Source organism: Tyto alba, unplaced genomic scaffold, assembly GCF_018691265.1.
Source record: "Tyto alba isolate M040663 unplaced genomic scaffold, T.alba_DEE_v4.0 Super-Scaffold_33, whole genome shotgun sequence".
NCBI classification, from domain to species: Eukaryota; Metazoa; Chordata; class Aves; order Strigiformes; family Tytonidae; genus Tyto; species Tyto alba.
Genome location: NW_024881308.1, coordinates 10,392,213 through 10,464,301, shown reverse-complemented (window position 1 = coordinate 10,464,301; position 72,089 = coordinate 10,392,213). Strand labels below are relative to the sequence as shown.

Below are 72,089 nucleotides of genomic sequence, written 5' to 3'. Positions count from 1 at the left end.
CCTAGATCTGACATTTCAGATGGCCTTTAGTTTGGTGCCAAGGACAGTATATGGCTGAAATGTGGTTTTTGTTGGGGAAATTATGCAAATCATACTGGTTGGAAAAAATTTGGTGGTTTTAACAGGAGTTCAGTTGGGGCATTGAGTTCTTTCTAAGCCAGAATTCATAAAAAAACTGCAAAACAATTACAGAAAGATAAACACAGTGGACAGCTATGAACCAGACCAAACAGGTTTGGAAAGACAGACTTCCACAGTCGTACCTACAAGATGAGTTCAGAAGGCTGGAAGTCCACATGCTAGATAGTAATCACTACAATGTCCTCTGGGAACTTGAACCTGCACTGGAAGAAAATACCAAACAATGGACAAAATTGAAGCTTGCTGGAACAATGGAACTTTTTGGTGGATAAAATAGTCTTATTTGGTGGAAATAATATGAAAGAAAATGGCTTGTTGCTAGGAATGTTCTGCTTTATTGTAGTTACCTAGATGCCATCTAAATTACTGAACCGTTGGAATTACTATTTCAGGTAAGACCTTTGGTCAGTTAACGATCCTGCTGTCTCCGGGAGTGATCCAAGACCTTCAAAGCAAGGCAAGAGAAAGGTGGTTTTAGCTAGGTACCAAACAAGTTATTCCTTATTAGGTGCCTCTTAATCTCTAGTAAGAGATTGTCTTAAATCCTAAAATGTTTTATTTAACACTATTTCAAAAGCACATCAGCAGTAACCATTGTTATCCTGGATTTTTTTTTTTTTTTTTTTTTTTTTTTTTTATGTGGCAGCCAATCTCCTTTGAAGGCTTTTAGAATCTTAACTTCATACGTGCTGTGGTTCAACCTTTGCCATTTGTAATGGTCAGTGTTCACCAACACACCAGCATTTGAAAAAAGGAAATGCCAAGCCTAAAAGTGCAAGGTGTGAAGATGTGAAGGAGATAGGTGTGGCAGAAGGAACAACATTTACCAAACTGATAACTCTACAGTTTATCAAGGTTATAAAGGAGCCAAAAGTGTCGCTCTAATGATCAAATCCAAAAAATCCCCAAGTCCATAAGAAAAGCTAGTTGTGATGGCTCACCCTCTGACATGTGTAGATGACCTTACTAATCAGATTGATGGGGAAAGTGAAATGCAAACCAGACACAGCGTTCCAGGCACTCCCCAGTGAGTCACTGTTGCAGCAGACAACTTCAATGAGAAAGGCTGATTGCCAATTTTCCATTCTTTTCCCAGATATTGCTTCCTTAACGTCGGTCGCCCTTCACAGATCTCTCTTATGCTGTTGAACGTTCTCCTCTGAACAGCTCCTTCCTGTCAATCAGCTGTCTGCAGCTCCCACCAGCCTTTGGAGCAACTGAGAAATGCCAGCATGCGACTCAAGAGTTTGGCCCCCAAGAATCCTCATTTGTAATTCAGTGAGACTGTGCTCCTTTCAGCTGCCCACATCATTCACTTGTAACTAGCAAGGCACATATTTTCCCAAATCCATCTGCAGAATTTGCAGTAGCAGCACTTAATACCAGCATTGCCAGACAACAGCGTCCCATTGACTAAGGGCGTTCTTTCTGTGAGTATGAACAAGTGCAAAAGTTACATACCTGTCATCACGGCCATGGTAATAAAGAATGACCTTTTGTCTGGCTCAAATGTTTAGCTCTTGTGTTGCAATGTGTGGGCTCAGCCAATTTGTAAATAGATGAATGCAAAGTGATTCAGGTAATGTTACACAGGCATAAATGTACTGAGTGTGAGCATCTAGCCAAAATCATCCTATATGTAAGGACTAAGGCAAATTATTTTCAGCAGGTAAATCTCACATCGGCAAATAAAGTGGAAGGGAAATTGTTCCTAGATGTGGATGAGACTACTTAAATCCTGTGAACAATTTTGGCAGGGAAAAAAAAGGTAGGGAAAAGTATTACAATAAATTCAGAAGTTTTGTTTTAATTTTGTAAATTCTTGACATCTGGGGGTTTTTAAATTTGTTAGAGTGAGTTATGTAATGCATAGTTTCTGATCAAGTAACATTTTCCAGATGACCTAGCCCATTTGAGGATTTATTTTTCACTTTCTTCAGAAATATTTTCATTTTGAGTCAACCCTGAGTAATTTTTTCACTCATTGAACTGCAAGGCTCATTGTTAAGAGTTAAAAGATGTTTCCCAGGTCACCTGTGAACACATGACAGAACTATGCACAGATAGAAAAAGGGGTCCTCATCTTTTAGCTTAATACCCCAAGTGGAAAACTTTGCTTATCTGAAGGCATTTTATCTTACTGGGAACAGCTCTGACAATCCACAATAGAGCTGTGTAGGTTGAACTACTCAGATGCAGAACTGAGCATCTGCAGCCCCAGGGATCAGCACACGGGCAGTTTTCACCTACGCGGGAAGGAAGGCGGGGGCTGTCAGAGAGCAGTGAGGTTCAGCCCCAAAGCAGATTCCATGCTTTAAAACCTCCCAGGTGGATGTTGCCTTTCAAACCCCAGGGCCCATGCTGCCTCTTTTGGCCCATAAAGCCAAGCTCTTGGCCAGGCTCCCGGCCGAGCGCGGTTTAAGGCTGCCATCTGCCGCTGGGCTGCCCCGGCCCGCACAACGTCTTCTGGCGAGGTGAATTCATCCCCAGGGTTACACCGCAGAATTGTTGCAGTGTGGAAAGTCGTGGGGGTTTTTTTTATAATTTTTGCTCTGTCTCATGCATTAGAGTTGCCATCACCTACCTAATTCATAATTTAAGAACTGGGGAGAAAAAAAAAAAAAAAAAAGGGGGAAACCACACCACTGCAAAAGCAGTGTGGGTAATTTTATAATTTGATGATAGTTTCCAAATAAAATCTATAGGGTAAATTACCTTCTATACATGAATGAATGATGTCAGTAGCAGCAACCGCCTGATCTGTGCCCTTATTCTTTTTTTTTTTTTTTTTTTTTTAATGTCCAGTGTCTCTTTAAAAATTGCTGCTAGGCGAGATTACAATTTTTAATAATGTAGTACCTTCAAACTACCTTTCTGGAATTGCTTTACCCTGTGCTTTGTGCCATATAAACACCAGTCCATGTTGTTTCCTACCCCGTTGAATCTTAATGTGGGGCTAAAAACAATAGAAGAATTGAGCAGAAAGGAATAAAAGGTGCAAAGCAGGCAACAGACCTCTTAAAATTGTGAAAAGAGATGTCAAAAGTTATCAACTTCTATAAGTAAATATGCTTACTGAGAGCTGGAGAAGCTTACTAACAGGAAGATGATTAAGCCTCTGTAGGTAAAGAGGTATTAGTTAGTGAAGAATTAATTTCTTCTTGCCTATTTCTCATCAGAAATCCTAGGTGAAATCTTGTCTCTCTTTCAGAGGGCTGTCAGAGCTTGTAAATACCCAGAAGACAAAAATTAGAGAGCCTTGGTGCACAAAGAGCTTTTTTTTCCTGTTTGTCACAATAAAGCTATAGAAAGCCTGGCTTTAGTGTTATTTCTCACTTATCCTGTGATTTCATGTGATTTCTTATTAGCCCTGACTCACCTGACAATGACTCACCTTGTTCAAGGTAAAATTTCACTTTACTTATTTAGCAGGAAAAAATGATGTGGAGATCAGTCACCATTTATTGCACTTCTGTAAAGATGTTATGAAGAAGTGGTTTAGAGGATAAAGAATAGTTCACACTAGAAAAACAACAACAACAACAAAAAACCAGACCTAACTATGACAAAAAAAATAATGCTTCAAAGTAGAGACCTATGAGGAAGAAGATAAGCAGGATACAATCAATATGAAAAGGCACAAGTAGCAAAGAATAACAAATTCATCATTTGATTTACAGTGTAAGTACGCAACAGGCTTTTAAATATATATCAAGATGCATTCATAAAAATAAGTTAACCGTCTTGTGTTCTCCTTTGGAATTAAGGTAGTACTTATGCATTTAATCTATGTGCACTATTTCCAAATTGGTAAATTAGAGAAAGGCCCAAAAATAACACTTGAAATGAACTGGAGCTTGGCAGAAAAAGAAATATTAAAAGAACTCTTCATATTTAAGTATCAAAGGAAATATTGAGTGGTTCATGGTTATCAGAGGATGATTAAATTAAAATAAATCATGGAGAGATAAGACATATTCTTAAGTCTTTATTAGAAGCAGCAAGACGGAGTTGTAAACAAAACAATCCCTTCCACATCTCTTGCCCTTAAACTACTCCTACAAAGGGCAGATTGGGAGAAAAAAAATTGGTAGATGAGTCAAATATTTGCACTCCATATTTCATAGTTTTAAGATATGTAAGGAAATCCTCTTCATTTAATATTTTGAAGTTGGGCTGCCTATTTTCTACTGTAAAATGGGGAAAATTCCAGCTTTTGGAAGGGTTCTGGCTCTCTTGAAAGAGCACGCTGTGCAGGATGGCTCCCAGTGCCACATCCAGACACCCCCCCCCCCGATCCCTTCGTGTGAAAGAACCACACGACGCATTGAGGCTACCTGGGATCCACCAAAGGACCTCTGCTCCGAGCAGGGACATGGCGCGGTGCCACCCGGTTTAGCCACAACCTGAGACAGGGCTGGATGCTGGTACACACCAACTCCCAGCTCTGCAAAGCCCCATCTGGGAGTAGCCTCAGTAAAAGCTGTGCAACTGAGCGGGCAAGAAATGAGAGAGGAATAGGAGCTTGTAAATTTGGGATAGCTGTGTTTTCACCACACCATCTCACATCTACCTTTGTATAGTTCCTGTTGTGCTGAAGTTCTCTGATAACAACCCACCCTATCTTGTTGTGTGGTTTTTTTCAGTACAGTTGCTTCCATGCAGTTATATCTTTACTTAGCCCTTATTATCAATGAGAGCACCTAGGTGCAGCTAGATACACATCAGGGTTCACGGGAAGGTGGGAGGGTGTCCTGTCCTGCGCTCACACAGACAGTTTCATTGAACATGGTGTTGCTGGCCAAGACATTCTGGCCACTTCCAGCTATCAGTTAGGGTTCGTTGCCAGGGGAGGCCTAACTCGCATTTCTTACAACCAGCCATGCCTAGATCTGTGCTGCTGACATTTCACCTCCTCACCGGAGGATTAAACTTGTGGAGGCATTCAGTGCGTACGTAGTCTCACCCCAAGCCAGTACTGAAGCTAGCCAGGAGACATGCTTTTCCACCCAGAAGGCATTCCCTTTGGCACCGTTCCCAAAGGCAAAGTGCAATCACTCTGTACTAACAAGACCAATAGGTGCTTTCACCCAACCCACATTTGCTTCTAGGCTTTGTTTATCTGAGCTATAATTTGCTTACTTTTGTAAGTGTTACTCATTCAGCTATCACCTGGATTGTTTTATTGTATTTCCTCAATGATGATTTTTAGAGACATGCAAGACTTTGTGATACTACACTAGAGCATGAGGAATCTGGACAATATTGACTAGAGATGTATAATGGGAGAGAATCTTAAAGTTTATGACTTTACAAGTCCATGAACTCAAAGGGAATGTTATTTTGGTCATGCATGTGTATAATGATCTAGTTCTAAAAAGCCAGACTGCAAAAGTTTTATTTTCCAAATACCACACAGTCACCTGTTCTGCATTAGGAAAACCTCTGCCACAGTGATATCAGAACCTCTAATTCAATTGTGAATATATTCTGGAATATGTTGACAAATTAACACAACATCTGAAGTCAAACAAATCCTCTGATGTGTAGCAGAGAGGGCAGGAAGGAATCCACACTGTTTGCCTTTGGAGAAATACCTGCTAGGGTTTTAACTGGAAGTCACAACATCACTTCTGTCCTCCAAAGCTCACCTGTGAACTGAATTTTGAGTATCATAAGGACTGCAGTGGGGCAACAGATAGGAGAATGTCATCATAACCGGTCCTGAAGAACAGGGAAGAAAAGACTTAAGTTCTCACCTTAAAAAACTGCATCCTAGCCATTTTCAGGTTAATTTGTGAAGGAACACTATTTATCTAGCTATTAAATTGCAAACAATCAACAGTGTTTGGGGATGCACCTTTGAAATGGAGAAAGAACAAAAGTTTTTGCATTTCTTCATGAGTCTGCGTGTATTTTTCTTGAAGCCCGAGAGTAAGGCCTTGAGGTTTGGCTTCTCTTTGGACACTTGGGGAGTCCCTTTGCAATAATATCCCAAGCCTCTGCAAACTGATAATGAGCATGTGGTTGGAGATAAAGCCGTCAATCCATTTTACAAGTGGGCAAAATTAAGGACAAAGTTGAAGGTTACACAGAAAGTACAAATCCCAAGCCTTGGTCATGGAGGACAGGTCAGGTCATACCCTGGTCACTGAATGGCACAGTGTGTCAGATAGTAACTGTCACTCCTGGATAATTCCACTTAAATTAGGTGAATCTTCTTCATTTAAAGCTCAAAAACTGATACATGATTTTGAATCCAGAAGGAATTGCTCCAAGCTGCATCAGGCCTAGAAATATTTTAATTTTTTTTTTACTAATTTTGAATTCAGATCTGACAAATTAAAATCAACTGTTTCATTCATCCCAGAAATATTGTTCCTCACTACGAAATTAATAGCAGCGAGCTTTCATGCAGCACTGATCACTTGTGGGAGGTTAGAGCTGAACCGCAACGTCAGACCTGTGGATGAGAGAAATTTGTTTAGCTGCTAGCTTTCTTATGCATAGCTCTCACTTTTGCTTTTGAGAGTTTACAGTTTTAAATATTTAATTTCGTTATGAAGTTACTATCTCATAATAGTATCCCCTTCAAAAATTTATAGTATTAGTGGATTTCAGTATTACTGATTTTGCGGATAAGGAGTTACAGGTAGACTGTAGATCTCTTGAATTGCAGTATAAATTCTGAATATTTAATAACTCCTCTTTGCCTATTTTTTATACATTGACTTTTTTTTTCATGGTGGTAATTAATTTCAAAGAAAAACCCTACAAACCTATCAAAATGTTTCTAAATGCAAACACAAGCACCACTGAATCAATAAAACTATGAAATCCCAATATGCGTGTCATATTTTCTTGTACATGAAACAACTGGTTTCATGAATCAAGTCGATTTACAAGAAGTCCTCCCATGCTGCCTGAAATTCCTGCTTTGTTTCTCCCAGCTGACTTGTGTCACGTTCACGATCTGCTGAGTGAACCTGCTGGTGTAATGTCACCAACTGCCGTGGAGCTGTGCTGAAGGACAGGCCCGGTCTGTTAAAGCCAGGAGTTATCCTGAAATAAAGCTTTAGCTCTAACAATCAAGAACTTGCTGAGTCACACGGTGGGGTCACAGAGTTCAACCAAAGTGCTGAGGTAATGATTTCAGAAAGGGAAAGGGGCAGTGCAGGAACTGGCAAAGGTCATATCTGATATTTCAGTGGAAGCTCATCTCCAGTGGTAGCAATAAAATTATATAATATTCTTATACTCCACAGGCATTCACTGAAATTAATGTTTCCTTGCACAGTTTAAAGCTTTTATTCCTTCTGTGTACTAAGGTTAGGGCTATCCATGCCTGTATTTTCACTTGACAGAAGTTTAGAAAATTGTATTTTTCCAGAAAGAAAAATTAGCTCCAGCTGTCCTAATCCTGCAGTGACCTAAGGGCCCTCTCCTGCACTGAAGAGGAATATTAACTCTGCACACTGCGGCAGCTGCAGGAATTCACAACTGGAGTTGTATGTAGAGTTTTCCCAGATCATGACCTGTGAGCATGAAGCATCAAAACAAGGTGCCTAGGAGACCAGCCAATATTGTTTTCTCAGGAGAAGTCCAAATAAAAGAAAAGAAAAGAGAATCAGGACATTTTCCTTGTCCCAAAGCCATGAGAGCAGCTGGTGGTGGGATAAAGGTTTAAAATCAACACCATAACAGAAAGACAGGACTGCTGACACCACCTTTGTGGCAATTGGCACCAGGCATTTGCCAAGGCAAAATCTGACTGTGGGGACTCGCCCTCTGCCTGAAAGCCAGAATTTATCCCCAGCTCAGCCCATCCCATTGTCTGCTGGTACAGTCTTAACATCACTTCTGCCTCCTCCTCAGGGCAGAAAAGCATCATAGACATGATCCACATGGATCAAGCACTCTCTTAGAGATAATTCTGTTACTGCTAATGCTGCTGCAGGTCCACGCTGAATGTGACCAGACTAGTTTCTCACTGAAGTGAAGAATGAAATACATGGTCTACAATAATGCTTTTTCCCCCACTATTTTTTCTTTTTAGTAAGCAAAGTTCCTCACATTCTATATTTCAGGCTTGGGAGGGGAAAGGATGACAGGCTGGCAGGGGGAAAGTACAGCCTGAATGCTTCAAAGCTGTGACAGCTGGTGAAAGTTGTGACCCAGCCTTTGCAGAAGCTATATTAATGAAGTGAAATATTTAACATAGTATTGTTATCATCAGTGCATATTTGATGGAAACATAAAATGCTCATACAGGAGAATAATTGTGGTTCAAATGCCTGTCCCACCCACTAAGGCACTATGTATACAATAAGTCTCTGTTTCAATCCTGACACAGTAACCTTTTATCTGTTCTAGAAGCTCCCACATGAAGAAATAGCTGGTATATATTTTGTAATTCTCCCTCTTTAAAAAAATAGTGACAGCAGGAACCTGTTTTCTTGTGATGGGGAAAGGAGGGACAATAACAGATTACCAGTTCCCTTCCTACTTCAACACTGTGAACCACAGTCAGTGTCTGGAGAAACTAGAGGTTGCAGTACATGATTTTGAAAAACCATGTTCAGGCTCTTTCTGGTAAGCAGTAGGAGCAAATGTTTCTCATTCAGCATGGTGTTTCAGCTGAAGTGCGTGAGCCAAATTCTGCTTTCACATTAGTGTGAATCTGGAGGGATTCCACTGGGTTTGGTGGAGTTATTTCAGAGTGAGACCACAGTAACTCAGGCTGCAGCCTTGCTCGCAGTCCCCGCTGAGAGGTATGGGGAGCATGGTAATAATTACTGATGATTCTGCTTCCCTGGAGCTCCCCGCGCTGAAGCAATTATTCTCTCCTTTTCATTACCCATTCAGACCACATTGGCTAAATACAAGACAGATTCAACAATTAATATGAACTCACTAACAGACAGTGGGGAAAACCTACTTGCTGAAAACATAATTCTTCAGTAATCACTAGGAATCGCTAACTATAAAAGAGCCAGATCCAATAAAGCTTAAAACTTAAGCAGAACTTAAGTAGAAACAGTTTTCCCTGTAACTCTGAGTCTGGTATTTCAGTTTTGGAGGCACATGAGTTAGATGTGCTTTCTTTGTGTAGTTCAAAACAGCACCTGCACTCCAAAAGATGAGGATGTTTGCGTTGCTGGTGGGATGTGTCTGACTCTACCTCTGCACCATCTTTTGAGCTCATGTCTGTCCCAAGGATTATAGATTCCACTCCAGGGATCAGGTGTTTAGGAGTGACAGCACCTGATTTTGGGGTACTTCAGTTGTCAAAGCACCAGGTCTGTAACGACACCAGTCTGAGTTTCTAGAAACCTGTCTACAGTGAGTTACTGAAGTAATTTATATTGATCTGACAAACCTGAGCCTTGGGTCTCACTCAGGCTTTCTTAGAAATGCAAGGTTACACCTGAAGACTAAGAGTTGCTGTGTTGTTTTCCCACTGCCATCTGCACTGAAGTGTCGGATGGGACAGTATCTTCCTTTCTTTTGAAATGACTGTGCCAGTGTGCAAACACTCTTGCTGCCAGGACAGCCTTCCCTCAGACCTGGTATTAAATGATGTATCTGGCCAGAATTTTCATTGAAGAAAATTCCCACTGGGATGTTCAGATCATATTAAATGTGGTTTGGACATTCAGATTAAGCTGAAACCACAGAATGGTGGAAAGGGAGATGACTACGTAGCTCCTGATGGATTTATTGAGTTTCCATGAGAAACGACTCTATGTCACCAACTCCATTTACTTTGGTGTCTGCTTCCTTTCAGTACTGGCTGGAACCAAATCACCTGCTTCAGACTTGCAGCCCTGATGGATTCCTTGTACTTCAGCCTGCTTCTCTGACCAAAGAAAGCAGAAATGAACCAAATTTACCCTTTCCATGGTCGTCTTGGACAGGAATAAAACTGAACTCAATGAACTTGGAATTTTTCAATGTAAAATAAGCATCTTTTATTTCACAACTCACCCCTGTTTACAGCTGTTAGTCAGCCATCATCAGTGCAGGGCAAACCCTGCAGACCTCAGAGGCCGGTGTGTCACCCCTCGGGCAGTCGGTCCAACCCTGCCCGGGTGCTGAGGGCAGACAGGTCCTGCTGGGGGCTGGCCTGGCTCTGGGATTTAGGTGTCTCACGTGGCTCTCCCTGCTTGGGATCGGGGTAAATTAAGCAATGTAAATGTTGGGCTAGTCCTCCCTCCTTTGAAAGAAGAAGGAAGTCCATGACTCACATCATCCATCCTCTTGGGACTGAAATGGGAAAGGCTGAGTCAAAGCTTCATTTGTGTTTTGTCTGAAACTATCAGAATTTGATGGGAGTTATGCCTATTTTTTTTTTTTTTTTACTCAGCTGTTCTCCTGCAGGTTCCTTCTCTCAGCTCTCTCTAGTGTTGCTAAGGGTGTATTGCTGCTCATCCCTCCTGCTCTGCTAAATAAACCTTGACCGTAACAGCCAGATGGAAGTCCTCACCTTGAATTAACATGTCAGCCCCTTTCAAGACTGCATATAGCAAAAGCAGATGCAAATATAGACCAATATTAATCCACTCCTTAATTGCCAATATTTGAATGCTGTTGGCTCTCATTCTGGACAGTAATAAAAGAAGCTGGCTAATCATATATAATTGTTGGGAGCTCTTTGCCATTAATTAACAGGAAGTTTTATGCAGCTGTCAGATGCACAAGCTGAGCATTTCCTGCAGAGGAGAAAGATACATTTGGTGACAGTTTCATTGTAGATTTTAGATAGAAAAAAAAAGCATTTTGATCACTGAAAAATAATGAAAGCAGCACACAGGTTTCTCCGCTTTGGAGAAGATTCTCCTCTATGCTCTGACAGCCAGCTAAACAATTTCCAAGCATGAAGCAAAACAAAACTCACCATGTGCCCCTCTGGTCTGTCCTTTATAAATACATGGGATATCTTTGAAATGGCTGTAAAAGAATAATAAAACCAGAGCTGAAATATACCTCAAAGAATGGATGCTTAATTGTCCATTAGGATCACATAACTTGGAAAAATTAAATCGGTATAAACCTCGCTCTGATCTCTCTGATTTAATAAGGTTACACCAGTGTAATCAAGAAGAGCATCTCAATGACTGCACAGCAAATTAGCTCTCAGTGTAATTGCACTGGTGCTGGAGGAGTCACAGCAGAAAGACATTTCCTCTGATATTTGCTGTAGTTATTTCTGTTGTCATAAGTGCTGCCAAATCAGGTCAGAGAAGGATGAGCTATGAGGAGGAGGGGAGAAATGGCTTTGATCTCAACACAAATAGCCTTGATACTGTGGACAGATATATGGGGACACTAAGAGTATTCACATCACCTGGTTGCAGGTATCCAACTCAGCTGCCAAAATTCAGGGATCGGACTTGAGAGAGAAAGGCACCTCAGATGGGTGTCACAACAACCTCCTGATTTGTCCCGAACAGGTTACGTAGCATCCAAAGGAGATTCGTCCCCTCAGTTAAGCACTTCTGTTAAATGCCCAAAGCTAGGCAGTGACCTTTTCTTTTGAAAGTATCTAAATTATTCCCACTCAATTCAAGTCATGAAGGGGAAAAATTTGTGCTAATGAATAGTGGCAAACACAATTCTGTGGAAAATATAGGAAAGTGTAGAAACATCCTTCAGCAATACTACCATCTGTTCAGGCTTAATTCTAATAGCAGACTTTTTTGAGGAAAAGGAGTACTTTTATTCTTATATTCACAGCACATGCCATAAGGTGAAGTATATGATAATCCAAATTATTCTTTTCATGATGCATATTAAGTTTTTAAGGCTGAATCTTATGACATTTTAGGTGCAAATAGATCCATGGAAAACAAAATATGGTGCAAAAGTATACTGAATCTTAATGACATTTTCTTAAACAAATTAAGTACTTCTGGAATTAAATATTTACATTTTGTTTCAAAATTACTTCATGATAATATTTCAACACAAGGAGAAAGATAAAAAAAAAAAAAAAAAGTGAATGAAAACTAGCCCAGAGTCACTGAATGATTGACTGGTTTTGCAGCCAGACTGGTATTTTGTGCCTTAGCCTGCAGATAAGTTTTATTGCCACCACTACATGTGCGACCCAGAGACCGTTCCCAAAATCATATTCTTTCTCTGGACAGGATAATGAGACTGAACTTGTGTAGTATCATCTCAGCTTGTAGTAGGCAAGGATTTTCAATATCAAAGGTGATAAAATAAGTGGAAAATTATAAAGATGCTTGACCCAATGCTTGAAGACCTAAGGGAATCAGAATATCCACTCATCCTCCCATATACTGCAGAGGTGGTGGATGTTATCAGAATCTCTGTTTCCATGTTTACAGTTTCTTCATCATCCTCTGAAGCATCTAACACCATTGACAGCCAGCACATCACCCATGTTGCAGATCTGTTTCTGTTTCTTTATCATGGCTAATAATAGAATTATATTCAAAACCATAAAGCAACACAGAAATAAAAGTGCCATCCGGTTGATATAAGCAAGTCAATAGGGAAAAAGATCGCAGGAATTGCAATGGTATTCCAGTTTATTTGAATCTTGAGACACATACTGTGCAGACAATGGAGTACTTGAAACAAGCTGGTTAATATATTTGAACACTTGAAGCTGACAGACAAGTGATCTATGTACACCAGGCTTGGATGAAAGGCAGCCTAAAGAGAACTTCTGGGAACCCCTGGCCTCAGGATATTTCATTAATAATTAAGGAGAAGTTGACATTGTGCTTTTAGCATCTGCACATCATGACAGTGTTAACAGCATTGCTGCTGTCACCCACTGTGCTGGGAAGGAGCGTGGTCTCTCTTGGAGCCTTGCATCAGGAGCTCCAGCCAGTCCCCAAACTGGTTTATGGTATCGCCCTGTGTGAACCTTTCACAACTCCTTGCTATTGCTTTCTCAAACTATAAAATAAGGAATTTTTTGTTGGTATTACAACAGCCTGTGGGAACCCCAGTTCCTGAAACCAAGTTTTATTGGCTGAGGTGGTGTGAAAACTCAGAACAGAAAGCCTTTCCCTGCTCCAAACACCCCCAGTTTGAGCGTGGGCTTAGTGACTCATGCAAGGGAGCAGTGAATTGTGACAATAGGTTTAAAATATAAACACTTAGTCAGTTTGCACGTTTTGGAAGGATAGTAACATCCACTTTGACTGCAGCAAACAGCCATGTTATTAAAGTAATTTGTTATTTTCTGCCATTGTGGGAAAACCCCATATTTGGAAGGGGTTTCTAGGTGTTCAGTACAAAGTCAATGGAGTGTCCATGTTGGGCTGCCCCGAAGCCATAAAGTCAATATGCATTTGAACAGGTTTGGGTGGCCAGAAGGCTCAAGAGCAGAAAATATTCTGAGAAGGGCTGGAAAGGTGGACTACTCCACCCCTCTGTGTGTTTGCACCCAATGTTTGTGAGCACTCCCTGGGCTGATTACAGGTGGCAGAGGCAGGGACAGAGCTGCCCGGGCTGGGCGAGCAGCACCTCACCCGGACCAGCTCTGGTTCCCAGGGGTGCTGGGTGCCCCGGCCACCCTTCCCCAGGTAACTCGTGCTGCTGCTGGTTTGGCTTTCCTTGGGATTTGTTTTTCTTCTTCCTCTGCTGCCACTCTGTCCCATGCCTGAGTCGAGTCCTGCATGTGTTCTTCTGCTAAATGATATCAGGAGCTCCTGAAAGTGCTTGGCTTATTTTGTTTGGGCTTTAAAGTGCCTGGCATAAATTTTCCCTTTTGGTGCACTGGCTTTTTCTGCAAAAGGACAGAAGAATAGGATTATCTTTCTGACAGAGTGTTTATACCAGCCGAGCTGGGATTGTTCACCTTTGTGGCCCTGTTGAACTGTTCCCTCCCTGAAATCCCAGGGTGTGAATGTTTGAACTATGTGGCTTTTCTCATTTGGCTACAGTGCAGAGTGGCTGAAAGAATTGTATTAAAAACTGCTCCTAGAGCCTTAAGGACTGTAATTCTGCATGTCCTGGATGCACGTCCAGCTGCTAGGTTGCTGTTCAAATTGTTCTTGGGTGTTTCTTGTTTGCTCTAGGTGAGTCATCTCAATCCTTCCTTCTCCTGTCCCTTCTCTAGTGTCTATTGTGTGTCCATTTCTCCTCCTTAGCCACTGACAATGCTCAGATGTATTTGTCCCCTGGTTTCATCATACCCAACACGTGTCTGAGTTATCTTTTCCTGCAGAAGAGCAATTGCGAGCCGCATTGAAGGAAGGTAAGGAGACTTTCTAAAACCCTATCCTATTATGTGTCCTTCCTTGGTTCCACATGAACCAGAGCAGAAGCTCTGCCTTCCTAGCCAGACACTGTCACGTCCCTGTGTCCACCTGGTTTTCAGGAGGTAGAATGAAAGGCAGAGATGTACAAAAGGGTTTAGGATTCAGTCCTTGCCCTGCAGCCACAATGCAGGCTGCTTTTTGCATGAATTAATGTGTGCTAGGTCCTTCCTCTGCCTCTGGAATATACACGAGTTTATTTAAGTCTTTCCCCAACACCTTCAGAGTGGACATACCTATAATTAAATGAGGTGTAAAGAGAACTAAGTAAAGTTGATTATTTTTTTTTCTGACATTTACATACAACATATGGCAAGTTTTAGCGAGGAATTAATTGTGTACTTTTTTTTATTAATAGTCACTGTGACACAGATTACAGATTGTAATATTCTAGGTTGGTCAACACATAGGAAAGGTGAGGTTTATCTGGATATAAGCAGAGTACACAGTAGAACACAGATTTTGTTGTAATTTTCTCTTGTAGTTTTCAAAGCTTTTACCATTCTTCCAGGGCCAAAACAATGCTTTTTGAGAGTGAGAGAAAAAGGAGAATTTTTCCAAGCCTTGAGCTCATGCTTGGGGAACACTACAGTTCAGATAACGTTAAAAAAAAAAAAATCTAAAAGATACTATTTTTCTTCTGGATTATTTTCTTAATTACAGTAGAAGCAGTGAAGCATAATTTGGGAAAGGAACTGTTTCAGATCTGTGTCTGATCTGGAGACTGGTAGCTCATGTTCCTTTTTAAACCAGTCAGGCTGCATTCCAGCTGGTCTGAATGAGCCCCCCAGGAAGATAATATCCTTGAAACTTAATCAAAAAAACAGTATCTAGAAAGGAAGCCTAAGGATCAGAATGAGCTTACTCCAGTTCCTCAATTTCTAAGAGTTTTCTTCCCATTTTGAATGACGTATTCTCGCACTAGCACTATCTCTTTTCCCTTCTCAATCCCCCAAAATTATTTTGTCCCTGTAAACATTGTCAAACCTTCTCTCATAAAAAAGACATCTTGCCAGGCACACCTCCCAGGTCTGGTGGAGGTTTGCTCCATACTCACAGCTTACTACAGAGACCAGTTCTCCAGTTCTGTGTTTTTCAGACATAAAACAAAGGGCAAAAATAGGTCCTGCCTGGTGTTTGTACCACTAATAAATAACCATGATTAATAACTGAGACAGCAAAACACCCAATGGAGAGACTAAGTCAGCATCCCAAGAGATAGTGTGGGATTCACAGCTGGACAGAGGTCCTCAGGGGTTGAAAATGTCTGATTCTGACCGCTGGGAAGAACAGCGTGGCCAGCTCCTGAGAGCTCCCAAAGACGCAGAGTTCTCAGGCAAGTCACTGCACACTGGAAGTCCTCAGTGACTTTTTAAAATCCATTTGCTCGTGTGAGGATTTTAGCTGAGTCAAAATGGGGCTTGGTGCTTAGCTTTTGGCAGTCAATGTTGAAAAGAGTGGTCTTTGTAAATGCATTGGTGGAAAGGACACCAAATGAAAGCCTTGTGGGAATCCCTTATTTTTTCAGAAAACCTCTTCATCTCCACATTTAATAATTTTAGCTTCAAGAAAAGGTGTTTCAAACGAGAGAAAAATAGATTTGTTCATATAAACTAGAGGCCTGAGCACTTTGGGAAAAATGTAACTATTTCATGTTAATGACAGAGCTGGAGTTGCTCGTTTATGCAACTCCAGAGCCACATATGGGTGCAATCAAATGCAATAGTCTTTACAGCAGCAATTTCTAGATGAGATGGCAGAAGTGAATAGCTGTGACAGTATTTGCTTAGCAACTTGAAACTCTGCCAATTTGATACCATTTTGTGTCTATTATCACTTCTGCTGATACTCAGTTTTGTCCATAGGTGGCAGTGACCCTTCATTTTTTCTTTAAAATAGGGCGGAAGCATACATACATATATATCTTCCTAATTTCACTGAAGGATCTGGGACAGGACTGTGAGGATGTGCTGTTGACTGAGCTCTGTACCCAGAGGAATGTCTGCAGACTTGTCACCTTTCTTCAGTAGCCACTGTGACCCAGAGCACACCAAATGTTCAGCTGCAATACCACTTATACAATGCAAAACTCAATGCAATACAGTAATCAATTACTGTTGCAAGGAAGGAAGAAGTCTGAAGACATATTATATATGTGCATGGTGGAAAACTGCATTTGGTGATTTGGGATCATATCCTTGAGAGGGTTATGTAGCAGGTCTGTCCCATTTTTAGAAAAAACAGCCTCCAAGTCTTGTCCAGCTTTCTATGAGAGAGAGGGTTCTGGTGAGTGAAAATCTTTAAAAATTCCACATGACCACTGTGTGTGTTTTATTTCAGTGAGAATTATAAACTTGACTGTAGAGAATGGGTAATCTCTCCTAGGACAAAATATGTCAGAGATCTGAGCCTGTGATCTCTGCTCTGTATCAGTTAAAGATATCTTACCTGACATGAGTAGAGCTGCATCAACAGGAAACTGGAGCAATGGAAAATCAAGCTACAAATCATTGTCAAAAAAAAAAAAAAAAAAAAAGGAATTTGCTTCTCTCACTCCCCGCAGATATGTACTGATTTTACAGCACATATGGAAAAGGAAGCACGTAACCTGCAAATATTCCATCCTCTGCTTAAGTTGTCTCCTGGCATAAACCAGGCAGCCTTGTGAATGGAAAACAAAAGTAAATCCTTCAGATTCAACCAGATACTAAATTTACCATCGAGACTAAGCAGTAGGATTTGAATCTTGTTTTCGTCTCCTCCGATAGGATGATGCTTAAAGTTGCTAGGAAACAGAATTACATAGCAAGGACAAGAGGCCATTGTACATCCATGAGGAAATGTTGGCTGTTTTCCACCATAAATCAGAAGTTCTGATTTATAGTGGAAATGTCAGCTGAGGAGATAAAATCCCTGTAAAATAACTCTGCACTCTGAAATCAAGGCTCAGTCCTACAGCCACTATATATGCAGCAATTCTCGGCAGTGCACGACTGCAGTTCATACTTCAGCATCAGCGGGGGCCGTTCCGTGCCCAGTGCGGCATGGGGCACTTAGCGGAGAACAATAACCACCGCTGGAGAGAGGCCCAGCTTGGATCTCACATCAGCTGGGTGCAGCATAAAATAGAAGCCAGATCTGGACCATCCCAAAGCAAATGTCTGTAGATTGGGGTTAGGAAAAAACCACAACCAGCTTAAACTCTGTAAACAGTAACTGGAAACAGACACATGGGGCTGTGGGCTGAAAGGAGAGCTGCCCCCACTTCTCACATTCAAATTCTAGTGAACAGGATTTAGCAACTTTTCCTTCTTTTGTCCAATAGCCAAGGGTTGTTTAATTAAAACACTAAAGAAGTTGCTCTCATCCATACCTCTGCAGCTTCACTGATTCGTACAGACATAAATGAGAGCAATAATAAAACAGAAGAGCACTTGGTACCCACGGTGGCTGTGCAGGACATCCAACAGCCTTGCTCTCTTTGGAGACCTTCCTCTTTCAAGGTGTGGCTCAGAATACTTTCTCTTTCTTGTTTATTTGTGTAGCTTTAACAGTATATATACATACATATTCTGAGCCAAAGTCAACAGGAACCTTCCTCTTGACTTCAGTCTGGTTTGCCCCTCAAACATGTTGCAGGGAGTGTGTTTGGCCCCAAAGAATTTACAGTCCTAAAGCATAGTGAGCTCAGTTGGTATATAAATGTATTTTAAATGAAGAGAAGGGGAGGGGAGGGGAGGGGAGGGGAGGGGAGGGGAGGGGAGGGGAGGGGAGGGGAGGGGAGGGGAGGGGAGGAGAGGGGAGGAGAAACAAGAAAAAAAGAAAAAAATTAAAAACCCCAACAAGTTTATGTGTAACTGTACATAGGAAGGAGGCTAAAATTGAATCAAATATATTGCTCCTAAAACAAAATTTAAAGAAATCTGAACAGTTTCACTAAGTGTCGAATTATTTAATTGGCTAATAGCAATTAACTAGCTAAGATTATGTGTGGATTGTAGTCAGAGCTGTAACTCCAGTACATATGAACATAGGAAAGACATTTTAAACTGACTAGCTTGGGTATCAGTGCTGTATTGGGTGCTGCAGCTGGGGCAACACAAGATGCATGAAAAACACATCTGGAGCTAGATGAATGCTGTGGTGCTGGTTCATGTCTCTGACTTGCTGCAGCTACAGTCTTGGCTGTGCTCGAACCAGCCAAGAAAACTCAGCTCAGTTACTTCTGTGAGCTGCAGTTGACTGGTGAAGCTGCCTAGAGCAAGCCAAATACTTCCACAGCCACAGGCAACAGTTTTCCCCAGAGGATTTGTTATACATTACTGAAGGACATACAAGGCCTAATTTTCAGAGTTTACATGCATGATGTCTTTACATACTGCCTCTTTTCCTTCCTCTTTTTTTTTTTTTAATGAAAGCCAAACAAAAATATAAAACCCCACCAAGCTGTTATAATTTATTCATATATTTTGATCTCTTTTAAATTTATTCTGCCACTAACTCCATGTTACTATCTACTGAGTCCTAATGAGTGATGCAGATGTGATTGCAACCAGTTTTCCTCAACAAACAATAAAAGTTTGTTAGTTTGTACCATTTTTAGTGAGCAGCTGTGAGTCCCTTTGTTTAACTGGGTTTGAGTAAGACTGGTTGGTGCAGACTGATGTCTAGGGCAGGTGCCTTTGGGAAAGCAGGTGGGGCTTATCAGGAATTTAAACAGCCTGTTAAAGTCTGTCGCCATTGGCTGTCTCTTAATTTGAATTAGGCAGTAAATTTGTATTAATGAGAAAGAAAGGGTTATTTGGGTTTTTTTTTCTTCCACCTTTCAGGAACTATGGGGAATACAGTGAGCATCCTAGAGGAAGCTAAGGAAGACAATGCAAGCACAGTGAAGAGCTATCAGGTAAGTAAGAGCTACCAGCTCTTATCTTTCTTGGGTATTGCAATTTTCAAATCTTATTATGTACACAGTCCTAAGAACTGTATTGTTTGCTGTTTCAGACTCTATCTGAATCTCCTGATGATATTAAAAATGGATCTGTTGTTCAGACTCAACCTCCTGCAATGAATGATGAAGGTATGTACTGGGGAAAGGGAGGAATATCTGCACTTGATTTTGCCACCAGACAGGCAGAGGGAGGCTTATACTGGAGTAACAATAAGTATGGGTGTATGGTCTCAAATTAAAAGATGAGCCCATGTTTTAGCTCTTACTTGTGAATCAGTATGTGTGGTTTTTCAGAAGCTGAAAAACGTAACGGTAGCAAAGAGTAAAATAGGAAAACATTTCTAAAGATCTCTGGAAGATGTTTGTTTAATTGTTCTAAGAATTTGGTTCTGCATCTGGTCCACAAAAAGTGGCTTTATAAGCTGAAGATTTTGTTTAGCACGAAATATTATAGGGCAGGAGTGGTTTGGCACTGGTCCCTTTCACATTGCTGCACAAACCTCAGGGTGTCCTGTGATAAACCACCTCTGCTTGGGATTTGGTGGAAACAGTGCCTCTAATGAGCCTTGGAGGAATCACTGCTGCAAGGGGCAAAAACTGGGGCTCTTAAAAGGGGCATGATAGAGCAACAACACCAGTGCAAGGATCAGCAGCCTGTTAGTGAGTTTTTGTGTTTGGAGGGGACTCAATGAAATGTTGGTTTGCAGCTCATGTGTTGGAAGAGAGAGCAAGTTGTCTTTAGACAATGTCATGGCATCCCTGCTGCTAGCAGGGAGTTACCAGGTGAGGTCATACTCAGATGCCAGACTCAAATGTCCACTGCTGTGGAAACCAGTAGTCTGGAGGGGATGTAGGAGTCTTTTCTGTAAATAAACACCAAACAACCAAGGGGACTGAATGCTCTGAAAAAAGTAAACTTACCCAGGCTAGAAGCTAAACTTGTTGAGCTTTAAAATATTCTTCAACTACTGTGGAGGAGTAACTGGTGTGAGGCAAATGTTTGCGCTGTTCATCAGGCTGCTTTGCTTTGCCAAACCCATTCTCTGATCACAGTGGGCAACACTCTGGGGCTATACAGAAACTGGGCTGTTACATGGATAGCCTCTAAAATTTTCTGTTTATAAAAGAAATCAACAATGTGCCCTAGATTTACAGGTTAATCCCCAAATTACCTAATAATGATGCCTGAAGATAGGCAGGCTAGAGAACAGTACAAAGCTTTGCAGAAATGGAGTGTCTTGGGATCTACAGAGGAGGTATGGCAGTAATGGGCCAGAAAAATGACTGTTGTGTTCATCCAGATAACACTGATCTATGTACCAGTGAGCTCAATGTGTCTCATTCAACTTCAGTTTTGTAAGGTCTTCCAAGATGCACCTGAGGTTGGCACAACGGGATTTCAACCTACTGACCTGGTGTTTTAGCTCCAGGACTGTGAGGGATGCTTACCAAGTGCCCAAGGTTGTTACAATATTGACTGTAGGAAATGGTGATGGAATTATGCAAGCACAGAAGAAATGCATTATTGTAAATTATTTAAAATCCAGAGTAATTATGTATTAAGGTGACAAAGGGAAAAAGAAGGGAATAGGAACCTGTTTTGGGGACATTTCTTTTAGTGACTGCAATAAAAGACATTCTTTTGAAACATTCGGCATGCACTCAGCCTTCTGGGGGTGTTTTGAGTGGTTTCATAAAAGAAAGTTTTGCAAAATTCTTTACAAGCTGGTTACAAAAAATTAAATAATAATTTAAAAAATCTAAGTTCTAGCTACCTGTTCTCACCTACAAGATTGTAAAGTCTTAGAAACGAACTCTACTTTTTTTGTGAAACCATATTTCTGATCTTTTCAGTAGCAATTTCAACAAATATGATTGTGAGCACCTTATTGTTGATCTAAACATTTTCATCTTGTTCTCTGATTTCTGGTCCTATGTTTAAGTGCATTGCTTTGACTTCAAAGATACAAAATGACCATTTATTAAAGATGAAATATGTGTAGGTATATTTTTTCTGTTCTTTGTCATTTAGAAAAAGTGATTGGCTGCGAAAAGTACTGTAAGGTGGTAGGCATTATACCTGGAGGGACGTTGCTATAACATAATTGCCTCTGGGCCTGAGGTTTTGCAGTGAAATGCCACTTCTGATCCTGAGCTGGGCCTTAGTGGTACCTTTCATTTACAGAAACCTACCTTGCTCTCATTCTGGAGATAGTAGACCATCTTGGAGAGCAGAGTATGTCTAATCTGTAGTGAGATCTTCATAAACTAAATTTAACTGTGTCAAGTGCTTTTGTTTAAATTATAGAGAATTTAGGGTATAGCACAGTAATTCATAGAGCTAGATAAATGGCATCTAGGAATGCAGCATTGCTAACAACATTATGACCAAGAGGTTAGTTGTATTTAGGAGAATTTATTCAGACTGTGTCACAAGACTGATGTTGTAACCCTGACCACCTCTCTTCTGTTACTGTTATAGGACGTATTATATATTACTCAACTACTGCCAGGGCAACAAAAGCATGGTGGGGATGACAACAATGACTTATTTCTATTTTATTTCATTAGCGTACAGAGAAAGAGATATGCCCCTATTATGTATAAACTGTGAGTGTTATGTAGAAGTTGAATAGTTGGTGGGGGTATGGGTAAATTGCTACTCAGTAAGTGCATCCTATTTCAGACCATTTTGGGTGGCATCCATAGCAGGACAGCAACTGGGATTTTGAGGGATCACACCAGTGGCAGGCTGGATGGTGGGCTCCCCATGGAAAGGTGCCTGTCAGCACCTGAGACCCACTTCCAGGGTTGACAACTTAAATCTGGTGTGAACTACATGGCCTGCATATTAAAAATTTGGCTCCACGTACTTTTGAAAAGTTATCTCCACATATTCATGGGCAATTGCTCTCATCCACAGACATGTGTCTCTCCTCACCTTTCAGCAAGTCATTAATTTCTCCTTCCACCTCTTGTTGGCTTTGGAGCCTTTTTGAGCAGCATTCAGGCAGCACTCATTTGGAACAGCGTTGCTTCAGTTCACATCCCTGCAGATTCAGCCATGTTAACTTTATCAGTGTGTTCCTTGCATTGGATTTCTTTATTTTCAGAATACAATAACACCCAACAATTCTCTCCAATCTCTGTAAGGAAAGAAAATATTATTTTATTATTCGTTGTTGAGAACCCTCTCAGCCTGTTTCATCCTGTTGAAAAAAAAAATTTAAGCTTAAGACAAAAATAATCAAAGACTGCTACGGCAGTACACAGATGGTACTGATTACAGTTCAGAATCTCTGTTCCATGGCTAATTTCCTAATGCCATCTAGCTATAATAAGACAGTTTAAATGGCTGCCTACTAGAAAATAAAAGCCTGTAGCTGTGTGTTTCTGCTGGTGAAAACCAGCAGAGTTCTGGGAAGTAAATAAAAGCCAGATGATTTACACTGTCTGAAGATCTAGAAAATAAGTGTACATTTTACTCTTTATATAAAGAATGAAGCATATGGCATTGTTTTACTTAAATGGATTACCTGATTAATGTAATTACTGAATCAGTTTAAGTAGCAAATTGAAAATTTGGACAGTTCTGTGTTGATACTACTCTTGTATTTTAACTTCATTAATATTTAAAAAGCAGTTAAAATCGTTAACTATTTAGATACCACTGAAAACTCACTGGTTTGTGTAATGTAATCAATGTCTTAGTGAAATAAAGGTGCAAGTGCTCTATGGAGAGAGAAGTTATTCCTATAGAAAATGTAGTTGATAGCATTTATAAAATGAAATAATGCAAGAAATAGTACCGTAATCTATTTTATGGTCATAAAGTGAGCACTTCTGGAGAAGACAAAAGAGCTGCAAAAAAAGCAAGTGAAACAAGAGGATTTTATTAATACTGTTAGATGTATGTTTGTGGTCTTTGTCTTGTTAGTTTGCATTTATGTGATTGCCAGTGATATGACCATGTGCTGTGCATTAAATGGTATAGATGATAAATGAGTCTATGAAATCTATATCTGCCAATATAATGAAAAAAAGAATCCCGAGAGTTAACTTAATATGACCAGAGGAAGTAACGTTATTTGGAAGAGCCCCATCACCATCTGCTTCACATCTGGGTGAGCAGATTGGTGACTGGTTCCCTGCATTTGCTGCTTCTGCTCAAACAGGCTGACAGATGTGTGGGCTGGGGGATTCTTGCCATGACTTGCCTTTCCTGCTCCTTTTGATGATCGGGGCTGTGGACACTGCGCAGAGTGCTAGCATCCACCTTCTCCTCCTGTGATGCCATTTCAATAGTAGTGGTGCCCTTACTGCTGCTTCATGAAACGTGGCTTTGCAAGCAGAAGGACAGCAAATTTGATCCTGACTTCACCTACTGTTTTGTGTTGGCCTTCTTGAACTTTAAGTAACAAATATTTGGTGGAAACAGGTAAAGAGAAGATCAGAACTGAAAGCCATATATCAGATTTGCATTACATAGAGCAGAAATTTATCAGGACAAAATGGGAAAAATTTGGTTTGTATTTGTGTGGAAATTACATGCAGATTAAAACAATGACTTGATCGTAATAAGAAAGATTACACAAAGAAGAAAATTTCAGTTAAAATCAAACTCCTTTTTTACAGAGGATAAATCTGATTCAGCAAATTCTGCTACTAGCCAGTATCTAACAGAAATGGATGTTTTGCAATAACTCTGTTTCTGTAAGCTGTGAAAAATAATGCATGTTATTTCTTTAAAGAATGATCATTACTATTGTGGCTGCTAGCTTCTCTTCCCTTTTTCCATTAATTTCAGTAAATCTGTTGGGTAAATAACAGTGCTAGTTAACTTAGTGAAACAAAATCCTTAGAGCATAAATATACTGTCAACTCTATTTGCATGGAATAGTCAAGCAAGATTGCAAAAGAATATTAGTATGATTTTTCTTTTTTTTTAAGAAAGAAGGAAAATGTCTTATTTTAAAATTGTCTAACACTTCTGAAAACTCAGTCATTTAGTCTTGTCATAAGAGATTTTGGGAGTCTCCCACACAAACATGAGGTATACTTGGAGATCTGAAAATTCTACATCAACTGTAGCATTGTGATACTAATTCAGTTCTAAATAACGGAAGGAAAAATTAACCTACACAATATCTATAAAAACACATCAGAAATGTAAATTACAAAATTCACTCTGCTAGCTATTTATATTTTTAAACGTAGTATTTGCTGCAGTAATTTATTCAGGGCTATTATTATCCACTGTGCTGGCCTATGCTGATGGACCTCTCGGTGCCAAATGTTGCCTTGTAGCCCTTAATGGTTCCTTCATGGCCATTAAAATCTATTGTCTCCATGAAAATCTGAATTGCAGGGAACAAGATAATGCTGTGGTACTGCAATTACATTGCTAAACAGAATATCTGTTTGTAACTGGCTTGCATTTGAAATAGTCAAAGATAACAAAACTATATTTGTAACTAATGGCTTGCTCAGTTCAGTTTCAAAAAAAAAATGATTTTTTTTTTTCTATTGCCAAAAGCAACAACATCAGAAAACATTTTCTCCTAGCATTTATTTTAGAGCATGTTCTCATGTTAGTGGCCTACAGGAAGAGATGTCTACACTGAAGACCTTGCCACTTGAAGTTGTTCCTCATTCAACACTTAAAAATTACTTGCAGTATGAAGGAGTCAGTAAGATAAATGGCAGGAGGTGAGAAGCTGCCAATGTAAGACATCACAGGACCTTATTTTATATGTTTCTATGTGTATCAGCCATGATTGTGCATATACCTGCTGAAGACAGACTAGCAATCAAAAGCTAAAGAAAAGGAGCATGTTTTAAGAAAGTACAGTAAGGATTTTACTTGGGCAAATTGAGCATCAAAAATAGATGCCTACCTAGTATATGGCTTAGGCTGCTGCCAGGAACAAAAAGAGCAAACTAAGCTTCTGAGAAAATCAGGTTACAGTGGAGGAGGGGGGGAAGGCAATCTGGAAGCACTGGACAAAATTGCTTTTGGTCCCACTTGAGGGAGTTTGGCTGCCATCTGTTATGTGCACCAGGCTGAAGTCTGGTTATAGTCCCACTGATTAGCAAAAGCAAATCGGCTGACAAAAGCTCAGGCAGCATGTATGTTGGACTGGTGGCTCTGAATTTTTCATGTCAGTCACATCCTCAGGATTCCTGCCTGCATCTGCTGTTTCCTCTAGTCAAGAGCTGCATCTTGGTCCCAAACACATGTGGAATAGGTGCTTCGGTGCAGGCATCCTGCAGCAACGCTTTCTGAACTCTGCTGCCTGCCCGTGGGGTTCTGGATACATTAGGTTCCATAATGAACAGAAATAATTCCATACCTATATGGTCAGTTTTTCAGCTTGTATAGTCAAGTTAAAGACTCTGTTTGCCTTTAGGCTTTGCCCATAATAGTATTTTATTTGCTGGCTCTGTCTATTAATACCTAAGCACTTGCTTTTTAAAATTCAGTGTTAATTCTGCAGACTTGGTCCCATTCTGTGTCAGCAAACTGTTCTTCACCCTCAACCTGTGGAAGTGCTTAAAATGCTAAAGTCAAGGATACAAAAAGAAGGGGGAGAAAGTCTGTTGGCAATTACTTCTGAGCAGGGAAATGGTATTGACATAACATTGCACTAACTGTTACTCTTCTCGGTACAGTTTTCCTCACAAGTCGAGGAAAAAAATGTTGGTCTAATCTAGCAAATTTCAGAAAAAAAAAAATCCTTATTTTGAGTGAGTTCTTACAGTTGAGGGACTTTGTGCAGCTATGGTGTTGCCTTTTTAACGTATCCTGAAGAAGCAAAGGGAAAGGACCAATCTCCTGTAGTGTGACTGTCTTGTTAAATACTTGAAAGAAAAATGCCTATGTAGTTGTAATAGCATAAAATGCAATCTCACAGCAGTGATGTAAGTTGCGTATTGATTTTTAGTTTCAGAGCAATTATTAATCTCATTCAGAGTGAGCAGCTTTGATCTACTTGCAAACTTGGCCTAGAATTTGGGAGGTTTTGCTTCTACTCCTAATTCTGCCTCTAGATTGTGAAATAATTTTGGAAAGAATGGCACTTCTGTCTATTTAAAAAACAAAATTATAATGCATTTTTCATCCAAATACTACAATTTCAAAGCCTTTCTCCTTCACAGTTTGCTGTGAATATGGCATGAGTCAAACTCTTCTGTTCAGCCCACTGCAGCAGTGTCTCCTCTGGTGGTGGGATCTGCTTTGCTTGGTGTCTGAGCAGATTTTCCCTGAAACAGTTTGAACTGTTTTGACACAAGAGACATGCTGCAGAGCTCATGCTGGTGATATTTTCCAGGTCTTTCATTCCTTCCATGATAATTAGAGATAAAAGGAGCTTTATAGGTTCATGAGCTACTTTTTATTTGGTTGGTTTTCTTAATGATGAGCTTATATTCCTATTTTTATACTAAAGAGAGTTTTCCTGTGTTTCATTTTTTTAATCTGTTACATAAAGCAGAAGTTCAGCATCTATTACAACTATTTTCCAATGGATATTGTTTCTGCTTTCTTTAGCTGGGGAAGGGTTTGCTTTTTACTTCCTTCCCAAGTTTCCAACTATAATTAGAAGTTAGTGCTTCAGTTTTTTCATATAGTACTACAGGAGTCTTAGGAAACTAAAAGTGATATTTAGTGGCCCTGACTAGATGAATAGGTGGCTGAGTAGCTAGTTATTTGTACTTTTTCTATGCATGCCAGTATCTTAAAATAGGTGTTCATGAAATATTGCAGAATACTATTGGCAAAGAATTCTTGCCAGCATGAGTTATTTTCTTACATGAATAGTAACAGAGAGAATCCAGGGAAAGGAATTTTCTCTATTAGAGTGAACACAAAGAAGTGGAAATCTATTTACCTGAACAGAACGGGTTGTCCTGAGACACTCTGGCCCCTCTTCATGTTTGCATATACCCCGAACACAATAAGAAAGCAAACGTCAGGTTTAAAATGTTAGAAGTGAGCAGTTAGGAGCCAGCTCCCTGACAGCCGGTGAGATGCTGGCTGCAGTTGTGAAGCCTGCCACCACAGCCCTTACCTTGTCAGCTGTTGCCTCCACTGCTGGCGAGTGTTTCGGCGAAGGCACTCGAGATGCATGTTGGCGTGCCAGCACGCTCCGGCACTTCTCATCTCTCGGGTTTATGGAAGCTCCCACCTCTTGCCAGTCGGAGCCAACCCTGACCAAGGGGCCGGTGGGGACTCCCGGTCACCGAGTTCAGGCCGTGGGGAAGGGGATGTCACGGCTGGATGCCGGGCTCCGTTCTCCTGCGTTTGTCCAGGGACATGACCAGGGCCCCTGGGCACTGCCCCAGGAGGACAGTATCAAATGGTCACAGTCACCTTATACAGTGCCTGGTGTTTTGCAAAATCCTTGGGGAGGGTGGAAATGGGGGGTAATTTTGATGTGAAAGCTAAGGGGTAGTTTTGAAAGCTGCAGTCTAAAGTAGTTCTGCTTTCCTTATCTTAAAAAGGAATTTAAAAAATGAAACTGAACACTGAAGATCTGTACTGTGACAGACAGGTGTTTTAGTCAGGTTTTGTTGGTATCTGGGGTTTCTGTTAAAATGCGAAGGGCATAATATTGACTAGACTATTACAATTATAATTTGAAATAATTTAAATTTTACACTGAAACTGACAATTTTAAAATTCTAATTTAGCAAGTCAGTTTGTGACTGTCAATTTTTCATGTCAGTTTTTCATAGTTATAATTAAGTAGATCTAAATTCATCCTTGAAATCTGTGGCAATAACTGACAGGGAAATCAGGTATATATTCTAGTCAAAGTAGGAAGCAGAAGCTCAAGCTGAGGAGGAGCTGTAAGGTTTATCACTCCACAAGCCCCCTCTTGTTTACTGGGGTTTCGCACCACATAATCTGCAATTCAGTCTCCCATCCACAAAACAGATACAAGAAAGATTTGTTTGTTTCTTTCGTCTCCTCTAAAGCAGGAGCCTTCTCTTCCTGTCTGCATATACAGTATTAGGGATTTTCACCTCAGCTGTATTATCAAAGTGCCATTGTAATATAAAAATCATAAAATATACTTTTAAGAGGAAAGATTTTTTCATGTCTAAAGTGTGATGGCCACGTGTGTATACAAGGGGGGGTATTTGTGAGAATTTTGGGGGAGTGCTGAAATGTGATTGCTTGTGGGTAAAGAGTCAGAAAATGTAAGGGTAAGAAGTGTGGCTCAGATGTGATTTATAAGTATTCAAATCAGGCTTAAACTAACCTACAGACAATAGAGGAGAAGTAGAATTAGAAACTATGGAGAGTAGGCAGCAAGGCAAGGAACAGCACTGGAAAAATAAATGAAATAAGTTATGACTGCAAAGTCCTGTGGGGAGTTTGGCAAGCCAGGAAACGAAATCAGTCCTTGCACTTTCCATTCTTTTTTCCTGTTTAGCTTTGACAGAGGAAAGTGTAATATATTAATATATAACTTTGTCTCAAGTTTTATTGATTTATTTTTCTTCTGCATATCACTTCTTTAATTTTAATTGGAAAGTAAAATATCCTTAGTGTGTCCACTGAGCTAAGTAGCCAAAAACCTGGGCCGTTATATGATGCTGGCAGCTGAGAGGGGGCTGTGGAGAACATAAAATTTGCACTGACTTCAAGGAGAAATGGCAGGAAAGAAAATCAGACAGGCAGGTCTGATTAGGTGAGGGGCAGCTTGTATTTAGCCCAGGAAGACAACAGGGTCTCTAAACAAGCTGCACACTGTGTGGTCCTCTTCTGTGAGGATCCACATTTCAGAATTAGTTTATTAAAGAGCGAGGTCACCGTGATTAATTGTACAACCAGTATAACTTATTTGCTGTGCTCGATAATTACTGTTTTATGCTTCTGTTTGTAGTGGATGCAAAGGCAAGTGTTGCACAGGATAATGTGGCCGTTTCTTCCCCAAAGACAATGGAGCAGAGCCCCGTTCCTGACGCGGGCGGGCAGAGTCTCGGGAGCGCTGCCAGGAGAGCTCTGCCATCTGCTAAATCCCGCTCTGTCTTCGCGTTTTCATGGTCTGTACCAGGGCGTACTGAAGATCCAGCTACAGATTCATCAGTTGGATCGGCGAAACTTGATGTCAGCTCAGAGGCGCCTGGAGTGAACAAAGCACCGAGTGACAGCGTGGAGGTTCCCGCAGCAGCTGCGTGGGAGGAGGGTGCAGATAAAAACCTGACCCGGGCCCCGCCGGCGGCATCACTTCGTGACATCGATCTCACGGCATCAGTGACACCTGAGGGAGAGGATGCAGCAACCTCAAAGCCAAAACAAGTAACCTTCTTTGACAGGATCTTCAAACTGGAGAAGGGAACGGAAAGGAGTAAAACGCAAATTGATACCCAGGAGGAAAGGCAGACTTCAGACCTTCCTGACGGGCACATCACAGCGAGAGAGGCTGCTGGATTACAGAGCACATCAAACAGTGTCCCACAGGGGAAGGCAAGTGCTTGAGTAGGAATATCCATTTCACTCTTAATGAAACCTCTTAGGAACATTAATAGCGCAGGACGACTTGATGCCAGGATGGATGGTGTGAATGAATCTGTGTTGGTCTTAAAATTACTGCAGATAACCCCCCGCAGGGGTCCTGGATAGAGAGGTATGGGAGAGAACCGATGGCGGAACAGTAACAGCTCTGGTGTCTGCCTTGTGACTAAATGCTAGCATCTGACCTTGAGTTTTTAAATTCATTTGTATTTCTCTGAAAGGTCCGGGCAAGATAGCTGTGTCCATGCTCCAATTGCCAGGATGGTGAACAACAGCCAGCTACAAATAAAAGCAAAAATACCTGAAAGTAAAATTGTTTCTTATACTTTAGGAGCTTGGAGTTTAACACTGGATGGTTTTAAAGTTCTTTAGCATGTCTTCTGTCGTTCTTCAGACAGTCACTCTTGAGCAACAGCTGCTTGCCGCATACCCTGCGTTTAAGAAATACGCAGTAGCAAGTTTTGCACTCTTTAGCTATTGTAATTTTTTTAGTCAAAGAAACATGGTCCCTTAGAATTGATTTTACAGGATGAGAATGCAATATAAGAAACTAAGTAACTTCTCTGAGAGCACACTGATCAAAGAAAAGAGCTGAAAATGGACGAGTTTAGATTCTACACTTTCTCTGATGTTTGATATCAGCAGATATACTGTAGGATTAATTTTCAGGTAATTAACTGCTGAAGAAGTCCACCACCTGGGTGGGGATAAGTGGCTTAACTCTTACTAGTTCTGCTGCAGAGGTATGAGTATACACTAATTGGTGACCTAGCTCAAATCCTGTCCAATGTCAGGAACAGGAGGGAGTAACTAGCTGCATGGTGTCCTCATCAGAATCTGTGTAAATGCTATTTTAATAGTAACTGCTTTTACTGGCCTACTTCAGGCTTACAAATAAGACTGCTGTATGATCACTAGTGCTTTGAATAATGTTGGATGAAGTTCAGAAGATGTTCACTGCTTGTACTGATAACATTGCAGGTTGTTCCCAAGAGTCTCTTTAATTTCTATTCTACCTTGTCTTCTCTATCTTATACCACCTCAAATTTGAAGATCACATATCTTGTATAAATTTACAAATTGTAATCTTTTTCTGAAGATTATTTATAAGATTATTTATAAGAATAAACAGCTGCATTTTTGACCATTCAAAAGTGGCACCTGTCACATATTTCAGACAGATATATATGCACATTTAAAGAATCCGTAGTCTAAACCTAGCGGAATATCAAGTCATTCACTACATAAACAGAGCAGGGTGAATAATTCAGAATGAATAATCTATTCAGTGAATACTGGTTCTTCTGTTTGTAGCTTATAAGACTGAAGCTTTTCAACACTGTAAATTCCTGCACATATTTGACTAATACACAGCAGGTTTTGTCTGTGGCTCACAAGAGTTGTTACTTTTACAATCAACTGCAAAATTCGTAATTTCCTATTTTGCTGTGATTGCAAACTGCAGAGTGTGAAAGGTCACAGTTTGTGGTGTTGTAGTACAGTGTGAAACTGTCTGTAATGAAATAACAATCTGAAGTAGCTTTAACCAGAAGTGGGAGATAAACATTTCGTGGTAGCAAATAGTCATGTTGCGAATCCTCAGTAAGCAAGTGTTTGTAGCAGCAACCATCAGGGACAGGACAAGATAATCTAAATCTTATTCTCCCAGGTCAAACAGATACTAGAGGCATTGTTCATTCAGATCAAGCTTTTTTTATATCAATAATGCCATGCTTTCTTATTAATTTTGAGTTCTGTTCCAGTCTTCAGCTTATACCTATCCACATCCTGAACCTCACTAATGGGAATAATCTGGAAATCCCAGGCACTCATGAGTTGTAGGTTATGTTTGGAATGTGTGTAAGTGTTTGCAGGATCCTAGCCCACACAACAGCTTTTTGGTGGCTGGGGGCCCACTTGAGGACAGGTCTTCTGTTTAACAAAAGTGCCTGTACATCTTTTGCATGTGTGCTTAAAGCTGTACCACTGAAAATCCTTGAGGACTCAAAAAATCGGGGTTCAAGCTGCTCAGTGTAAATTAGTGGCAGAACTGTATCACAGGGGAGAGTGGAATTTTAACCTTATCCTTAAATTTCTGGACTATAATTTTTGTTTTTCATTCTTCAGATATGAGAAGGAGTATATGTTGGGCACAGAGAGGAGTTAAGGAGCTATCCTGGGAAAAATATATGAAGTAAAAACTTCTGATGTGTTGCCAAACTTACTATAACTCCATTTCTAAAACAAAGGCTGGGGCTCTGCCTTGAAGCACAGTTGTCTTCTGTTCCCTCTAACGCTGTTAGTTCTCATGTAGGATGGGAGAATGACCAAGTCTAATTTAATTGCTGTTACTGTAGTAACTACAAACTGTTACCAAATAATCGTACTAAAAATCCAGCTATTGCTGCCAACAGTTTCTTTTTTCTTTTTTTGGTGGATTATGACTTGTAGTATCTGTAAAAGCTAAAAGCAAAGCAAAGTTTCCCTGAATTGAGTGCCAACACAAAACAAACAGCATTGCTGGTAAGTAAGAGAGAGGCTCCACAGTTGTAGCTTAAGAGCTGCACAAACATTCTGTGTTTGGTGAGCCACTCTTTATTTTTGTGGTCTACAAAACTACATTCAGAACACAGCATAATTAAAACAAGGACAGAATTCATGAATTCATGAAGCATTTACTATGTAAGCCAAAGAAAAGATAAATTATATGCCTGAAATGTTTCACTGAGCCATGATTCATACAAACAAAAGTGCTGGCAGGAATGCATTCTTTTGATATGTTTTTCTAATGACTGAACTGAAACTACAGTATAAGTAATTTAGGTGTTTATTACCACCAAATTTGGCTCCTTAAATAAATGAATTGAACATTTATATAGTATATGTTAATTTCAAATACTGACTTTCTTCTGTTATTTCTAGAGGTTTTTTCATTATTTGCCTCTGGGGCTTTGCACAGCATATTACGCAGTGAGCTGCTACAGAGGTTTTTGTGGTTACTTGAAAATGTGGTATCATAGGACTCCACGTTATCTCTCCCTGATTTATATGCTGATGGCCTGAGTCTGTGCTTCATCCTACAGCAGTATTCCCACAAAAGCACAAAATTGATCATGGCATCTATCAAAGTACAGATTTGAGCTGTATCTTGGTAGCTAATGATAACCTTGGCTTGGGAATCCTGGAGTCGGGTTCCTTGTGCAGTGGTGGGTCATCATGGAGCCTGTTTCTCCTCTGCAAGGTGGAGTTCAGGGGGGTTTCAGATGGTGTCATGCCTCCAGCTCTGCCCAGTCTGCGGCAGCTCTCACTGCTGCAGGGCCAAGCGTGGCTTTCGCAGGGAGATGCCCCAGCACAGCCTGTGCTGGTGCAGTTGTCCCAGGTGGCCGCTGCTCCTGTGAACAGCTGCTTGCTCCAGTGCTTAGCAGAGAGATCCCTTCCTCCAGAGTGCAGCCCAACACCAGAGCTTGGGCTTGTGTGTTTTAAAAAAAAAAAAAATGGTTTGTTTATTTTTGTTTGATAGCATCAAGTACTTCAATTATGAAGCTAGTTTTGTTTAGCAACATATCTTCTGCCTCCCGCTGCTTTGGTCTTTTGCCTCACGCCTTTGTTACTGCTTTAATATCTGAAATAGAGCCAGCATTTTTCACATGACCAGAGCTCTTTAGACAGCATCCCTGGAAGCAGGGCTGCTGAAGCTGGCGTGGCCACGCATGTTCTGCATGGGACATATTGTTCTTGGAGCCACTCGGGCCTGTAACTGGCAGCTGGACAAAGTGGTGTGTTAGACCCTTGTAAGAAACTTCTAAATAGCCTGTTGAAGCACTCTGAACTACTGTGCTGTGCTTCTTCCTGGGTAAACTTGGAAAATGATGGGTGGAGAATTAGACAGAAGTCTGTTCTTGCAAGTAAAACCCTCTGTACTTTAACTCCTTAAATGCTGCACGGAGCCTGGCTACTCAATGCTCACCTTGCCTGATGCCAAATTTACCCTCAGAAGTTTTAAAACATTTATGCATCTTTAGTCTACTCCTTCCTTTAGTGATCTACAGAAATGTATGTCCTCTGCAAATCCTATGCAAATATTGCGGGATTTTTAACTGCCCGTACAGGGAAAGGTTCTCAAGAGTACAATTTTATTTTAACCTTTTGTAGTAAAAATGGCACTGAAGAACTATGTCTAATTGGCAGGTTAGGAAAAAACCTTTAGAGTCACTTAGATCTCCAGGCAGTCTTTGAGAGTAGTGATTCAAAGATGCTGTTTACCAGAGACACGGCTCATCAATTTTATTTAATTTCTCCGGAGTAATCTGGGCATCTAGTATCCTGCCTGTTCCTCTTGTCACTGGTTCCTAAGTGACCAGATGAGGATTGGGGATGATAACTTCTGGTGAGGAATTATGGCACTGCTAGGATTGTTCAATAGTGTCTCAATTTCCTGCTAAAGTCAAGGCCACCATCATGCTAGGCACAATTTAATAATAACTGACAGATTTAGCCTTGCACTCTACAATGTAGGCAGATAGACAAAAAGGAGGAGGATTATTGGTAACTCAGATATTACTAGCCAGATGTACTCTTACATATTATAAAAGGAAATGCTGCATGGGACATGAGGACTTGTCTCAAGCTGCTCTCACTTGCACAACATTTGTGTTGGCTTTACCTGTGCAGGCTCAAGGTGAAAGTGGCCAGAATGGCAGGCAAATTCAGCATAAAACTGGTCCAAGTAGAGGCTTTTTTTTGAAAAAAGCCAGACCCCTATTTAGGTGCCTAAACAGAAACTGAGTAACTTAATATTGCGTACTTGTGAGTGCTTGAGCACTGGAAAACAGGTTTTGGGCTCTGGGAACTGTAATTCCAGGAAGAGAGGAAGCAGCTCCATCTGGCTCAGAAGAATTATTTTGGGTGGTTGTTTTTTTCCTTCTTCTAATCTGTGCCATGTTTGTGTGTGTTAGGTAAAAACTAGTTATGGAATTGCTTCTGATAGTATGTATTCTGCAATCTTTGTATGGTACAATCAGACACTGAGGTGTCAAAGGCCAAACTCTCAGTGTTTGTTCCTATTCACAAGTTCAGTCTTGAAAAGAGAAAAGCAGTGTTGTTTGGGATGCTGTGTGCAACTTTACTTGTGTTTGTTATACTTGGTAGCAGAGAACAATGTTCCTCCAACCAACAGCAAATGCTGAATATATTAGAAATGAGGGGAAAGAGATGTATAAATGCTCAATTGTTCTGAATACGTAGGCTGGAGAAGTATGGTTGGAATTAGGGCTGTGACTCTCAGAGCAACATAATGCAAGTCACAAATGTTACTTTTGCATTCCACTGGAAATTAAGCAAGCTAGGACTGAGGAAACTCTGCCCCTTTTTTTAGGAGATAGATGACTGCAACCAAAAAGACCTACAGCAGGACTCAGCAGGTGTCAATGGTCTCACTGTTGAGCAACCTGAAAAGGCAGAGATAAAACAAGAAAACCTCCAACCAGCTGCTGCAGTAGATAATTCCGTCATGAGTTTCCTTAAAACACTGGTAAGCTTTTGCTTTCCTTTTTCATCTCTAGGCTATGCTCTAAATTCCTTGTGAAAATCCCATGTGGCCATGTTGAGCTAAATGTAACATGTTTGCTGTCACGGGCACTGAGAAGTAACAAAGCCAAGCAGATGCCTTGGAGAGTGACCTGGGAGTGACAGAGATGTGTAGGTACAGTGCAGTTACGATCAAATGATGATGACCTACCCTGGAAACTTCCTCTTCTGCATAGATGCTTGTAGACCTGGAGGTATTTATCTGTCTTAAGGATTTTCTGCATGATGAAACTTTATTTTTTAATATCTCAAAGTTCATTTTTATGGATTAATTGGATGTGTAAGCCTGAATAATATAGCTTTGGTCCAGATCTCATTTTAGCCGTTGACTTTAAGTTGTCCCTGAGAAACGTTTATATTATAAATTTTCCCACGTAGGGGGGAAAGCAATATTTGTACTTCTTTCACCTTAGTGCTAGAAAACTGCTAGTTTCAAACATATCATCTTTCAGATATTTTGAAAGACTGAGTTGGGTGTGACTGTTTGTTTTTTCTCAAATACATTTCAGGTCTCCCCAAGCAAAGCTGAAGCCAAAAGTGATTCTGAAGACAAGGTAAGCAGATTCCTCATTCTGTCACTGGTCACTAGATGTTTTTGACATGGGCATTTTCTCTTCATTGTATTGCTTTTTCTCCAGTTGATGTTATCATTTGATGCAATTTAAAATATTTTTCCCCTGAATAAATTTGAAAGGAAGATGAGCATAAACAGTGCAATTCTTCATATCATATGTTACAATCAAGATGCGAACTGTAGCATTTTCTGCAAGGTTGATGACGATCTGGTAACACTTCTGGTTGTTACTTTGACTTGTCCTTGATCTAAAACTACAGATCCCTGCAGTGAAATCCTCCTGAGTCCACAGAAGACTCCATTTGCTCACAGAGCCGCGCAAAGCTGCCGTTTTTTTTCATTTCCAGTTGTGTATATACACGTCTCCTTTATCTCTTCACACCTGCTGAAGGTGCCACATCCCCATGGGGAGGACATGTGAAGTCCCCTGGCCTGTGGCAGTTATGGCCAGGTGGGCACAGGGGGTGGGGACAGGAGCCTGCGCCCACCCTCCTGCCCTGCAGCTCTACTGCTGGGTCCCCCCTCGGGATGCAGGAGGGAAGGGTGAGGATCAGCTTCTCACTGAAACTAATAAAAAGCAGAAGGAGATACCATTGTTTCCTCTCTGGGACTGTTCTGGCTGAAGCAGCCAGTATGGACTGTGCTGCAGTCGGGGCTGATGGGCTGTTCCTGTGCAGCAGCTGAAACCTCAGGAAGATGAGGGAGATGCTCTGAGCAGGACTGGGACTTGCAGGGAGAGCTGTCCTTCCCTGACTGCTCAGGATTCTTCCCTTTACACGCAGAGGTGAAGATCAGGTTTAAGTAGGGTGAATTAAACACTCAAGCTGTTCTAATTAGGCTGACTGCAAGTGTGTGTGATGTTCCCACTGGGAACTGAAATCTATATCGACTGTACAGGTAAAGAACCAATCTGAGAAATGCTGTTCCATGTAACAGGCAGATGGGCCTCTTGATTTTCTTTTTACAAACCACTTTTTCTTTGATTCCACTAGCAAGAGGAAAATTGGTTTTAACATCCATGAGCATAATGGTCCTTTATGTGAATTCAAAAAAGCGTCATTATTACAGCGTTCATTTGCTATTAGAGATATTGAAAATATTGGATTGACCCAATTTAACAAACTTGGAAAAAAAAAAAAAAAAGTAGAAAAACCTAAACTATAAAAATCTTAAGTTGTAAACATAATCTTCTAAACTGGGAAGATGTAGGTGTTTAAAGACATCTCTTTTCCCCTTTTTTCCTCTTCTGATATTGCCAAAACTTACAAAAAGCAGAAGTGAGAACTTGTATTACACTGCCTTCTATCTTCTAGTGTTTCAGTGGTTTACAGGCACATCACTGCCTGCATAACGGGGAACTTCCAGATTAAATGTCCTTACACATTGTTATAACAACAGAAGTTTTTCTTGCAATGCCTGTGATATTTTAACACATGAAGAATAAAGAGGGCTTTCCATGTAACTATTAAGTAGCCAAATTCACTATGGGCATGAACATTTTTGTTTTCTAGCCTATTTTTCATCCTTTTTGTCCCATTTGATTTTTTTATATAGCCTAATACTAAAGTGAAATCAGTCTTTCCAGAAAGCTTGGTGAGTACATGGGGGATACACATCACTCCTTGATTATACCTCAGTAATTCTTTAAATTGTCAATGAGGGCTAAGGTCTTCCAGGATATCCAGAAAAGATAGTTATCAAATTGCACTGTTTCAGTGAGACTTGCAGCTCTTTCAACAACTTCTGAAAAATGCAGTTGTTCAGTCCCGTTTGCATAACTGACTTTATCAAGCGCACCCATGTGCTGCTACAACACGTGACTGTTGGTATGGGTGTACTGTAATTTGGAAACATATGTTGTTTGGGCTTGGTTTGCTATCACACCTGTGGGGGTAAACAAATCCAGATGACAAGCAGGATATGCAAACTCATTATATAGAGGTTAAATGGGAGTTGTTTTTTTATTAAGAATTCCTTTATCTTCACTATCTTCCTGATACAACGTATGATATTTTCAGCATATTAAAGAAAAAATGTTTAATTTATCAATTGGCATACAGAAAAGCTGCAGATTTTTCAGCTGCTAAGTATAATGAAATATGGGTCACTCTTCCCCTGAGAAATAACTTCTGTTTTAATGGTAAAGAATTGTTCTTAAATGAAACTTTCCGCTTTGTGCAGTCTGAGCTTCTCAAGCGCCGTGGGGCTTTCACGTGGTTTGTCTGGCACTGGAACCGCTGTGCCTTTGCGTCCTAGTCACGCTTTCATTTTGGCTGCTCACACACCCCCTTTGCAGGGAGGAGCTGGGTTTTATCACACAAGGGCTGGTACATTCCCAGTGTCTCTCAGCAGTGCTCTCCCATGGCAAAGAGGACAGACAAGCTTTCTTACAAATCTGAGAAACAGCCAGGGGCCACTCCAGCTTTGCAGAGCATGGCAGTGTACTCTCTCCTGCTGAAACACAGGGGGGTGTGGCATCAGCAAAGCTGAACTCAGTGGTTTTTGGAGCAATGCGCTGTCATCAGCGATGCCTCTAGCTGTAATCAGCTGGCTAAAGACATGTATGCTTTCCACAACCTGGGCACACCCTTAATGATTGTCATTTCATCCGTGTAAACACAGGCGTTTAATATGTTGAGTCATACTTCCCTGGATGAACTGATCCTTTGCAAATTTATATTAACTGACATGGCATTCAGATCAGAGCTGCCCCCAGACCGTATTTCTGACCCTTCTGTAGCAGATCTGGACTTGTTCCTGCACCACTGTTCCTTTGGGAATACTGAGAATGGGACAGAGTACTGCAGTGAAAATTGGCCAATTTTGATGTGACTGGCCACAGCCTCTTCATAGTACAAAGCAATCTAAGAATCAGGTAATTGCACTGGATGAAATTATCTTGAGACCAAGATCTCAACTTCACGTGCTCATGTGTTACATTCTGTATTCTGGACCTTTCCACCTGCCCTGTTAGTTTTGGTCAACCACAGTGCTTGATACTTCACATTGTAAGTACTGTAGGCTGACTCTTTGGTTTGGGTCTCTTCACACTTCCATAGTTCCTGGAAATTTTTGTCAATTCATTTTAAAGCTTTTTATTGATTGGAAGCTGGTTTTTTTTTGCCTTGTTCAAGTGTAAAAAAAACAGAATGAAGCTTGCAAATGGACAAGCTAATTACCTGGAGGGTGAATGCTTGAGCCATTTGTCATTGAAATATAATTTGTATTTCTTCACTATATATTGACCTGAGTCTTAATTAAATCAGGAAATAAATTGCCTAAAGGAGATCAGAATGAAGTCCAGGATACTAGTAAGTAGTAAGTAAAAAAAAAAAAAAAATAGGTAATTAAAGGCATCTCTACTTCTTTGAAACCTGACACTGAAGAGCAAAGAATACTATCCCATATTAATTGTGATTAGTCATATGTTATGGACATATGTACAGTGCAGTTAAGATAAAACAGACTCTTGGGTTAACTTGTTTGTATGTTGAAGCTCAATTAAGCAACCTTGGATACTTCTGGTTTTCTGTCTCCCCACCATTTTACTACTGGAAAGATGAACACAGTGGGGGAGGAAGGAAAAAATCCCTATTGTTCATAAGACGAAAACTTAAGCTTTTTCCCTACACTGATAAATCCAGAAGGCTGTATTGAAGACTGGGGTTGACAAGAGGGGGACAACAGCAGTGACTTGAAGACAGAAGTTTTGAGGAAATAATGAATTACGATATTTAAAAAAAATTTTCCGATGCTGTGAAAAGTTAGATGGAATACTTTAGCAAATGTTACACAAGTTTTTCTAAGACTTGTAGAAAAGCCATGTATTTGAACAGGCCCACCTCTACCCTACACAGGGTAACTCAGTCTGCATTGAGCTGCAGGTAGTCAGCTACCACATTTTAACAATGGCCTGATACTGCTATTTTCCCCCATATAGATATCTATCAATATTTCTTTATTTTATAACCCTTTGTAGTGGATTTTTCAATGTGCTGCCTAACTTTTTAGAGATCTAGTCTAACGTCAGTGGGTGACGATTCCCATAAACAAGTATCTCCTGTGGATATTTAGGATGGAATGAAAAGGAAGCAGTGCTCATTCAACACTTTCAGTATCAGTTTATCATTATTATTTTTCTCATACTCTCATTTCTAACTAATTTCATGAACATTTGTGCAAACTTGAAATGTTTTATTTAGCATATATGAATATTCATATTTCTTTCTTCCTAAATAATGCATTATGCAAAACATTTTAAAGTCCCTGTAACACTGCAATAAAAAGAAAGACGGTATTTTCAAAGATTTGTATATCTGCCTATATTAAAATAATAAAACCCAAATTCAGTTGGTTACTTGTTAATTTAAAATACAGAATTCTCAGTATTTGTGGGAGTTTGGTCTCAATTTAATTAATATTTTAGGGGGCAAATTGGGGTTTAATTTTGAGTCAGTGGGATTGCCCTCGCTTTTATATTTATTTCACTGCTCCCATGAAAGAAAGTCTAAGGAAAACTGAGTAATCACTCAAAATGTAATTTGTTGTCCAGGGCAAAAAGGAAATGTTTATTTTTAATAGTACATGTGTGAGTATTTGACTGTCTTTCATGAATGAAATAAACTTCGCAATAAGTACTCAACTTCAAATGCTGTTGTACAAAAGGGATCGAAAGCAGAAAAAGGCCATGGTGGGCAACCTGCTCCGAAGACAGCGGCAGAATCCCAAACTAAAGGAGCCAAGAAAAAGAAGGCAGAGAGTCCCAAGCTAGGACACAGTACATTTAGTAGACTCTTTAAGCATAAGGTCTGTATGAATTGCTAGCAAGAGCAGAACCCTGAGCAGCAACAGATGGCTCCTGTCCTTAAAGTTATTTAATTGGTAACTAAAATCAGCATCTGGCCAGCTGTGCAGCGCTCTGAAAACTAGTGCTGTGAGCATTTCTGTGCCATGCACATCTTCATGTGCAATGTTTCTCTCGTTATACCATCTGTGAAATCAGGATTCTGAAACAATTCTTGTAATGTTCCCTGTTACGTGCTTCCCAGTTACACTTCACTAACTCTGACTAAACTCCCCTGGCCACTTAAAATAAAAGGTACTGACAAACAATGAATTATGCAGAGATGAGCAGCACCTGCAATTACAGAACAGGCTTATGAATTCAGTCCAACCCCAATTAAGGCTTTATGATCCATGTTGCCCTAACATGTACTGTTGTGTGGCTAAAATTGGTGATTTGGTGAACTGCAGTACCTGATATGGCACAGAGCGCTCTGGAACATGGAATCTCCTTCACAAATAGTTACTTTTCACTGAAAAGAAGAAAAGTAATTGTTGACTGAATTCTAAGTTTAGTTTGGTGGGGAAAAGTGGTTTTCAAGGATACCTTGGAGCTGTTCAAAAAGTATACTTTTTGTGCAAATGGTTGTTTCAGAGGACACTAGCTTTTATCTTAAAAAAAAAAAATCACTGAAAAATTTTGGTCTCAAGGTCCACATTTGGGCATTTCTGCATTCTCTAAAGATAATCTGCCATGATGTTCTGTGGTAAAGCAGCAGAGAATTGCAGCTTTTCAGCCTAAAGAATGCAGAAGCAGAGACCCCTCCACTGTGGGAGGAAAGTGATTAATATTTAATGCTCTCTCAAAACACCCACATGGAATTTCTTGTGAGTAGGGGGCTTTATAATCAAGGACACAAGGCAAAGGGAGTTCTTGAACATATTTTCAAAACAAAAATCTATTTTCCACTGTCTCATTTTTGAGATAATGTCATCTGCATAATACTGCAGAAATAATAATCTTCCCAATTATTTTAAGACTATAGTTCTTGCCAACAACTTAAAGTTAAGATCTCATCTTGTATATACTACATTGGTAACAAATAGTTTTGATATTTAATAATATTAAAATTACTTGTTTATAATGAATTAAGGCTTCCTGGTAAAAAAACATACCTGGCTAGCATTTTTTAATATGCTAAGACAAAATCTTCAGTTCAAAATCTTGCAATGAGTTGTTGGGAGAGATAATTGGTTTTCATTAGTCTATTTGATAGAATTTTAAAGACTTTTGGTCTGGAATGAGAGCAGTTATCATGAAGGAATGCAAAAGCACTAAATTTTTACACCAATACAATCTGCCTTAAAATGTCATTACTTTTTAAATAGTTTTTTCTTGTTTTTAAGTTTATTTTCAGTTTTCTTTCCATGTACAAAATACAGAGGCAATAACTGAGGTATCATTTATGACATGTTAAGAATAAAGGGGATGAATTAAAATGGTGCCAACAGTTTGCTTGTAAAGCTGATTGAAAGTGGAAATTCAACTCAGAGAACTGATGTGACAGGCAAGCCCTGAAGTTATCACCTCTAGTAAAAAAGTAGTTTTGTTTCTCTTGATTTGAAATGCCTTAGCATGATGTGTCAACTAGATTAATAATTAATTCCTTTATCTGGAATTATCGTTTTAATATATGTATTCATATTTAATTTTAAGCACTTCACTGTCTCTTCTGAAAGTTCTTTCTCTGCAAGTCTTCCAAAATGCACTTCTTCATACCTTAGTTAAGAATAGATTATTTAACAGAAACATTGTTTTTCAGTGTCCTGTGTTTACATGAATACTAATTTTAAAGCAACTTGTGAAGGCGGTTTTCAAACAGCAATGTGCATCCTAATATAAATCCACAACATAAGCTGATGCAATAAGATTTGGCTATATGACCTCAAAGAGTTTGGATGGCATTTGGAAGTTGGATCTCTGTTCTTTTATTCCCACTCATGTCTATTTGCCTTGCATTTCATGCCAGTTTTTCAGTATAACTGTACTGATTTGTGGAATTTTAACTTGGTAGAGATGTGTTAATCATGTATTTTCAGCTTTGGTACTGAATCCAGCTCATGACATTACACTACTGCTTACCACTTGCTCTGGATCTTGTTCATTAGAGCTAACCACAAAAAAAAAGTTCTTGGCTCCTCCAAAATAACTCTCACCTATTCTTTCAATAAATCTGCAAACTGTGTGGCAGGCTTCCTAAGCCCAGGGGTGCTGGGCTCACATTTACTTGATTTGTGGCTTGCTGTTCCTCTTTTTGCACAGCTCTGATAGCAGCTCCAGCATAAACTATGCTGGCTGTTAGGGTCAGTAGATACTGGTATGTATCACTGGCCAGGAAGGAACTTAACAGGATCCTTCCTGGCTTTGTGTATTTTGATGAAACCAGAAGACCCATCACTGTGAATGATTTTTTTCACAAAAGAGTAAATTCCACCAAATGCACAAAAGTGTGAGTGGATGGACTAAACCAACCTCCAGCACCTTCAGAGCTTCTCTTTGTAGAGCTGCAACTCCGGCTTCTAAGTTATAAAGGCACTGCTGCTCTGTGCACTTGGTTTCCAGGCAGTCATCTGCCTACATTTTGAATCCCTGAAAGCAGAGCTTCCAGCTCTGAAGGTGACATTAGCATGTCCCTGACTGGTATGCAATTCCCCCAGTGGAAAAGACGCAGCTCTGGCTTGTACGTGTGCACTGAAAGTTGTACAATGCAGACCCAGCTCAAAAATCTCTGGTAATACCTTAAAACCCTGTGTAATGTCTTACCTGAAGAAACTGGGAATGCATGTCTAAATACACAGTTTTAAAAAACAAATTGAGGGCAGCAAGCATGGCAGCATGAGCACAAAGCAATTCAACCCAGGGCTGCAATGCAACTGCAGGTAGGATATGAGCTGGCAGTCCCTTCAGGCAGCCTCGGCTCTGCCAAAGATCAGTTTCCATGGTTGCAGGAGCCAGGACTTTCACAAACATTCACTAAAAATAAAATAATTTGTGACACACACAATTCCTGAACTGTGTAACTGTGAGTACTGACATTGGCAAACAGACTTGTCTTTGTGTTTTGTTTCTCTTCAGGCTGCAAAAGAGACCCAACAGACAACTACTACCAAAGTGAGTAGGATGATTCAAGTTATCTAAATGAATAATGCAGTCAAAGGGTAATTATTCTCACTGTCATTTTCAGTCTCAGAGACAGTGTTTTAATTCCTTTATTGATTAATCATCTCTGTTATGAAGGGTGGGTTGCTGTGTAATTTGCTTCCTCCGTTCAGGATGTTACTTTATTTGAAAGGACAGGGATGCAGCTCATAAGCTGCACCTTATTGCCCTGCGTGTCCTGTGCAGTGGCAGCCAGCTGTGCACTCACCTCTTGTACCAGGCGATGCCTGAACGTGCTGCGAGTATCCTGTCATTCACATGGTTCCAATAGCCTATGTGTTCATGTTTCTTTCTAGAGCACCGAACAGCAGCCTGTTACCTCTATCAAATCAGACAAAAATGTCCCTTCCTCTCAAGAGCCGCAGACAGCTAAGCAGAATGCAAAAGCGCCCGAATCTGCATCCCAACAGCAGGCAGTGGCCAGTGAAGCCCCCAAAGAGGTGACGAAGGAGAAAGCATCATCCACCCCTTTGCCACTGAGCAAGCTCTTTTGGAAAAAGGTATGTCTGGATTTCAGAGCTGATCCATCCCACGGCTCCACCTTCATACAGCGTCCAGAGTTACAGTAAACTAGTCAAATCTGCAAAGCTGAGCATATCCCACATGCTAAATACATGAGGGACATAAATGATATATGCAGTTACAAATGCATATGTGAGTTTTGTCAGGTCACATATACATGTGGCTAATAATGGCAGTTAGATGCCTGCAGAAGAATCTTATAAAACTGTATAGTCTTTTAAACCTGTCTACTGTTTTTGAATTATATTAAGGAAGAAGGAATATTAGTCTGTAAATTCAACATATGTGTTAAAAATCCCACAGAGATTATAGTATTCTTTACCAAAATATATAATTAAAAGAGATATAGCTATAAAAACATATTTTATTTTTGAGAACTGCTTAATTTAGTTCTAAATGTCTGAAAACCTGGAATCTGGTGGGTCTATCCTTACTCAACAGAGTAAGTTTCATACCAGAGTGGATCAGTTTTTAAGTTTGGGGATTGAAGTCAATTGCTTGGGAAGACTTTTTTTTTCCCTCAGGTTAAATAATAATTTCAACTAAAATTATTACTAACTTTGAAAACATGTTTCCATGATCCTTAGTGGTTTACAAGCTGAAGGCTTATTCTTTTCTTGTTTCATTTAAGAGAAGAGCTGTATTAAACTTTACTGAATCACTGTGTTGAATAACTGCTGCCTGGGCTTCTGTTCAAGTTCAAATCCCAGAAATGAACTGCTTCCAAACACACAGATGCTGAGTGACTAGTCCTGCAGCTTCTTTAGCTGTATTTTCCCTACTGAGCAGTGATACTGGAGATACAGTTTGGGTATATTACATTTAAAGAAAAAGAAGGTGTTTAGATATTTACAGAGCAAACATGCTTGAAAACAATCTCAGCTTGAAACGTTTGTTACTTGGGACTTAATTTCCTGTGGAACTGGGTGAATCAGGTACTTAGAATGAGGAAAGTTGTGAAGAAGAGAGAGAGGGAGGTTTTTTATATAGTTATTATTACTACTGAAATCTCCTCCTCTGTCTGAGTAGTCTGGCTTATTTGAAAACAGAGAAGAGCAGGATGTATGCTGAACATCAGGATGAAATCAGGAAAAAAAACAAAAGAGGCCTTCTGGCAGATGGTTGTATGCAGTTTCAGTGTAACATTCAGAGTAATAAATCTGGTCTGAAGTTCAGTAATTTCATAATGAAACAAGGTTTTCTATGTTTGAAAAAGCACATAAGGGAACATTTTCTTGCAGGAAAATAGTGAAAATCACTCCCATGGATGAGAAATTGGTGGTCACTGTTTAAATAAATAAATAAATAAATCTATTAAGCTTTCGGTCAGACTTCAAAACCTTATTTTGAAAGATTAACCCTAACTAATGTTAGTTCTAGATATTTTACTGCTGTGTATAATGTAGGTTCTGCCTACAGTGGACACCAGCTCCCCATACCTCATATTACAGCTAAGCTAAACTAGGTCTAGGTACCCACCCTGTGTTTCTTCAAACTTATAACAATCTTCATGTGAAGTCCTGGGATCTCAAACATCTTAGGGGTATAAACCTTGTACCAAAAATGTCTTTCACTTCTGTCTATTCATAATGCTGGGTTTAATTTATCCTACATCATCATCAGCTGCCTACATCAATGAATGGGAAGTGTTGTAGAGAACTCCCTGAAATTTCAAGAAGGTTTTGGTTGCTACCAAAAATATTCAGGGCTAGTTAATTATTTATGAAAATGCACTGGACTACAATAGTATGTGAAATCTGAACTTTGTAAAATGAGCCTATTTCTGCTTTGTTAGAACTTCTTGAGTCTGGAATCATGCTGAGACCAAATGTTTTTCCAAGTTTTCTGGAGTAAATTTATGCAGTAGAGAACTGAAGTTTGTCCTAAGAACTTAAAAAAAAAAAAAAAATCTGCTTGCTTGAGCATTGAATCCTTGCCTATAAAAGGCTGACGTTGCTTTACTGGATTCTCTTGACAGAGAATAATATCACATTTCCTTAAATGAAAGACCCTGGTGACCCAGTCAGCTTGAAGCTAAAAAAAATGAGGATAGATGTAAAAAAAAAAATCCCTAGACTACAGGTTAGCCTCAAACTCAGCTTGGTTTGAAGATTCTGTCTTCTTTTTATGCAGTGATTTTTATCTTTCTTTCTGGCACACTTAATATACTGCCCTTTTGCTAAGACAGAGAATCGAAGCTAGTAACTGTTCCAAATAGGTGTATAATTCAGTCATGTACAGTTTTTCTTTTGAACTAACAAATAGCAACCACCACACTCAATAGATCCAGGATTCTCTCCTTCCAGGCAGTCTCTTAAATATCTATCTTCTGATGAGCTTTCACTTCAAAGTAAAGCTAATGAAGTGCCTGTCAACATATTGCAGTTAATGCTGCTGCTCTGACTACAGAAGAATAAATATGTAAAAGAAAAAGGAAAAAAATCCTTATTCAACTTCTCAGATGGAAACCACTTTGACTGTATTTTCCCCCACTGATCAGTCCACACAATTTTCATAACCATTACTCAAACGTTTCTCACACTAGCAGGTTTTTTTGCAAATACTAAGGAATACTAATAGAAAATTACAGTTAATAAGTTCATATATTTGTGTTGGAAACCTGGTTTCAAGACCTTGTAGATATTTGATCAGGGTAGAGCAGTATGATGCTTCATTTATATCTGATCAAAGCATGTCAGTAAATGATGGAGGAAAGCGATTGAAGGAGTATTATTTACACTGCTCTGTGAATGATCTTTAAAAGCATATATATTTATTAAAAACTAGAATTTTAAGCTGTTGTAATTCTGTTGCCATACAAACACAGAAAAAACATCCCCTTTTTACTGGGGGGTATTTATGCACTGATAATACAAACAGCAAACTGGTTAGCTATTAAGTGAAGCAAAAGAACACCTTTTATTGCTGAGCCTACAACCATACTCTGCCATAGGAAAGCAAAGATAAATATTTGGGTTGAGCATGTGAGATAAATGTTAAAATCACCCAGGACTTACCAAGTTCCTGCAGTAGTTTACCTGCTCCCATCCTGGCATATACCACCTATCATGCAGGAGTAATGGAGATTCTGGCCATTTTTTTGCTGGGTACATGGATAAAGGAACTTGAAAGAGAATTCCCCCTGGTTGAGGGAGTGGGAAGGACAATAAGCAATGGGCTTTGGGGGGCCATTTCACAACCTGACTACTGGCATAGCTGCTATCCTTACAGAAGGGAGGGGCCTTAACCTCCTCAACCCAGCAAATAAAACCAATAGGACTTGTGAGTCAGAACCATGCTCCTGGGCTGTGTACAGACCAGTGCGGTTTAACCATAAACTGACAGTGGTTAATAGTAATTGGTAATAATCTGAGCTGTTACAGCTCACAATCTGCTGAGTGGCACCTTCAGGCAGCAGCTGGAGGTCACAGAGGGCTTCGGGGCCGGGGGGGGAGGTCCGAGAGCATGTTGATGGCTGAAGCTGAGCTACCTTAACTGCAGCTACCTCTGTCATCTTTGTCTTGGCAAAGGAGGGCAGAAAGATGGGTTAAAGTCTCTCTAACCCTCCCTGCTTCCTGCCTGCGAGTTTTCGAGCAGCAGGAACAGATCTCAACCATGACTACTCTTTCAAGTGGAAATTTCTTGAGCAAAAGGTCATCTCTCATATATATTGTTAAGATAAAAGCTGCTTCATAAAGAAGGTATGACCCAGGAAAAACACAAGAACTGTTCCTTGAGTCTAATGAAATGCAGTGGAGAGTGCCAGTTCAGACTCTAGCAGAAGATCAAAGCAGGGAATAGTGTTTACCTCAATTTTGACAAAAGAAGCAGCATGCAAGAGGAAAACTGCTACCAAAGTTATACAGGTCACAAAATAAGTTGCACTCTCATAAGGCAACAGTCTGTATGGTCAGGAGCCTAGATAAGAAAGTGGTGTAGTAGTAATTCCCCAAAACAAGAACTAGAAGAAGATTCAAAGAGTATATACAATCTTTCCACCATAACTGTTTCAAATAAGATTATTACTAGGAGAAAACTAGGGACACTGTCATTTAAAAGATGGAAAAATGCTTCCCAAATATAGTGAAACAGAGAGCCTTGTAAAAAGTAAAATACTCTCCATGGTGCATTTATTACAATTTGTGTCTAAGGAAACTGGAGGCAGAATTTGGATCCATTAATCCAGCAACCTCAGTTGATATAATTTATAGGTATAAGGTGATAACTTAAATTTATGAGAACACTTACGCATTAAAGGCTCATGAAGCTGAAAGAACTGGACTGTTTGCAAATTATTGTTATATACAAACTGCAATGCAGTTTTGTCCTAAAACTAGTCACAAAGCTTGACATAATTTTTGTCTTTCTTCTAGGTGATGTAAAGAAGTAATTTAGCCTATTGCTCTAGAGAACCATTTAGGTTAATATAACATCATTCAAAGTTTATTAGCTTTTTATCTTTGTCAAGCTCTTCCTACTACACTTTCAGTTCCTATCAGAAACAGCTTGGTGATTCTCTTCAATGCACAAATGGAAATTTTTCTTTCAGTTTCTTAGGGGAAACAGGAACAAAAATTTGAAACTGTTCTTAAAAGTTTGTCAGAAAACCTTCTTAGCTGAAAGGGGTTTTCCCTTTTACTGAAGGACCACACACAGGCATTCTCTGCATCTTTGAAGTACACAATATACCATGGTCCTGTGTCATCAGCCTCCAAGAATCTGCCACCTTGATCAGTCTTATTTGAGAAGAGGATTTTGTGATGCCTCTAGAATTTCCTTTTGTCCCAGCATATCTGAATATCCTGATCCGATTGCATGGAAGTTGTGGAACCTCCAGCCTTGGAGATACTAAAAGCTCAACTTGACAAATTCCTTAACAACTTTGAGCAGGAGGTTGGAGTAGGCCTCCAGAGATACCTCTGAGATCATGAAATTGTAAAAGAGAATCTTCAATGTCAGTTAATTCAGTCTTACAGAGGGAGATATGGGGATACAAGAATGATTCCTGGAGATAATTACAAGAAATTCATCATAACATTTTTAATAGAAAGTCTAATATCTCAAACAAGATAATCTGTAATTTCTGCAACAATTTGGATATGCCTAATAGTACCAAATTAAAGAAACTGCATAGGTACATTGGATATCTAAGTTTAAAAAAAAAAAAAAAGGTAAAAATAAGGTATTCTAAATAAGATTTAAACTTTCCTGAAGCCTCCTATGGAATCCATCAAGAAATGTACAAAAAGCCACTTTTAAAAAAATCAGTCTCTCTGAATAGTTGACTATCACTTAGCTCTTTATTTAAATAGACACTACTTTTCAGAGTTTGGCATCTCACCCCAGGATGCATTTGTTATCAGCAGTGACACTAAAGCCATTGCATAGACATAGCTTGGGAGACAAAACTCATTTGTGTAGCAGCTGTAACAGCGTAGCAGTAATATGATCCCAAACTGTAATCTTTGAATGATGAGCTCCCAGAAGCTAGGTTGCTTCTTTATTGAGCCACTGTTTCAACTCATGCAATGAATCACTTCCTTCAAGCAAATAGATGGTGAATTGATTATATGTATGTGTGAATAGGCAGAAATATAGATTAAAATTATTATAAATTGATTATCTCAAAAATGTTCATAAATATAAATTAAATCTACAATTCCATGGGGAAACGAGCTGTGCTGCAGTCATCTCAGGCAGCAGGGGACAAGTAATATTTATTCCTTCATCATTCTTCTCCCGCCTACCCCACCTCCAAAATGTTAGTTTCTTAAACAAAAGAGGGGTAAAGAACAAAGCAAAATATCTCATGCTGTTGAAGAAGTCCATGGTGAGACCCCATCTTGCGTGTGGGGTCCCCTTCAACTCAGAATATGATAGAACTAAAAGGTATAATACTGAGAGACAAATGCATGAATATATTGAATGGCTTCTGTATGAAGAATTACATAAATCAGGATTTTTTTTTTTTTGGCTCAGGAAGGAGTTGGCAGAAAGCAAGATGACAGCAGCATACAGAATGACTACTGTAACATAAAAAATGAACAGTCATTGCTCAAAATAAAAGCAGCAGAGTATCAAATAAAATTATGTGGTGACAAACAAAAATAAAATACTTTTTAAGAAAAAAAAAAAAAGCATATTTTATCTATAGAATCCTTTGCCACAGGATGCTGCTGGATGTCAGAAATTTATACTCAGAAAATGTTTAGCTGAATTTATGTAGGAAAAAATCCATCAAGAGCTATTAAACCAAAGAGACTACACGGGAATCACCAAGTTAATGACAAAAAGACAACTGGAAAAGTATATGAGGGCAGTACTACTGCAAGCTGCTGCTGCAGGAGGCATCTATTTTTTGCCAGTCAGGATCTGGGGTGGGATGAATCTTTGGTATGGCCTTTTAAATTGTTCTCATGTTCATGTGGCTAAAATTAATTTGGTCAAAATAACTATGAGTATGAATTACATGTGAGTTCTTGTAAGTACATGTAAAAATTGTGAAATATCATTCTGAGGTTTATTTACAGCAGTTCTTTCCTATAGTAACCACAGTGTACATTTCATCTGTAACTGTGCTGTATTTTTAAGCAACAGCATGTGTTGAAATGCCAGTACCTAAGGTAACTGCTTCTGGTTGATTCAGTATTGGAGGCTGAGAGTGTAACTTATCCTGCTTTTATAATGTTCTGCACCTTTCTGCAATAGGCTACAAAATTATAAAGGACTTGATTCAGGTCAAATTACTTGGTTATTAGCATAATAACTTCTTTTGATGGCAGAAAGGAAGATACTTCTTTATATAGTTACAGTGGGATGGGAATTAATTAGTGGTTCATGAGGGCACAGAAAAATGTTATTTACCAGGGCATTTATAAAAGGCAGACTAGTCAGCTAAGGAAATACGTGTTCAGCCTCCTGCCCAGCTGTGCCTCCACCTCCTACAGCAGAAATGTGCCTTCTGTTCACGTATTCTGCTCTGAACAGGTCTTGTTCAGTTAAAACATATTGAGCATTCCCAGAACAGCCTTGAGAAGGCTGTGGAATGAGACATGCAGGAGATTAATCAATAAATCTTACAGGGATCCATATTTCCGGGGAGTTTACAAACCACATGCCTCTGGTTGAAGTACTACTATAATAGAAGGAACTTTCCTGTAATTTACAAAAGCTCAGTGGGACCCAAAATCCTCCTATAAAGGCAACATTGCTGAGTACCCAGCAGCTTTTCTTGAACTCAAATGAGGGTCAACACTATCAAAGAGGGTGACTGTGACCCATGGGATTAGGTGAAGTAATAGATGAGCTACTTAACTACCTTGTGCCTCAAGAAGTCATTTATATCTTTGCAATTGGGAAGAGGAGCTAGCATTGCGAACGTGACCAGCCTGAGAACACCGTGCCTGGGACGTTGCACTTCTGTATTTCACTAAGGGTGCTAAGCAGAGTTTTAACAATTAATCATGTCCATGGTGTTTTAATGAACCTTGTTCCTGCTTTTGCGTGCAAATTCTTGGGTATGATCCTTCTCATTTTTACTGGTTTTACCTGAGCGTCATCTACTCAGGGCACGTATTATTGTATATAATTTCATTTAAATTTATTTATTAACTTGTAATCAAAACTAAACTGTTGTGTTTGGAAATGGGCACTGCAATTCAAGAAAGGCTATTTCTTCAATTTAAACAAGCGCTTAAAATCCCACCATTTTACATACTTTTTGAATTGGGATGAATCAAATTCCTGAAAAAAAAAGTTACAGATAGTAAAGCTGAGAATGCTTTCATGCCACATTTGTTCCCAATGTAGCAATTTGCTGCAGTGCTGAAGTACTTTGTAACCTCTTTAAAAACAAACAAACCAACCCCTCACTGATTAAGGTCTGAATGTTTTTTCCACTTTCTCAATATTTACCAAAAATAACCCCAGAACGCATCGGAAGAAGCGGAGGTCGTAAGCAATGAAAAAGCCGACGCATCTTTAGAAGCTGTGGCTCCTGATAAAGATGAGAGGAAGAGCCCAGAAGCCACAGAAGTGAAACCTAGAAGAGAGGAAAGTAAAACCCCCAAAGCAAACCTGAGGAAGTTTTTTAAACTGGTAAGCAAGACGCTCCGTTTCAAGGGTTTAGAGTGATGTGTTCATGGCGAGGCTGGGTGGCAATTCTTGAAAAAAAATGTTTTGAAAGTAAGCGTCTAAGCGCGCAGCAGCGCAGCCGCGGCCTGTGCGGGCCTGTGCGTGACCCCGCGGCCCGCGCCTCCCGCCGCCATTTCGCGTTCTGCACCTCCCTCTGGCGGCGGCTCCGGGCACGACCCCGGCCCCGCGGCCGCCCGCCGCCCGGGCACCGGCGGAGCCAGGGGCCGTGACTGCCGGCCTGCAAGCCGGCAGCTTCACAGCCGCCTTCCGCGGGGTGAGGCCCGGGCGGGTGCCCCCAGACGAAACCACCTACGGTTGGCCGCGGCGGCGGCGTCAGCTCCGTGCGTGCTTCAGGGAGGTGTATTTATAGTAGCAAAACTTTTTTGGGCAACTTGTGTAGGTTAGGTAACTGGCACATAAAAGGATACAATTGCTTTTTCAAAAATGTTATACGTTAGATGGAAAAAAAGGCACAAAAGTAGTATCTAATCCTCCTTCCCAGAAGAAGACTGGAGGGAAGACAGAAACCGCTGAGCTGATAACATGTCTGGTGTCGTCTTGTGGTTATAGGTATGAAGTTATCCTGATGGATTTGTGCACGAATGACAGCCAGACAGTATTCATCAAAACAGTCTAGAACTAGAAAAGTGGCCAAGAAAGAAAATAATTCAAGTCCAGAACTTCTCTGATTAAAAATAGAAATCCTCCATACACATTTGTAAACCTTGCCAAAACAGATCAATTGCTATATAAATCCCCAAGGCCTGCTATAATTTTAATCAATGCTGTTTTATTTTCAGGCAGCTATATGGTGTGGGTTTCAGAGTAGCTTATACATTAAAATGTGAAAAATGTAGTTTCTTGTAACCCAGTGTAATAAATAGCCCAGGTTGTCTGCTTACAGGTATATGCTGGTACATACAGCTGTGAACCATCACCTTGGCAAAGACTAAAATCTGTGAGACTGTAGAAGGTACATGCAACAACCCAAATCCTGATTGATCTTTTATTTCCAAAAGATTGGTGTTTCTTTTATTTTCAGTTTGTTAACCTCAGTCCAACCCACAATGGGTGCAGTTACTTTTAGTACCTTTACTATGTAGCCACTCTGGTGTATTTGAGGATCCAAGCTAAAATTCCTAATACCAGCCAAGAACTGTGCACCCATCATGCCTTTAATTCCACACAAGATTTTACAAACTTAGTTTGGAAAAATCTCAAGCTTATTCCTAAATCTGAGGGGACTTGTGGTTATCCTGCATAGGGGCTTGTCACCATGGCACATGCCAGGTGTGCAGAAGGTGACTCGGGAGCAGTGCATATCAAACCCTGATGTCTGTGGCAACCATGACTTCAAATCATGCCACCCTACCAAAAAAAACAGCACTGATTGAAAAATAAAGCTGTTCCACACCCATCTTAGTCACCATGGAAGAAAACAGAGCTGTGTTAAAAGCAGTAGATATAATGGTGCTCTAATCAGAACAGGGGTTTAGTCCAGATTTTAGCCTAGAAAGGCAGAATGAGTATGTAGGCAAACATCTACCCACATGGGAAACATAATGGTATTAACTGTGTAACTGGTTTTGCAGCTTTTTGAAACCTTTAGTATTCATCTGCTCTACTCTTGGCTATCAATTTCCAAACAGATTGTGGATTATTTTAATATATTTACTGTCCTTGAAGTACATCCCAGGATGTTTGCTTTGAATAACTTTTTGATTTCTGGATCAGTGCCATGCTGTTGCACATAATTGGAGCTATGTAGCTGCCCTGCATCTTCGTGCCAACTGGTCAATCAGTATTTCTGATTCCTAAGGCAGACAGCAGGATTTTAATTCACTGCTAAACGACTAGCTTCTGTAAAGCTTTTGAACTAGTGGTGAATGCTGAAAATGCATTAAATGTATAAGACTCCAACACAAGCTTGATATTTTCACAGGAAAAGGCGGGGGGGGAAGCTCCAGTGCGACTGAGCTGAGTACTGTAGAGATCTCTAATAGGGCCCTTTTTCTCAGAATAACTATATTGGCAGACTGTGTACTGCAAGGTGTAATTTCCACTCAGAAAAGGTCCATTTCCACTATAGTTTTCTCTTGAGGTCTGGCTACCCTACAGTAACAGCCATAAAGTGAGGAATTCCCAAGCCAATAGCTAGCTCAAGTCCTGGTAGCAGCATAATTCTGGCACCGTGATGCTCAGAGCAGAGTAATTCACACATTTTGGGGGACTGCCTTTTGCAGCCTCCCCAGTCCTCACGCTAATGTCTTTAGTCTGCTGTTCATACTAATGCTAGTTAATTTAAAACTAGTTCAGACATATGAGAGTTTACACTGCAGCTCTGGCCACAGCATGAATATATGTTTAAGGAGCACAGTAAAGGCCCTGACATTGGACCATCCCCTTGTGCTTTCTACCTGTGCGATGAACTCAGTCCTTAGCAACTCTTACCTGAAGCACTGGGGATGAAATTATGTCTTCATGTGTTTGCATCTGTTCAACCTCTTTCACCTGCAAATCTTCACAAATCTCAACCAGTGCCTAAATGTACTTTGTGATGTTCCACCTCTCACGGGTGATGCTGGGGCAGAAGGTTCCTGGAGGTGTGGAAAGTGCCTTCAAATGGCATCAGAGCCTGTACAAACCATGCTGTCCACCTGGTGCTGGTCACTGCCTTGCCCAGCAGATGCTCTTGGAGCACTCCTGCCTTGTTGCAGATGGAGCAGGCCATGAATTCCTGTAAGATAGGATCTTAACAAGCACTTACAGGCTCTGAAACAAACTGTGCTTGTTGGTGAGAAGGAATGTGGCAGGACTTCTTTGATAAAACCCAGGCTCCTGCTTACAGATACACTTTTTTGTTTAGCCTCTATTCTGGCGATAGATGGATTATTGCTCTGGCTGCTGAAAGAGATTGACTTTTAATTTTACATTGATATGGTAGTTTACTGGATTACTCTTCTGCCTGCAGAAGATGGTCCTAAGGTATTCTGATAACATCCACAGTTATGTTACACAGGTCAACCACTCAGGTGTCTAAGAAGAGGTAGCTTGTCCTAGGATTAAAGACAGGGACTCAGAAATTAAATTTAGTTCTATTTCAGTCTATTGTGAACCTTAGGCAAGTCAGTTATTCTCCATGTGCCTCAGTTTTTACATATTCTGCTCAGAGAACACAAGCACAGGCTGATAGCAAGTAGAAATTTAGACCCATAGCACTATAGTTGACACTATTGACACAAGGATAGCCACAGCAAGAACTAGGAGTAATTTACTTTGAAAATAGCAGTGTGTATCTCAAAGGCTGCCTGCAGACCTGCTCAGTACATATATGGCTTCTTATTTGTGATGAATTGTTTGCAGTTGCAAAGGTCACAAAAGTCATTGCTGTGGTTAAAATGGAAGAGTGTTAACTAATGCTATAAAAGCTATTGGAAAATGAGATATAAAGCATGAGTTTAAAGCCCCGTGGTTCCATAAGAGATGAAGAAATACCACTGCTCTTTTATCTAACTAAGCCACTCCCACATGTATGTGCAATCCTGCAGTTTAAAGTCATTCATGCCTCATTAATCAAAATCTAATAGCTATATTATTTACAGGGTGGGATACATCAGGCCCAATGTGGATGTCTTGACAGGAAGGGCTACACCTGAGCTAGTCACCCCAGATTCCCTTTAAAGGCACTGAGTAGACGTGAGCAGATCTGAGAGCCCCTTAGGATCTAGGATATGTCAGCTGATGTGAGCCCTGAAAGTTCCTGGGTTTTTTTCATAGACTGTAAATAGATGCAAATCTAGGTAAGATAATTCATTTCAAAGTGTCTGTTTTGAGATATTTTGTGGAGATAATGGCGTAAAATGACATTTTTAAAATCAGAATTAACAGAATTGCCAACTGTAAACTGAGGTTGTAGTCTCTGTCCTCAGCCAGAAAGTTGACTAGCAGCATGGTTGGTCTGATATAACGTTGAGTATGGTCTCTGCAAATAGAATAACTTATTTCTGTATTAATGAAGATGCTCCCCAGGAGAATTTAACTTTCTGGAATAATTAAAAATATTATTTCCAAATTGCCTGCAGTGTCTGTTCTGGCCTACTTCCCCAAGTAAATAAACTTTTATGTAATAAATAACATTTGGAATCAAGAATAGCTATTTTATGTGTCCCAACTTAATTTTCCTTCATTATTCATGGAAATGTAGCAAGTCTATTGCCTGTCCTCACCCTCCTCCATTTAAAGATACACTGATCCTCCCTTTTTGCTGCAGAAAGCAGAAAACCCTTTCAGGAAGCTTCTTGCGGCAGCAAACGTAAATGACCAAAGGCAGGATAAGAGGTCATCAGTGCTCTAGAGAGAAATCCTTGTGATTGTTACGTATGCATTGCACTGAAGGCAAGAGGGAACTTTGTCTAGGCAAAGACCTTAAGGTCTTTATTCTGTTATTTATGTTCTGGGAAAAAAAAAAAAGGATTACTACAGGTTGGCTAAAGTGGGGGGAGGTTGTTTTTTTGGGTTGTTTTTCTTTTTTAGGAATAAAAAGGGTAACAAAGAGGTTGCTGTTGTAGCATAAATTTTCTTTTTTTTCTGAATGTGTTTAAAGTACTTATTGAAATAGAAGTGCAAAATAGATCTTATCACAATACATCTTCATACACTCTGGACTGAGTTTCTATCCTATAATGTTAAGACAGACCACACTGCTTCCTCCCCTCCATTTCTGCAGCCTCTTACACAAATAGTCTCAAGCATAAACATGCAACAGACTGCACAGCAGCAGCATGTTCCAGAAAGGGAATTTTTCCCACAATTTGTGACAAATAATGAATTGTCATGGAGTGGTTTAGTTTTCTATCATGCTGCTGCTGCTACATACTGATTTTCTGTGGTTTTATAGGAAAATCAGAGACTGAAACAGGTCCTTGCAAAATAACACCACACACAGGATCAAGCTGATACTGTTGTGCTTCAAGTAACAAATCTACAAGCTGCAGAAAACCACAAATCCGCCCAATCTATCTTTAGAACAAAAGTCACATCCTTTCATTGTTTTCATTGAACTTATGCAATGAAAAATGACATTTAAATTTGGGCACTTTGAAATTCTGGAGTTTATTTTATGCTTTTCTGTTAAGCTCTGTGGCTTATATGGTACTCAGGAGAATACTGTGTTGAACCCTGTAACATGCTTTTTAATTAAACATGTGCATACTACTCCTTTTGTTTCTTTTATATAACTAATTGCAACTAAACCTTAATCTAATAGCCACAAATCTTGTAATTTTTTTCTCATTGAGATAGTTTTGTCTCATTTTTAAATCTAGATAGAAACAGGGGATCATACCTTAAAAAACATATTTCAGAATCAAGGTTTGTTCTGAATGACCTGCCAGTGCTGCAGCCTCAGGGTCTGGTCTGATTGTCCCGGCTGGGAAGAGTGGGCACCAAGAAGATCCATTACTTAGATGTGTAAAGAGAGAAGGCATAAACTGGAAAGGCAAAAATTGCAAAAAATGGATGCTGATGATAAAATATAAAAATATATCCATAAAGTTGAGTGCATTTTAATTATTCACAGTAGATGCACTTAGTATGATTGTTAAATAGAAAGGAGGTCCCACTAGATTTCATAAGACAGATTTGCCTCTGAAAAGCAAGCAAAAGCTCTTTCCTAGAAAACTGCAGTGGCAGGGCTGATAGCACTGTCTTGTTTACTGGCTGATATGATCTCTGGTCCACTGAGACCTCATTCATATTTCTCAGGCCTTAATGGGAAAATTGACTTGCAAGAGACAATCACTTCACAGAGAAAAGCACTAGCAAAAGTCTGCCTTGGAGATGTGGGCATTTCAAAATGTTGGTAGAGCTTCTGAAATGTCTGAGTTTGTTTCAGTGTTGTAAAGAGTATCCTTAAATGAAACCTTGCATTTTTTGATTTAAGTGTGTTTTCATATTGAATTAATGCTTCAAACAGGAATCGAGTTAGAAGTCCTATAATCCTTTGTTATTTTAGTCAGTGAAGGGTGATGGAGGGACAAGCAGTTCGGAAGAGGTAAATGGCCCAAGCCCCAGTCACCAAGTAAGTGCCTGGATTTTTTCATCTTTTGGTGATGGGTTGTTGTCACCTACTTCCATACAATTCTAGCTTTTGAAATGTAAAAATCACTGAAACAGAAGTGCTACATGCTCACTGAGCTTCATATATTTACATATTTCTTTACTGATCTATTTATTTTACCAATTCATACTATTAAACAAGATTTTAAAGGGTCACTATCAGATTTTTTAAAAATTTTTTTTCCATGTGTGTTCTCTTCTTAAAATAATTAGTGGTTTATGCTCAATTTTATTCCTATCCCTTGCTATTATTTTACTTTCTGCATGTACCTTGGCTTAGGTAGTGAAACTAAATACACACAGCTAGCATAATTCTTACTTTGCTGATTTGTCTGCTGAGGAAATGATCATTTAGGTGGAAACTCTATAAAAGAAAAACGAAAGAATGAAATCTGCTCACAGCAATTTAACAAAAGCCATGAAAATATTTTTTTCTTACTCTTTTCATTTCTTTCATTCAGTGTTCATAAAAGCTCAACTAAAACTTTGGATGTGACCTTTACATTATATTCTTTATGGCTTTAAAAATATTTCAGAAAAATCACATTTTCATTAGAAATACAAATACTGTTACCATTTCTGAGAGTCAAGCCTTCATCTGTTTCAAGTCAAGATATCCAGAATAATTACATTCAGTAATGAGAGATAAAACACAGGTTCTGTGTATAGACATAGGGTTTCCTTTAACCTGAGAGCAAAACTGAAGTTGTATTGAAAACTGACCTTTCAGAATTTCCTCTGTTTCTTTAATCAATAGTAAAATTATTTTTCACTCTTCCTATTTGCATGATGTCTTATGATGTTAAGGTCAATCTTTATGAATTATTTCTATAAAAGCATCCCAAATATAAAAGGTCTTGGCTTGTGACATTTATTCCTTATTTCACACACATTTGTGAAATGATCTGGGTAAGTGACAAAAAGTTACAGCCCTGGATCTACTTTTTATTATTTTAATTAGCAACCAGTTTCCTTCCATTTTTTAAAATCAACTTATTAGTCTTCCTTCTCTCAGTTGCACTGGTGTAAATTAGCACAGTTTTATTATACAGAAGAGCTCAAGGAAGATTGTAGCTGCTGTTGACTTTTTCCTTTTTTAGAATTTCTGTAAAATGATCTCCTTAAATTATGCCATCACATCTCTGGAATGCTGTGATTCTTCATTGCTTTTCATCACTGCCATTCTGTATGCTACAGAAATGCATTACAACACTGATCCAAAATCTGTGGAAATGTAGGGGTCTGCCTTTTGCACTTAAACAACAGCCTTGGATTAAGGTCTCCTGTAACATGATGGGGAAAAATACTATCCTGTTAATCTTTATTTTAGTGGCACTGTTCATGTTGAGAGAGTAAAAGCAATCTGTCAGGTGCAGATCACCCTTTAGAATAAGAAACATTAACATGTTTCATTATTCATAGGCTTCGCTTTGTATTTCCTCAGCTGCTCCCATCAATATAAAATATGCCAATTTCCTGCCTTTCAAGGTTAATATGAAACACCTCAAAGAGATTATCTGATTGGAATTTTTTTCTTATTTTGCCTGGAAAATGTATTGTGAATATTTTTTTTAAGTGTTTGGTTTGACTAACATCAAAGGCTGAAACCTGCTTACACAAATAGTCCTGTTGCATCCAGTTCATATTTGGCTGCAATACTGTAACTACCAGGCACCTACACAACCAAACACGTGTGGTGAGGAAGACTCTACTCTAATTTTACACCCACAGAGTAAACCCACAGATTCCACAGAGTGTTAACGAGGGTTAGCAGTTGTTCTGGCACCTTTGAACTCAGATGTATCCAGTCTCATAGCAGTATTTTGGGTGCTGTGGTTATTTTTGAATTGAATGTGCACATTTGCAATTGTATCAAACAGAAACATTTCAAAAGTAAGCTAAAGCAAATAAGAGTAAGAAAGATCTTGTCAAACTAACCGATGGGTTCAGCCACTGAGAGCTTCCCGTCTTGATAGTTAAAATGAGTCAGAAAGAAAGAGACAGAATTAAATTCGGGTTTATGAAGTTCTGTTTGTCCTTGTACTGGGAGGGCTCCTGCATCACTTGGGCACGCAGAAGTGCATCCACGCAGGTGTCTGTCCTCGAGCGAGGTGGACGAGGTGCAGGCAGTGTGTAGTGTCTGTGCAGCCCCAGGCAACAGTTCTCCTGTACTCTGACCATATTGAATTTGCATTAATAAAGTACTGACGCTCAGATGGTGCCTGCCTGTGGTGTGTGGGGCTACTGATCACCTGCATCTCCAGGTTTCATGTGCTGTCTTCCTGCAGAACTAGAGCAAAGACTAGCTTCATGACTGCATTTTTGAAGTCTAAAAGCAGACAAATCCAGATGTAAGCAAATATATACCCACATATGTCTGTCCTTTGCAAAAGGAAGTAATTAAATACAAGCACATATTTTGTTGAGGACTTAAGCTAACTGGTCAAGATCAAATCTACTGAATGATTGCAGGTTCTATAATTTAAATGTGGGGTTTTTAAGATTAGGTGGGGAAGAAAGGTGAATCAAGTGAAAAAGGTCAGTGGTAGTATTGCTACCCCCTCTCATTCTTGTTTCCCCAAAATTAGAGTGGCTTGAAGGGTTTTTTTAAATAGATATGAGAGGTGTATTTGCATACTGTTTCTCCAGAGTTTCTGCTTTCAGGTTTTTCTCTGAAATGATGTATGAAAATGTATTTGTTTTTAATGAAAGCTAAGATTTTCACATAAGTGTATAACCCTAGGCCTTTAGAAGAATGCCAGATATTTCAAGACTAATGTTAAAATTCCCAAAGTTGCAAAAATTGCGCAGTATTAAGCTCTGGGCTGTGCCCTGAGGGCAGATATAAGATTTCCATCTTTTCAACATGGCAAATTTGTGTACTATTTTAATTATTATGTTAATAAATAAGGCAATTTATTTTTTTTGCTTAAGAAAAAAGAAAATACCATTTGCAAACAGATCACCTAGCAAAAACGTATACAGTCATTTACTACTCTGCAAACGGAGTTTCATTGTCTTATCCTTTGTTTGCCAGGTCTGATTTTTCTTCTGTGAACTACAAAAATATCACATACTTCTCTGAATTTCAGAATTTTTTCCCTTACTATAACTAGGTGCTCTGTCATTCCATTTGTCTTCGGAATATTTGCTATTTCTTCTTTTGCACTTGTACATGAAATTTTCTGTGATGCTGTGACCTTCCATAGCCAAACCCTATGCTGTTAATTTTTTGGTGGAGTGTTGCAGTTTTATAGCAAAGCTGGTTTTATCCTTTGCTTTATGGTGTCTTTTACTTCTTTTCTCTCCCAAATCTTTCCCTTGCACTTTTTGGGTGCTTTCACATCCTAGGATGCAAAAGCTGGGGGAGTCTCAGTTGGCAGTGCATGCTTGTAACTCTGCATCTTTCCATGCATGTTCTCTGCCTCCTAAAGCAGTTTCAGCATAGACATATAGATAAATAAAGCAAGTCTATGCAGGGATGGTTTGATCTTGCAGTCTTTGCTCATGGAAGTAATTCTATCGGCTCCCTGGGAGTCCTTCCCTAAATCAAGGCTGCAGGAGTTCATCTCAGTCTGTAAATGAAAACCTGTTGGACAGCAGGATTTCTCCCTGCCAGGTGGCCTTTCATTTTTTAATATATTTATGGATCGCCTTCCAAAATGTTTACATTTCACACTAAAAATAACCATTGTTTGAAACTGCTTTAGACATTAAACTCCACAGAGAGGCCAGTTGCCCCAGCTGAAAGTGAACCTGTGGGCCAAAAGAGCAAAGAGAGTTCAAAAGACAAGAAGTCTACAGTGGAGCTGAGCAAGCAGAAAGGCAGCAAACAGGAAACCAGGGAGCAGCCAGACTCCAGGGAGCATCAAGCAGCGGAGACCGACTCCATCCAGAACGGAGGAGACGCTTCAAAGGAACCCTCCTTCAAGAAGACAGAGAAGAGGCAGTCACTTGGAGGGTTTTTTAAGGGTCTTGTACGTTAACTTGCTCTTATCTTTTTAGTCATTTTTCATCTGATTTAAGCACTCAGCCTGCAAGCTGTTAACCACGTGGGATTTGTGCTCAGATGGAGTGCAACTTCACAAGCAGCTTGCAGGACTAAAGCCAAACAACACCAAGTTTTTGGGCAAAGGCAAGAAAACTTGGGCCTCAGGGTACTGATTCACAGGCAGGTATGGTTTACTATGGGAGAGCTATAATTGTTCCCACACCCCTGTTTTAGAGGTTCATGCCTTGGCTACTGGGATGACTCAACTGTTCTTGTAGCAGGTACTGAACCACCTACAAATTATGGTCTGTTTATTAAGGAAAAGTGAAGGTGGTGCTGGTTTACCAGAGTAACCTGCCTGCCGTGATGGTGGTTCAGCTGCTGTTTTGGAGCAGCTGGGACACCCCTGCAAGGCGGGAAATCCCTGCCAAGAAAAAATCAAGGTAGACCACTGGGTGGGTGGGAACCAGCATAGTGGTTACAAGATGAGAGCCTCATGTAAGCAATTGGTTACAGACTAGTTAAAGCACACAAAAAAATGCACATGGAATTTTTTCTTCCTGCTTTTTTTGTTAAATCTTACCCTAAATTTGCTATGCCCCCTTCACTGAAACCTGAAATGTAGTAATGAAAGAATTCAGCATACTAAAAATCTGAGTGTCTGTAAGGCTTGGTGTTACTGATGCAACTAGTCGTTGCTCAAAGCATTAAATAAATGAAAACTGTTTTTTTCCCCTTGTCCCTATTCAGGGGCCAATGTAGAAACAAAAGCACAGGTTAGACATGGGACTGCCTCTCAAGTCTTGGCAAGAGGACAGATTTCCATTGCCTTTTATAGATAAATTGGAAGGATGCAGTTTGCTTTCTTTCCTCACATTGCCATAACAGTAATGAATCCACTGAGCTATGGGGTCATTTTTAACACCTTTTGGAAATCTTGTGTGTAAACTGAGCTTCATCACAAATTTCAAGTGATGTAAAGAACCTAAACAGATGTGACTTACCTGAAATGATTCCTAGTGAATCTGGCTCCCTTGAGAGACATATAGCTTTTTTTCCTTCCTCCCTACCTTACTTCTAAGGCTGTCAGGAAAGAAAAAGAGCTAGGCAAACTCCAGATCTAAAAGAAGAAAAATCAAGCAATATAGATTGAAATGGTAATGTAAATTTGAAAATTAGGCCTGTTAGGACATCAGGTTATACATTAGGCTGCCATGCAGACCAGTATGACTCATTCAGAGGCAGATGTTTTTCCACATCATAAGGAGTGTTTAATTTGCACACATTTCACAGAATTACTATGTATCCTACAGAGAGCAATTTGCATTACCAAAATAATTACATATTAGAAGGGGAATTAAGAACAAATAACTTTCTGCAATATTGATTAGCAACTGTTCAGCCCCTTCTGCTTTCTGTTTCACCCCATTGTTCTGGGGTAAAATCCTGGTCCACTTTGAATCATCAAGTGCATGCATGCCCATGTGCACTTTTCTTTCCTCACCCTCCAAATTCTGCATGAAATGTTCATTGTGCACAACATCAGTGCATGTGCATAACACCTGATTCACACTCACTAGGTGTTGTATTCTGCTCTGGGTATTGGCAACCTCCCCTAGCTGTGAAACCAGGAGTTGTGTTATTTCAAACCACATAGATGATGATAGCCAATCTCTTACATCAAATGGAGAAGAGGAAGACAGCCGCATTTTTCTGCCTTAGGTTATCTAGAAATGGGACACATGTTAACTATCTCTATTATTTCTAGAGATAATTAATATTTGTTTCCCTGGTCTGGTCATTTGTTGAAACGAAGCACTGAGAGCCCTCCTTTGTCAAAATTCTCACTTTAGCTACTGTGTGAGAAAGGGTTTTTCTGTTGACAACTGCACTTTATCTTGTACGGTGTCATTCATCCAAGCTGTATCTAAAAATCTTTCATAGAGTTTAGCAATAGATACAAATTTAGAATTATTCCAGAAAGGGAGATAGAAGGAAGTGTAAGCTAGCAAGGAAACACGCTTTCAAATGCAAGTTCATGAAAGACACAGAAAGAGCAGGAAAGGTGTCTCTGATTCAAAGAGAAAGAAAAAACCTTTTTGTTCAAGAGACAAGATTTTGAAGAGGTAGAAAGACAATTTGGGGAAGAAAAATGCAGAATAAATGTAGAGGAAGTAGAGATGTTCTGTGAGATATTTTTGCTTGCTTGAGTAGTATGCCAGACAGTTTGGCTGTATAGTTCCTTATCTTCTGTTGTAATTATAGAGGCCAACAGTATTCCTACAGCTTCCTTCTTCCATTAACAGAAGAAGGCACTTAAAAAAAAAAAAGTTGTTGATAACAGTATAGCTGATTTGGTCAGTTTATTGTGCTTTTGAACTGGGAGGAAAAGAAAGAAAAAAACATAACAATGAGGTCTGTGTATGGAAAATATCTCACAGAAAATTACTACCTCTTTTTGAATATCTCCAAGAAGATTACCCACACCTAAGAAACCTAGTTCTGCAATGCTTCTAATCTACATGTCTCCTAGTAGATCATACTAAGTCACAGGAAGGTATAATCATTAATCTAAAAGCATTAGATCACACACAAACCAATGCCAGAATTTTCATTTCAAGTTAACAGCTCAAATACCTGGTAACAACTGAGCAGAAATATTAAGCTTTATGCTGATAAAATGGAAGCAGAAGATACTTCATGAGGGATCCAGCAGACCTTACTTGCTCACATAACCTGTGCCCACTGAGCTCCTCCTAAATTCTGGTGAGCTACTTCAACAGGAGCTATTTTAACACCGCTGTGTCCTGAATCTGTCTATTCCTCTGGGAAAGGGCACAGAGTAAGAGGATGTCATAGTGCAGGAATGCAGCTGATGAGAACACTGCAGTTCAGGGCATCTGCCCCCAGTTGGGCTAACAAATGCTGAAACTTTCAATACAAATGGAGCCACTTATTCAAGAAAACAGCGTTACGGCCTGGCTGTGTGGTTTTAACACAAATTATAAGGTCCAGTGGTTGTTCCTATGGTAAACGAGATTAATTTATCAGCTATATAAAATGCAAAGGTATTTAGTGAGTTTTAGAAAGATTAGATTAGAAGGAAAAAGCAAAAAAAAAGATTAATGACATTGTTTTCTGAGCTGTAATAACTCATATTTAAGTTGTCAGAAGCTGGGAGTGCTTAGCATGTGGAAACTATTCTGACCTATTCTGATCAGAGTATCTGGTATACTGACACAAACTTCTCCTGAGCATAAACTGGAAAAAAAATATACTCCAATACCATGACATTCCTTTGCGTGCATTTTCAAGTGCTCTGCCCAAAATAATATGTTCCAGCTTAGCTGTCATAAATGCAGGCAACTTCACTGGACTGAAATGGGTTATGCAAAGTAACTGAGAGCAAGACATGAGCTGGTGGTACCTGTGCTTCTGAATCTGAGGGCAGAGCTGGAATTTGTCTGTTAAAAGGGCAGGAACAAAGTTCTTTATTTCACACTGGACTTGGAAATTCCAGTTTAACAAGAATCATCACCCAGTCTCCCTGTTTAACTTCCTGTTTTAATCAACAGCCACCTTGAAAATGGGTGCAGAAGGGAGACTAGTATAAGCAAATAACATATGACACTTCTGCAAATGTACTAAATGAGTCAAAATGGAGATTATCTCAAATGAACTCCCTTCCTCTACTTCTCCCTCCACTCATTTATAGGAATAATGGCAAATAGTATCATCTTGTTTCCTAGGTCAGTCTAGAAATTTCTTAATATCTTCACACATCAGACAGGAACAGCTACAGTTGACAGACTCCATTACTCTTGTAATGTGGGAAGTCTTTTAACTGATGTATAGGTTTTTAGGGTTGCTGGATAAATTTGGAATGACTAACTTGTTTGGTATTGTTTGATGGATGTTAGAAACCGTTACATTTTTTTTATGTCTTCCATTTGCTGCTACATATAAGTGGCCAAAAAATTTTATTCTGTTCTAGAGCATCTTCCAAACTCAACATCAGTGTAAGCAGAAGCAAACCCATTGCAGCCAGCTGAACTATGTGAGATTACAGTTAGTTTAAGACAGAGGGGATTCTTTTTGTCCATTGTGATTTTTGGCTGCTCTTTTTTATACTTAGATTTTCAAAGGTGTAAAGTTAAAAGAATGCCAATGAAGTGGAGTCTAATCAGTATAAAAAAACCACTGTTTTTACTTCCCCGAAAGGGATGAGGAAGTTGGGATTTTTCATTCGGCCAGTCTGACACAGAATAGTCCTATGGTGACCTGAAGTGATGAGTCAGGTTTCCAGTGTGAAACGTACTGTGTGAAAGGACAATTCTGCACAGTTCCTATTTCCTAGGGAAAGCACGTAGCAGTCACCTTTAGCTTGGTCATGCTGTTTTTTCTGTTTAGCATCGAATGATTTAGGCATCTGGCTATAAAGAGGATTGGCATCCTACACAATGTTAACAGTGACCTCTGAAACAGTTTGTGGATCCATTTTGCTGTCATGTCCTGAAGTTTCTATGGCTCCAAGGCCAGTAAAATTAGGTCAAGGCATCTTAAACTAAAGTCAAATTTTTATCAATTGCTGGGCAAAAATTTAGTTGGTATAGCTAGATCTATGCCTTTCCTTCATCTAAACTGGATTAGTGTCTTGAACTGGTTCCAAACCCAGAATTGTATTTGTAGTGTAAAAAAGCTTTATCACTCTAACATTGTCAAATACCTGTCATGCATAAAAGTATTTAATGTTCCTTTAACTTAGAGCAGACCAAGGCTGGCTATAATACACTATTAATCATGCTTGAAGGACTCTCAGCATGGTTTCAGTGAACCGTTTAGACCAGGGAAATTTTAGAGAAAGTTATGCCAAAACTACAATACTACAAGTACGCAGCGTCATGTCTCTGGTATGGTAGTCCAGTTTCTACAGAGAATTGCTTTCCATACTGACTGGGAAAATTATATTAAAATAATCAACACATTTAGGTAAAATCGCAAGCAGTAACTTTCTGGGATCGTCATGATAGAGATGATGCTCATATACTCATGCATATTAAAGAAAGGGCAAATTAAGAAAAGCAGAGGGGTGAAATGAGTGGAAAATATCTGGTAACAAAACTCTAACATATAATCCCAGATTTAACTGTTCTGAAATATTTAAAAATTTTTATAAATTTCTATATCTTATTCCACAGGGTTCCAAAAGGATGTCTGATGCGGAAGTACAAACAGATCCAGTGTCTATCCTACCTGCTGGGAAATCCAAGTAATGAGTACACTTGGCTGCTGAAGGATCAGCAGCTCTCTGTAAACTCCCTTGCAGTAAAGATGACTCATTATTTTCCTTTACATGGCTGTCATCAAATGCCTGAGGCTAAAACAAACATTGGTGTATCATTTAAGGTATATCATTTACAGGGTTTGTTCATTAGGTGTTAGAAAGCAACTCTAAAGATCATCAAGCAATGTGTAGTATGTTTAAAGAAAGGTCAGGTGGATGGTTTTAAATCTATAGAAGGTAGAGTATGTAAGAAAGGTAAGAAAATGGCAGTGAATTAAATAAATGGCAGAAAAAAATGCATGTGACAAAGGAATGCAGTTTGTGCAGCAAAGCGTGAGCAACAAATCCTCAGCTTTAGAGAGCTTTAAAGCAGCCAGGAAAAAAAAAAAATCTCCTTTGATAAATGTTACACTTAAATGTAAAAACCAAGTCACCTTTTGTGGCTTTCAATAGAGCTGAAATTAGCAAAAAGTCTGCAGTATAATAGAATCAGTGGTTATAAAGTTATGCTTCATATTGTTTATTAATGTAAATTAAAACGCTAAAATGCAAAGGCTTTACGTGATTGAGACAGCTTCTCTCATGTGTTGGTGAGGTAGGATAACAAATTAAAAACTATTTAAGGTTGTAATAGGAACACAAGGGGGCACCCACGTCCCCACCGTAGTCCTAACTCCAAGGCTGTACCTACAATCCTATTATTAATGTTTTTTTCAGATGATAGAAAGCTTAGTTGTTTCATCAGATATTTGTTTATATCCATGCTTGTAATTAATCCTAATAAAAAACAAAATCAAGGTTTTCCAGGCACCTCCCTGCTTCACAAGACTCCTGTAATAACTGTAGTTAATAAATTTTACAGAAAATTAAGATTTCTGTTTATTCAACCCTGGGCTAACCTGAACAGGGAACTGTGAGCCTGACATTTTAATCCACACTAGCATCTGAATTGTACAGTACTGTATATTTTGATCTCCTTATGATTAAATAAACAAATACTTATCCTTTCAAAAATAATTTTCTGCTTTAATCTTAAAACAAAGTTTTGTTATTTGCATCCCTGTTTTCTGATAAATGATGTGACATTAAGACATAAATCAACACATAAAAGCCCTGCTTGTGGAGTGAATAGCTGTCATTCTTTATCTGAGTAAAGATTATAACTGGAAATCAAGCGAGAATTCTGTAAACTCAGCAGAATTACAGTTCTAACTAGTCATAGAAGACAGAAGTAAGAGCCTTATTTCTCCATACAAGCCATTGTAGGTAGGTAGTATTTTTGCACTGGCCTCTGCAAAGGTGTGGACTTACATGGATGACCAAAACTTGCTGCTGGTTCTATGCACATAGAGCACAGACAAAAGATTCTTTAGTTATAATGGTACTTTCTGTTCTCCTCCCTAGCACAATGTGCCTTAGATGCCATATAAAGTGGTATCAATCAAGACTGCTTACAGATTTCAAGCCCGATTCGTAACGACCTACTTCTGCATCTGTGTAGGACCGGTGACTTCTGTGCATTCCCATTTATGGTAGCATGAGAGAAGAATTGGGCTTGTTACATCCAGATTTGCTCCACAAAAAAAAAGTCTTAGGCTTTGTCTACACTACAAGAGTATACAGCTTTAATTAAATCAGTACATGTAAAGCTACATACAGTGAGACAACCACCATGGTTACATGCTGGTATGAAAGTGCCACATGTCAGCATAGTGAGTTCTATCAGAAAAGAAGAATAAGCTATCGTGCTATTTGATTACTTCATACTGCTGTAATGGCCTCTGTATTAAAATAGTATTTAAGCAATTTTCAAATAAAAATATGCTATGCCTAATCAATTATAGGCCATATATATACTACAGACAGTGTAGATATTAATATTATATTATGGATAGATAGGCCTTCTGTGGAAGAGAACAACTCTTCCTTAGTCCACACTTTAGGAGTAGGTCTGCGTTGATTGAATTCTGTATTCCTGAAGCAAACAGGACTGCTGACCATGTGATTTGACCATATCACTTGGCTATGGGGCTAATTTCAGGAATCAGGAAATCCTCTTGGCAGAAAAACAAGAAAAACACTAAGTTTGGTTGTGCATGCCCCTTATGCCACTGAGCTATTACTGCAGATGAAATAACGGTTAGTATTGGCACTGCCTCCCATGTAGAAACTCCCCGTTTTGTTTGATTCCTCTCTGATAATAGGAACAGCACAAGCTTTGAAGAAACGAGTCAGCCTTCTCATAAAGAAGCAACACATGGAGCCCCAAGAGGAAGAGAGGTCTTAGGAGATGCATCCACAGTGAAGTTGAGCTTCCGCATTCCACATGCCATATAAGAAACATAAAAGTACAGCTTTTATGTTCAGGCCCGGTAAAGCTTAACAAGTCATTTGGAAATCAAAGCTTTGGAAGAGGCTGCAATCCAAGACAAAGGAAAAGAGCAGCCAAAGCAATACATTGCATTTAGACTCTGTTGTCAACAAATAAGCTCTGATTTTATGTGTAGGATCTTTTGAGGGGAACTGAAAGCAGATCAGACTGCTTCAATCATCTTAAGGTATGTTTCGTTTGGGCATTTTGGAAGAATTTTAAGAAGCTAACGCTATCTCATAAATATAAAAATCCCAGGGAATGGATTAAATTTGGTACTTTTTGTGTAAGAAATGCTTCTGTCCAAGAGACAGATGTATATCCTGCCCTCCATAACAGTGCACGTTCCCAGGTGGGGTTCAGGGCTCTGCTGCACACCTCCCGCTGTCTCCAGGACGAGCCCTCGCTGAGCTGAGCTCGCCCGTGCAGCATGGAGAAACGAGGAGCTTCACAGCAGGTTGGGTGCTGCAGGTTTTCGTAACCTGAAAGTAGATTATCTCCCATGGAAGTATATCTGAGCTCAGTTGTTCTTCTCTGGAAGCTGTCCAGATGCTTAACTTCATTGCACTTCGAGAAGATTTTTAAAGATAACACCTGGCAAGGCTGCCCTGCGCGGACTCCTACAGTGCCCAGCCCAAGCAGAACAACGTGATTTCTGGTATTAAACAGCCCACCTATTAATTATGTACATAACCAGCAGCTAATTACCAGCACACACAAAACAGGTAATTGCACTTTAGCAGCTATTATTTATTTGGTGTAAGCATTGCCTACAGACCCTTGCCTAAAAAAAACCCAAAAGCCTGGTGTTTTTTTCAGCCTGCCATGTCCACCGGTTGTCTTGTGCATGTCTTGGAGCGGGGGTCTCTGAGGGGGCCCCAGCAGAGGCCATGGCGAGGGCAGCTCCATGGCCAGCTGACCACCCGGCCTGATCACCTGGCCCTGTCTCCAAGGTGGGGACACAGTTGTCACACTTCCCCACACATTTTAGGGGGTGGAGAGAAACTGAGGCAGTGCTAAGGGCTGGGCCTGGCCCATGCCTGTTCTTGGGGATTTTATCTTTGTGATGGCTGCCGTGACCCCCACCTGGCTTCTCTCTGGTGGGAGTGCTGGGATGGGGCCTGCTGTCAGCTGCAAAATGGCCACAAAGTATAAGGAGTTGTTTGGTGGGTTGCAGAAAGAGGCCTCACTGCGTGCGACCTGTGTGGGGGCCGAAGTGTTGTTTTAAAGACCGGTGCCGGAGCAGTGCCGGCTGTTTGTGGCCAGGCACCACAGCTCAGTCCCCATGACCCCGTCCACACACCCTCAGGTCCTCTTGGCCTCCTCCGCCTGCTGCTCCTGCCCCGGCCTAAGTGCGGGGACTGCTGAGGAGTTTCTGCCGGTCCCAGATCCTGCAGAATAGCCAAAAAATATAATGATTACACTCTATAATAGGATTTTTGAAGGTTCCTGTTGAGCCACCTATCTGCTGAAAGTATTTGTTCTGTTGAATTGTGTGCATCCATCAATCACGCTGTATTTGCATTCCCAGGGAGGTTTGCAAAGTGATAAACACCTCTGAGAGCGTCTAGAAAGTACAGACTTTCTCCCTGTTG

General features: G+C 39.8%; 1 protein-coding gene across 2 annotated transcripts; it reads left to right on the top strand.

Annotated features, from left to right (window-relative positions):
• Window positions 1-13,626: 13,626 nt before the first annotated feature.
• Window positions 13,627-69,137, top strand: BCAS1 (brain enriched myelin associated protein 1). Of its 2 annotated transcripts, XM_032993586.2 has the most exons (13): window positions 13,627-13,706; window positions 14,351-14,380; window positions 19,271-19,344; window positions 19,443-19,518; window positions 29,283-29,866; window positions 35,289-35,444; window positions 36,010-36,054; window positions 43,993-44,028; window positions 44,373-44,576; window positions 52,528-52,695; window positions 58,745-58,810; window positions 62,559-62,825; window positions 68,038-69,137. In XM_032993586.2, the coding sequence occupies exons 3-13, from the start codon at window positions 19,276-19,278 to the stop codon at window positions 68,110-68,112; spliced, it is 1,746 nt and encodes a 581-aa protein (XP_032849477.2). In that variant the 5' UTR covers window positions 13,627-13,706; window positions 14,351-14,380; window positions 19,271-19,275; the 3' UTR covers window positions 68,113-69,137. The 2 variants fall into 2 exon arrangements, with proteins under 2 accessions (XP_032849477.2, XP_032849475.2); XM_032993584.2 differs by lacking the exons at window positions 13,627-13,706; window positions 14,351-14,380 and adding an exon at window positions 40,740-40,880 and having other exon boundaries at window positions 19,267-19,344.
• The last annotated feature ends 2,952 nt before the right edge of the window (window positions 69,138-72,089 follow it).

What these genes read in the sequence shown, in the direction of transcription:
- BCAS1 (XM_032993584.2), top strand. Translation starts at nt 19,276, where the DNA reads ATGGGGAATACAGTGAGCATCCTAGAGGAAGCTAAGGAAGACAATGCA. An exon ending in TGAGGAAGTTTTTTAAACTG is followed by an intron (nt 52,696 to 58,744) that starts GTAAGCAAGACG and finishes TTGTTATTTTAG; the next exon opens with TCAGTGAAGGGTGATGGAGG. An exon ending in GCCCAAGCCCCAGTCACCAA is followed by an intron (nt 58,811 to 62,558) that starts GTAAGTGCCTGG and finishes AAACTGCTTTAG; the next exon opens with ACATTAAACTCCACAGAGAG.